The sequence below is a fragment of the Eumetopias jubatus genome, unplaced genomic scaffold (assembly GCF_037043125.1).
Source record: "Eumetopias jubatus isolate StellerSeaLion01/CBP00866 unplaced genomic scaffold, mEumJub1_p1.0 scaffold_8, whole genome shotgun sequence".
Lineage (NCBI taxonomy): Eukaryota > Metazoa > Chordata > Mammalia > Carnivora > Otariidae > Eumetopias > Eumetopias jubatus.
Window position 1 is genome coordinate 98,706,436 of NW_028274814.1, and position 72,089 is coordinate 98,778,524.

Here is a 72,089-nt window from a genome sequence, read left to right on the forward strand (position 1 = left end):
AAGAACCAAATGCTGTATCTTCTGCAATCATCAAATTTTTACTCTTTCCAGTTTAGAGGAATTTAAGATTAGTTTCTGGTCTTTAGAAAGTCTCTCCATTCAAACTCCATTCTCTTCAATAGGTTTAGGATTTCCTGGTGGAGGTGGAAATGAAGTCCTTTTATTTTTTTTAATATCTATAAGCTGAATGATTTGATTTAATTTAATTGTGGGAAAGAATTTGACATGACATCCGCTTTTTTTTAAAAGATTGATTTTAGGGGGGGTGGGCAGAAGGGGAGAGAGAGAGAGAGAGAGGGAGAGAATCTCAGGCAAACTCCACATTAAGTGAGGAGCCCTACAACCCTGAGGTCATGACCTGAGCTGAAACTAAGAGTCTGACACTTAACTGACTGAGCCAGCCAGGCACCCTGATGTCTGCCTTCTTAAGAAACTTTTAAGCATATGATAAATTATTGTTGACTCCAGGTACACTATATTATAGCAGATCTCTAGAACTTACTCATCTTGCCTGATGGGAACTTATTCCTGTTGATTGGGCTTCTGGAAACCATAATGCCACTCTTTGATTTTATGAATTTGACTATTTTAGAATACCTCATATAATTGTAATCATGCAGTATTTGTCTTTCTGTGACTAGTTTATCTCAGTGTAATGTTCTCAAGTTTCAACAATGTTGTCTCAAATTGCAGAATTTCCTTCTTTTTTAAGGCTGAATAATATTCTATTGTATGTACATACTACATTTCCTTTATCCAGTCATCTGTCAATGGACATTTGTTTCTATAGTTTGGCTTTTGTGAATAATGCTGCAATGGTCATAGGATTGCTACTATCTCTTCAGAATCCTGTTTTCAATTCCTTTGTAAAATTACCTGGAAGTAGGATTGTTGGATGGTATTATAGTTTTATATTTATGTATATATGTATTATGTATGTATGTATGTATTTAGAAGAACCTCCATATTGCTTTCCATAGCATCTGGGAAATGAAGTCTTAAAGCTATTTCTAATTAGATTCTGCTAGTTCCTAAGAAACAAAGTTTCCTACTTGCTTGAGCAGAGACAAGTAGAGGGGAAGGAGAAAAACACAACTGTGTAACTTGAAAAATTATCCAGTTTCATGATCATACCAAAATAGCCTTTTTAGAATTTATAAGATAAAGTTTTCAACAATATTTTGAGTAATAGCATCATAATTGAAAAATATGGACTCCTTCCATGCTTTAACTTTGAATAGTAAAATATTTGGATATATAAACTCTTAAACATTCGTTTTCCTCTCAAACTTTCATTAATTTATTAGCACAGTATTCACTGTTTTGGTGGGAAATAATGCATTGATGAATAAGTGAAGATAGGAGAACCCAGTAAACAGCATAGTATTGCCAGAATTTTTTGGCATATTCTTAGATTTATATCATCCTAGGTGTACATAAGAACATTTTTCAATTTCTGAGTTGAACTGCTGAGAGAAAGTGGTATGGCATGGAAGAGACGTGCAAAGATAAGAAAAAAGTGCTCTTTCAGCATTTAACAGAGAAAAAATGTTTTCAAAAAAATAATAGAACACTCAAGGAAAAGTAAGACTTCAGTGTAATAAAAAGTGATGGTAAAATAGAAAAAGGAGATTGATTGGTGCCAGTTGACCAGCAGTAAGCCTGGGGGAAACCAACAACTGTAGGCACCAACAAATCCAGCAACCTGTGAAGTAGTCACTCAACATGGCATCTACTTCCCAGATAACAGAGAGTAAAGGCAGAATCACCTTTACTTTTGGCATTTATGCCTTTCAGGGTACAAGTAACTCTGGGCAGTTAAGTTAAATTACTGCACTTACCTTTTTGATCTGCACACTTGTTTCCATTTTAACCTGCATAGAGTGAATCCTGAATTATAAAATCATTGATTTTTTTGTTTGATACTTACAACTTAGTTCTACATTTCTAATTGTTCTTCTAGTTTAAGCAAATATTATGTGCATACTGGTTAGCATTTGTACACATAATTTTTTTAAAAGATTTTATTGATTTGAGAGAGAGAGAGGAGGAGCAGGGGGTGGGGCAGAGGAAGAAGGAGAGGGAGAAGCAGACTACGCTCTGAGCAGGAAGCCCCAGGCAGGGATGGATCCCAGGACCCTGGGATCAGGACCTGAGTGGGAGGCAGACACTTAACCAACTGAGCCACCCAGGTGACACTGTACACATAAAAATTTTTATAAGGGAATTCTATTTAATTCCTTTCCCTGAATTTGAATTAATATATTTTTATTACTCCAGAAATATTAGTTTACTCCCTAAATATGACTAGGTGGATACTTGAGTTAACTGCTAAATTAGTAGATGTGGGGATTTCATGCCAGGGTCTATTCTGGGTCAATTGTCTTATCTTGTTCTCCTAATAATTTGGGCTGGGGTCATGGAAATTTATAAGGACCTCGTATTTTCTTTGATATGTAAATATTCTATGTTCTTTGTTTCTCATCTTTTTTTTACCTTCTTTAGGATTCACATAGCATAGCATAACAAGCATGGTACTTTTGATCAAATTTTAGTAGTCAGTCAACATTCATCCTTTAATTAGGTAAGTATAGGATGTGAGGGCAATCTGGCTGTGGCATCTGTCACCCCACTGATCGCCAGGGTTGATTGGGCTGATCTGGCTGGCTAGGTGAGTATCCCCTTCCTCCCTCACCGCTCCATGTGCCTCCCTCCCGAAGCTGTGTGCTCCGTCAAAGACCACGACCTTCCCAGATAGAAGAGGGTCGACCGTTCTTCGGTCAAGGGTGTACGAGTAGCTGCTCTCCTCTGCTAGAACCTCCAAACAAGCTCTCAAGGTCCATTTGTAGGAGAACATAGGGTAGCCAACTTCCAAGTCTAGACACATCCAAATGAGGTGCTGCATGTGGCAGTTTGCCTTTCTAAAAAAAAAAAAAAAAGTATAATATGAATGACACTTTTATTTCTTTCTAGAACTTAGCACAATTTAATTCCATTTACCATCTTCCAACATGTTTTCTATTATTGTTGTGAAGTTTAAATCTTTCCATATGTATTTTAAACCCATTTATATAATATTTTAATGTATATTACTATGTTTTAGATATATACTTTCAATGTTTATTATTCTTTTTTTTTTGCATCTAGAAATTTTTATCTAGGATCATTCTTCTCATTTAAAAATTCCCTGATTTAAAAATTTTCTTTGATTTGGTGAATGCTCAAAAATTTTAGGCATTTTTATTTCACCTTCATTTTTGAAAATTATGTTACTGGGCATACAATTTTAAGATGGCAGTTCTTTGTTCTTCCCATTCAACAGTTTGAAACTATCAGTCTATTGCTTTAGAGCTTATATTGCTTTTGTTAAGAAGTCAGTTGTGAATCAAATTATAATTCCTTTGAAAGTACTCACTGATTTGGTGGTAAATAATGTACCATATGCTATTAAGATTTTCTCTTTGTCATTTTTTTTTAACAGTAGTCCTATGATGTGTCTATATGTGATTTGCTTCTCATCCTTTCTTTTTTATATATCTGATTTGGTTTTTTAGAACTTAGATCTGTGGGTTAATGACTTGTCAGTTTTAGAAAACTTTCTGTTACTTTGTCTTCAAATACTTCTGCACCATTCATTTGCTCCTTTTCCTGTGGGTACCTACTACACATATATTAGACATTCTTACTATATATACATATATACAAACACACACGTTACACTTAGCCATACAGACCCACATAAGGGCCTGTAAGTGAGAATGTGATGTCCCAGTACAATGGAAATGGGGAAAGCTGCCACCTGATCAAAGTATTAAAAGAGTTGGAAAAGCCAAGGACATTAGTAATTAAAACTATTTCCTTAGGGGCGCCTGGGTGGCTCAGTTGGTTAAGCGACTGCCTTCGGCTCAGGTCATGATCCTGGAGTCCTGGGATCAAGTCCCGCATCGGGCTCCCCGCTCAGCGGGGAGTCTGCTTCTCCCTCTGACCCTCCCCCCTCTCATGTGCTCTCTCTCTCTCTCTCATTCTCTCTCTCTTTCAAATAAATAAATAAATCTTAAAAAAAAAACTATTTCCTTAGTCATGTTGGATAATGGGCACCATCAAATCTCTAATAAGGATGAACTGGAATTGGATATCAGAATTTTGATGAATAGTTCTCTTAAAATATTTTCATTTCAGATGTGGTAAATCCTTTTGTCGTTTTCATTAAGTCTGGGATTTTAATGCCTCAATAGGATGAATTTTTTGCCATGTATAATTATGTTATTTATGCCACTCAAAATTATATTAGTCTAGTGGGCAAGAATAGACAAAGTTCCTGACAGAATTCTCTGTTTTAGGATAATTTTACCTAATCTATATATAGGGTCATTTGTTTGAACCCAACTATGTGATGACTAATAATAAAACATTCCATTTGATTTAATAAAAGCTTATTGAAAATATTATTATATTCTATACTCTCAGAAATTAGTATAGAATTATTTAAATATTTAATATATGTATATATACATTGCATGTTAATTTTAAAATATGTAAAGTACAAAGTGTGCCTTTATATGAGGTACAATTTTTTTAGTGGGTAATAATGCTATGGAGGTAATAAAACTTAACATAGCTGTGTGAATCTCAGCAGGGGATGGGATCTTATGTCACTAAAAAACAGGAGGCTTATCCAGAGAGGTAGATTCTGTCATCAGGATCTAATCACTTGTTTGCAACAATAAATGTTTGAGAATTTGAAATGCTGTTTTTATCTTAATTTACTAGATATTTTTAAAAAAATAGCTCTCTAACCACCTTGGTCATGCACTATATATATATATATATATATATATATATATATATACACACACACACATATATATTTCATTTATATATACATACATATATTCACGGGGACTTTTATTATTATGAGAAATGAATCACACTCATGAAATGGTGTTATATCATTACTGGTGGATTGATTGTGTTTTGTATGTCTTGAGAATTTAATTGAGTTTGTTGATTTATTTCTAACAGTACACTAGGAATCTTCTTTCTATACTTTTTTTTCCCCTCTAAGCAATGAGAAATGGGCATCTCAATGATTTAACATGCTCAAAACTTGAGCAGATTAGATATGCCTTAAATAAATGGTGAGAGTTTAAAAGCCTGATTATATAGATTAAACAAAAATTAGTAGGTTTAAGATCACATCAGGAGACAATAGACTTTGCTCTTTCCTACTGACAATTAATGTATCTATTATCTTAGGTTGCATAGTAGTAATGTTCTATTCTTAGCAATTCCCAAACCACCAATGTATTTGATGTATGTATCCCTGAGCTCTGGGGATCTTCTCTGTAAACATCTTCCAAGGTAACCACCATTTTTCTTTCTACTCTTCAAATAGCTCCCTCCCCATTTGATAAATCTCCAAAGTTCTGCAAATAACATCGCTCCCTTTTGCCTTTCAAAACTTAAATAAATTCTTCCTTGTCATTTTAAAAAAGATAGTTACCAAAAAAAGAGAGGAAAAATAGTAGCCACATTTTCCCTTTCTTCATCTTTACAAAACTGTCAGCATAAGTATTATTTAATTTTTTATACTACTAATAGGTGGATGGAAGTTAGAAAATAACAAAAGAGTGTAGGGGCCAGTATATAATATTTTCAGAATATAAATGATAATTGCATTTCTAATTGCCATTGCCCAGAGTCATGTTTGCTGAAGTTGTCAAGAGATTTAGAAAGGTCTCTGAACATGGTGCAATTGGGGATCTCCTTAATCTAGTTAATAGGCAAAGAGAAAAAGAGCCTCTGACAAAGGAAAGATTTTTGGACTTAAGTTTATTTTTAGTTCCCCATAACTGACAGTCATTTCACTTGTGAGATAGGAAACATGGCATGGTTTATGTTAAGCTGTTTGATACGTACATCTCAATGACTTCCCAGTGCCCTTTCCTTAGGAGAAAACTCTTGGATTAGGCATACAAAGACCTGAATCGTTTAGCCTCCGCTTAATCCCCTAACTTCTGATCTCAAGCCTCCTCCCCTCTTTCTACTCCAGTCATAATGATGTTTCTCTATTGCTCATATTCTCCAGGTTTCTTATCACAACATGAACTCTACAGATGCTTTCCTTTCTACCCTAGATTCTCATTTTTATGGCCTTAACCTCAGCTCTGCTTATTGTTATTCTCAGGGATGCCTTGAATAATGAACAAGAACAGGTTAACCCCTCATTATAGGCAAGATTTAACAAGATCATAGTGATACCTTTTTATGTCATGTGTGCCTGCTTCATTCAGTTCTGTTTCTCTCTTATTATTACATTCCCAGGGCCTAGCATACCCCCTGATAATAGCAAGAAGTTATTTTGTATTTTGAATGAATGGTTAGCATATATGATATCTGTCTATATATCAAGACTGACAAAGCTAATAGATTATCCATGCATATAATGCTGGGATGGCTCAAGAGGGATTGTAGTTTACAACAAAACAACTTACTCTTTTCTACTTAGATTGCTTGTCCAAACCCAATCTGTGAGGCCAGTTTTCTCTCATTATTTATAAGAACTGTTAAGCAGAACTTCTGAATTTTCTCAGCACTAGTCACTTCAAACAACAAAAGCAATCTCATTTGAGAAATTAAAATGTGCAGTATTATATTAATCAAGTCTAAACTTCACTTAAAACTTCTGTTTTCCTTTAAGTATTGTGTGAGTTAGAGGAGATCCTGCGGTGGGGAAGAGGTGTGTGATTAGCTTCTCTTTGTCCCTGACTTGTTGTCTGTCCTCTTTTGTTGCTAACTATTCTTTCTCATCCTTTCAGTTGAAAAAAGGAAAGTAGGGTGCTAGGATCTCAACAAAGTGTTGAAGATGAACCCCCAAGAACAAGGGACTGAGGGGTGAGATATAAAAAATACAGAGAGAAAAATCATCACCTATATCACAGAACAGCAGATGACATGCCCCCATTTAGTCTCCAAAATCTTAGTCTCAAAAATTCTCCTTGTAGAATTCTTAGTCTCCAAAACCTTACATGTAGGAATTAATTTGCTTTAAACAGCTTCCAAGCTCAGAGAAAGGTCCTAACATTAAGAAATGCCAGTTAAGTTAGATATCACTAGCTTCTTATCCTGTATCCCTCTCTTTTGTTGTCTTAAGGTGAGTAGTTAGCTCAAAATTGAGCACCTCTCTTTTAATTATGGGTGCTTGCTGCCTGCTTCTGTCCTTAGTCAAGACTAAGTCAGAATTACCCAGAACTGCTACTTTTGCCAGTAGCAGGATATGTGATTATTAGTCCATTTTTTAAGTTCTCTGAGTTTCAAATTTCTCATATGGAAAGTGGAGATAATCACAGAAGTCCTCCATATTTATGTGTTTTTTGTTTATTTGCAGGTGAATTTAAATTATAGAAATAAAAAGATTAATACAGTGGCTATAGTTCCATAAGCCGTAAATAAATGGTAGCTACCATTATTATCTTTAAGACAATGTCTTTTCCCCAGTGGTATTTATGAAAATAGAAGAGTTATATACCTTCAGCATTTCTTTTGCTAAACATGTTAGAAACATTGACTCCATACTTTTATTTCACTTTCTCATCATAAAGTATTGTGCAATAGAGCAAAACTCACATAATATTTTCTAAAAGAAAAACATGGAAATTATTTTGACCAGTCGAAATCTACAGTTAAATGGTTAAGTTTTAAAAGCAAATGCAGAAAGCCTTAATTGATATTACCAGGAGACTAATCAATAGTACTGAATATGATAAACTGCAATTTGCTAAATCATTTAAAGGTTACTTGTCCTATATAATTTGGTAGATAAATACTTGTCTAAAGAAGTTTAGATGACTGATTTCATCCAACGTATTTATTGATCAATAGCAATATGAAAAACTCAACTAGATCTCATAGAACCAAGTACTTTCACCAAGGAATCAATGCAGAAAAATACCCGAAACCTTCATTCACTTAAAAAATAAGATAATCAATTTTAATAAAAAAGGATAAATGCACTAGCTACTGAAACAAAACTTTTTCATTACAGGTGTGAAATTTCTCTCTTGGATGCAATTTGTTTGAGATTTATTTTGCAATTTTTTTCAATCTAGGCAGATTTGAGACTTCCTGAAATGATTAGCTCTGCTTCTAATTTCCCCCTGACAGGCACAGACTTGCTCTTGATCCTCTCTGGAATTGTCCCTTTAACAGACCAGAAGTAAAAATCCCTGTCTTTCTGTGCAATCTTTTTCAAAGATATGGCAATCTACAATAATAGGTTCTTCCCTCTTCCCTAATCTACAGTTTGCCATCAAAACACCCATGATATAACAAATTAGATATATAGATACTTATTATGTATACATATATATGTGAACAACCATGATTTAGCAAATTAAATATATATAAAATATATTGTATATTTTCCTTTGAATTAGAAGTCCAAAATTTGGAATATATAGATTGAATTTAGAAAACTGACTCTACGTAATTTAGTTCCTTTATTTCTTCCCTGGAATTATTTTTGTTCCTCCAATTGGTTGCACATTTTTTATCCTGATTAAAAGTGTGCTATGTATTTTTTTGAAATGGAATCAGCAAGGAGCCTTCAACTTAGTTTCTTCCAACTTCTAAAAATATTTCTTGTGAATATGGTAGGAGTCATAATGCATGGAGATGCTGCTTTATCATGAGGTCTAAAATTTCAAAACAGCATTCCCTACCCCCTCTCCCTCTTTGATTATCTTTCTACCTTCCGGTAGTGAAAGCCACTTCCAGAAAACGGGGTAGAAGACAACTGATGTTTTGGAATGTTATTGCATTCTGTGGTTATAGTTTTCAAAACTGCCATCCGTTCGGAAGGAGCGAACAGGAGATATAGGCAAAGGCTTGGCAGGAGTGAATACTGGAATCATAGCTTTGACCTTGTGCCTAAAATATTTTAAAATCCCAATAGCAATTAATTTGGATCATATATATACTTTCTCACTTAGGAAGGATTTGCTTGGGATCTCATGGCACATAAGTCTTTGGGAAAAATTCTAGAAATGTTGAGAGTGATGGAAAAAAAAAAGCATGGATGGTTTATTCATTTATGGTTATGTCCAAAATGTCTGAGTGCTAAACTTCTCTTGCTTGGAAAAAAAAAATAAGAGAACAGAAAGCAGATATTTCAACCAGTGTCTTGGGGATTTGTTGTTCTTGTTTTTAACTATCCTTAAACCCAGCCATAGATAAACTTGCAGCTCATTCACTTTTGTTCTTAACCTTAAGGGAATGTTATCAAAATATATTCTTAAAAGCAGGTTCTCAAGTTACCAAGTACAACATTGAAATTTCAGACAAAATGCACTAAGAGCAGTGAAGAGTATCCCAAACAACCTTTATCTGAATTCTGATTTATGACTGACCCTGAAAAATAGGTTGTATTGTAAATCATGCAAAAGTTTTCTTACAAGTTCTTTTCCCATTAAAACAAACAAACAGACAAAGCTGTGATAATCAAAGTCTACACCTAAGTAAAGCTGTTTGTTTTAGTACCATAATTCAGGATCAGTACTTCTAAATCCCATCTATTATTTTTCTATTGGTAAAATACCAAAGAGCCTAGTTACAAGACAATAACTTTTATAAGATGGGGTTTTACAGAATCCTAAAAACCCTGTGCAATATATGTCTTTAAAATGTTATCACTAATTTAAATTCTCCCATATAAAAAGTAAAATTTTTGTTTATTCACTCTACAAATCTCAAATATATATATATATATATATATATATATATATTTATTTATTAGGTTACTTATTCTCTTCTTTTAGGGATCAAGAATGTAATATTATCAGTGTAATGGAACTTTCTCATCTACACATTTACACGAAAACATAAATGCCAACTCTATTGCAATTTATTTCATTGTATAAATAAATGAATTTTTTCTTATATAAAGAAGACTCTCTTTTTTTACAAAAACTAAATTCATAAAAAAGATGAAACTACAGTGGGATCTTTGACTTGAATATTAAATAATAATTATTTGAAATCCAATCATTTCAGCTTTTTGTTTTGTTTGTAATTAGTGTTAAACACTCTGATTCTCAAAGGTAAGTTCAGGTAAACAAAATCAGATCCTTCACAACCGCAGTCAGAAATTGACTATCTTGGGTCAAGGAATACCAGTAATCTCTAAGACTCTTTAAATTGAGGGACGGTAGAATTATTTTCTTTGTCTTTATTCCAGTTAAGTCACCTTCACAAAATATGTTACTGTTATTGACTAATTTAGGAAAAAAATAACTAAAAATCTTCACGTTGATTGTTAAGTTCATCCGATAGAAGTGCCTTCAAAAGGATTCTGCGATGTTTAGTTTCTTTTGTTGTTTGTTTGTTTGTTTTTTTTATTTTAGCCTTCAATGAAACAGGAAAATCTTTGTTATTTTCAAATTCAGCCGACAAGAGTAATTCATATAATTTTGAAAATTTTGCATAGTTTTCTACCTATCATCTTATCTTTCAAAGTAAGAGCTCAGCAAAAATAGGCCCTATTTTCAGGAACATCCATAGTGATTATAGCAAGGCTTTGATTGAATAATATATTTAAAACCCAGGCAACTTTGGTACTGAATGAGCTCCTTTCAGTCTATTCTTTCTGAGAGTAAAGTTTTCTTTTTTCTCAAAAAAAAGAAAAAAAGCAGATGCTCTTCTCAAATTTCCCACTATGTTTCCAGACTTAAATTCTGATGTGATAATAAATTTTACTAGAGTAAAGGTCATATCCTACTCCTATTTCATTATAAAGTATGTGAAAGTGTTCTCATTTAATACCTTATCTCTCTATCAAAGAGTTGATAACTGCCATGCTAGTAGAGGAGACTACTATTAAGCATTGGTGTATGAGATTTTGGCAAGAATGACCGCTGAAGTGGAAATAAATGAGTCCTGGGGTTGGGTGGCTCCTTTTTTCTTTTTTATAAAGTATCAGATATGTAGCCAATCATCATAGGTGTTACACCTGTGCGTAGAGATGCAACTTTATTCCTCACATTAAACATTTTGCTAAATAAAGAACATTTTCTCCACTTTAAGGATACCGTTGGCCTCTTTTGTTCTCAAATGAACACACCAATTAATTTTTTCATGCCATCCCTGTACACATAAACAAGTACCAGGAGCTGCTAGTACTTGCTTTAAAGAAACATTACTTTAAAATATATGAGGTAATATCAGAAGATCTTTAGAAAAAATATCATTTGTCAAGAAATAAAAGGAATGTTTAAACACCACTACAAACCATTAAAGGACAATCTAATAGAGAGAAATATTAAAAGACTGAATAGATGGGAGCCTGGGTGGCTCAGTCAGTTGAGCATCTGCCTTCGGCTCAGGTCACGATCCCAGAGTCCCAGGATCAAGTCCTGCATCGGGCTCCCTGCTCAGCAGGGAGTCTGCTTTTCCCTCTGCCCTTCACCCTGCTTGTGCTCTCTCTCACTCTCTCTCTCTCAAATAAATAAAATCTTAAAAAAAAAGAAGACTGAATAGAAACTTCATATAAAATGATGTCCAAATAGCCAGTAATCATGAAAAAGTGTTCTATTCTACAAGTCACTGGAGATACATTACAAACACACCAAAATAGTTAAATTAAGGACACTGCCAGTAGCAAAGTCTGACTAAAATGTAGATCAATTTGGGCGACTGGGTGGCTCAGTCAGTTAAGTGTCTACTTTTGGCTCAGGTCATGATCCCAGAGTCCTGGGATTGAGTCCTGCATCAGGCTCCCTGCTCAGCGGGGTGTCTGCTTTTCCATTTGTCCCTCCCACAACTGGTGCACTCCCTCTCTCTCACAAAAATAAATAAATAATCTTTAAAAAATAAATAAAATGTAGATCAATTGGAACTGTTAACACTCATACATTAATTAAGGGACTTTAAAATTATAATCTTTTGGAACACTGTTATTATCTATTAAATGTGAGCATATGCATAACCTCTGATATATACACCACAGAAATGTATGCATATATGTTCCAAAGCACAAGAGATGTGTAAGAATGCCTATGATACCATTGTTTTAAATAGCTCCAAATTAAAAACAACCTATATGTCTGTCTTAGTTTACTCAAACTGCCATAACAAAATAACAGACTGGGTAGCTTAAACAACAGAAATTTATTTTCTCAGAGTTCTAAAGTCTGGACTGTCCAAGTCAAGGTTTGGACAGGCTTTGGTATCTGGTGAGAGTTCTCTTCCTGACTTGCAGATGATTCTCTTGTTTGTCCTCACTTGTCAGATAGAGAGAGAGACAGAGACAGAGAGACATCTCTTCCCCTTCTTTTTAAAAAATTTTTTTGTTAATTTTTCTAAAAGTAATCTCTACACCCAACATGGGGCTCAAACTCAGGACTCTGAGATTAAAAGTTGGATGCTCGGAGAGAAGGAAAATGGAAGAGTAGGGGACCGGCATTTCGTCTGGTTCCTTGAGTTCAGCTAGCTAGCTATCAAATCATTTTGAACACCTGTGAATTCGACCTGATATCTAAGAAAAGAATTGCTGCAATTCTACAAGTAGAAAAGCAACCATTTTTTGCAAGGTAGGAGGTGTGGAGATGTGAATATGAGGGGATATATCAGAATATAAACCTTGGGGGAGGGAGCCTCTGTAAACTGGCTACTGTAAAATGATATAGCACTAGAGTGCAAAATTGGAACATTTAGAAGTCTGTTCTGATGATGGAAGTCCCTGCCTAAAAGGTGCTCAGGTGGTGAAGCAGGGCAGAATCCTAGGTGGGAGAGTGTGGTCTCGGGATCCATAGGGTCACAGGAAGACTGGGCAAGCCTGAGTGCAGCAGAGTTCCCAAGCATTTGGAGCGGTGAAGCTGGCTACAATTAGCAAGCCCTGGAGTGACCTCTCAGCTAGGTGTTGCCATTAACCATGAACTGTGGCACAGTCAGGCGACCACTCTCCAAGCAGGGGACCAGCAAGTGACAACTGCTGAGAGCCTGCTCCTTCCAATGGGAACAGTGGAGTGGGTGCATGCACATTAGGGCAACTGCTCCCTGAGCAGGGGCCCAGAAAGCAGCAGGGCTGCACTGATACCCCCTCCCTCCCCTGGAAGGATTGGTGCTGGTGTGCACCACAGGAGTATGCAGAGTTTGGCTACACAGAAGGGATTGATTGGTTTTCCCTGAGGGTGTACTGAAGACTAGGGCATTGATTTGTTCAGCTTTGTGGCTGGATATCAGGGCACCACCATTTTTACTTTTTTTTTCATCCTCCAAAGCAGCACAAAAAGAATTCAAGAGGGGTGCCTGGGTAGCTCAGTTGGTTAAGCAACTGCCTTCGGCTCAGGTCATGATTCTGGAGTCCCTGGATCAAGTCCCGCATCGGGATCCCTGCTCAGCAGGGAGTCTGCTTCTCCCTCTGACCCTCTTCCTTCTCGTGCTCTGCATCTCTCATTCTCTCTCTCTCAAATAAATAAATAAAATCTTTAAAAAAAAAAAGAATTCAAGGAACAAAAGCCACACAGAGGAACCCAAAGTAGCTTACACTGAGCCTGGCCCCTGGTAAGGGGTGGTGCAACTCCATCCACGAAAGACACTGGAGAATCAGTGCAACAGGCTCCTCCCCCAGAAGACCAGCAGGAACATCAAGCAAATACCAAGTTTATGGATCACACAGAACTGAAAAACTCCTGCACTAGGGGAAAACAATCTACACATTCAATGCAATCCCTATCAAAATACCATCAACATTTTTCACAAGAGCTAGAACAAATAATCCTAAAATTTGTATGGAACCAGAAAAGACCCTGAATAGACAGAGGAATGTTGAAAAAGAAAACCAAAGCTGGGGGCATCATAATGCCTGACTTCAAGCTATATAACAAAGTCGTAATCATCAAGACAGTATGGTCCTGGCACAAAACAGACACATAGATCAATGGAACAGAATAGAGACCCCAGAAACTCTATGGTCAACTAATCTTCAACAAATCAGGAAAGAATATCCAATGGAAAAAAAGACAGTCTCTTCAACAAATGGTATTGGGAAAATTGGACAGCTATATGTAGGAGAATGAAACTGTACCATTTTCTTACACCATATACAAAGGTAGACTCAAAATGGATGAAAGACCTAAATGTGAGACGTATCCATCAAAATCCTAGAGAAGAACACAAGCAGCAACCTATATGACCTCATCGGGAGAAACTTCTTGCTGCATATGTCTCCAAAGTCAACAAAAACAAAAGCAAAAATGAACTGTTGGGACTTCATCAAGATAAAAAGCTTCTGCACAGCAAAGGAAACAGTCAACAAAACTAAAAGGCAACCTGCGGAATGGGAGAAGATATTTGCAAGTGACATATCAGATAAAGGGCTAGTGTCCAAGGTCTATAAAGAACTTAAACTCAACACCTAAAAAACAAAGAAACTAGTCATGAAATGGGCAGAAGATGTGAATAGACATTTCTCTAAAGAAGACATACAAATGGCCAAGAGACACGTGAAAAAATGCTCCACATCACTTGGCATCAGAGAAATAGAAAACAAAAGCACAATGAGGTACCACCTCACACAGGTCAGAATGGCTAAAATTAACAAGTCAGGAAACAACACATGTTGGCAAAGATGCGGAGAAAGGGGAGCCCTCTTACATTGTTGGTGGGAATGCAAGCTGGTATAGCCACTCTGGAAAACAGTAGAGGTTCCACAAAAATTTAAAAATAGAGCTACCTTATTACCCAGAAATTGCATTACTAGATATTTACCCCGAAGATACAAATGTATTGATCCAAAGGGGCACCTGCACCCTAATGTTTATAGCAGCAATATCCATAATAGCCAAAGTATCTCCATCGACAGATGAATAAACAAAGAAATGTCCATCGACAGATGAATAAACGAAGAAAATGTGGTATAAATGTACAATGGAATACTACTCAGCCTGCAAAAAAATGTAATCTTGACATTTGCAATGACGTGGATGGAACTAGACAGTATTATGCTAAGCAAAATAAATCAATCAGATAAAGAGAATTATATGGTTTCACTCATATGTGGAATATAAGAAACAGCACAGAGGATCATAGAGGATGGGAGGGAAAACTGAATGAGAAGTCATCAGAGACGGAGAAAAACCGTAAGAGTCTCTTAACTATAGGAAACAAATTGAAGGTTGCTGGGCCTCTTCATACAGCTTTACTTTTCATCTACTCTAAGACACAAAATAGTTTATATACCATTATTCATAACTTGAAAATTAGCATGTTCCCTTCAATAATGTCTAGTTCCTGGTTCCTTTTATTTTGCAATGCAATAAAAAGTTCTGTGTTTTTCAAGATAAAGTATGTGTGTTAGGGAAAAATTCACATTTCTTAAACCTACCTTTTTATGACATAAGACATATTTGTAATTTGATAAATTTTTTAAGATTATTCTTCCACTTTATCATTCATTACTTCATGGGAAAGAGTTATAAGCATTCTGACATTAATGTTAATTTTTTTCTGATAATGAAATCTTAAGTGTATGTAGCTATTAACATATAACTTTGATATTGTACATATTAATATAATCATGAGGTAAATCAAAAAAGATTCCTGCTATAATAACTGTAGATTACTTTAAAATATTCTGACTAAACACATACATTAACTTAGATCCCATTAGGTTATGGTACTGATGATATTATATTATCTGTCTTTTAATGATGACATTTCAGGTTACCTCAAATTTGGAGTGAGGTGGTGAAATGATACTTTAATAGTCTGATTTAGCAAAATAATACATATTTTCTTAACATAGACAGTTGTCAACATAACAGGGAGGAGACTGAGGAAATAATATAAAACATTTCATCCCAAATCGCATATTCTTTAAAGCTTAACCTTTGTTCCATATTTGAAGCTGATGCTTTCCTTTCTGGTCCTATAACCTTTCTTTTGCTCTAAAACATCCCATTTCTGTGACGCCTTTTACCCATAATAGTTTTCACATGTTTGGTTGAAGATTGAGCTTTATCTTCCCTTTTACAATGACTTCATTTCTCTGATAATCTCTGTGCTAAAAAAATCTTTCTGGGCATCTGGCATATTTGTGTTATGTTGAAATCTGCATTAGTTGAATTCTGCATTAGAAGGCACAGTGCAGACCAAGATTCCATAAACACTCTTTAAAGTGAAGCTCTTTAAAGTAAGGTCATGAATTTATAGAGAGGCAGAGATTGATAAAGAAAAAAAATAGTTCAGAGCAAAGATTGGACTCATATCTTTTCTCTTTAGTATTCCCTGTGTGCTAACATGAAAATTGAACAGCACTTCTTATTATAATTCATGTATAGAATGGATATGTGACTTGTGGCTACTTGGTTATATTTGTAAAGGAAGATCCTATATATTTTTTTCATTACCTTCTTCTACCCTGGAACACCCTATAGTTCCCCTTAAATAAATCTGGACATAATGTAAAAACCAAAGAGGTCAATAGAGTTGGAAAAAAAGAGATGAACATGTAGGGAGCCCAAGATAGTGGCATAAGAAGATCCTAAACTCACCTCTTCTCACAAACACACTAAATCTATAGCTACATATGGATCATTTCCCTTTGGAAACAAACAAACAAACAAAACCTGAAAACTAAATGAACTACTCTCCACAACAAAGGATGAAAAGATGACATTGAGATGTTCTTGGCACACCCTCAAGAATAGGGGCATTTTACGAATAAGTCAAGTTTTGGTAGACAATCACAAAGGTTCAACAGACAACCAAGACCCATGGCAAAGTTGAATGAGAAGGATCATTACCTACACAAGGTCACTCCTTAAAGACAAGAAGAGGTAGCTGTTTCAACTAATACATAGAAACAAATACAAGTCAAGCAAAATGAGGAAATAGAGAAATACGTTCCAAGTGAAAGAATAAGACAAAACTCAGAAGAAGAACTTAATGATACAGAGATAAGTCATCTATCTGATAAATAATTCAAAGTAATTGTCATAAAGATGCTCATTGAACTCAGGAGAACAGATGAACATAGTGAGAACCTCAACAATGATAGAAAACATAAGAAAGTACCAAACAGAATTCACAGAGCTAAAGACTACAATAACTGAACTAAAAAATACACTAGAGGGATTCAATTGCTGAATTGATGAAGTAAAGAATGGCTCAGAGATCTGGAAGATAAAGCAATGGAATTTAGTCAGGCAGAGTAGGAAAGAGAAAAAAGAATTTTTAAAAGATTAAGGATAACAAGGGGCATCTGATACAACATGAAGCAGAATAACATTCACATTATAGGGATCTCAGCGAAGAGAAAAAAGTTCATTTTTGCTTTTGTTTTCACCTTTATAGACCTGTCTTGAAAGAGGTCATTGTGGCCAGTGTCGAAGAGGTTACTGCCTATGATCTCTTCTAGGATTTTGATGGAGACCTCACTCACATTTTGGTATTTCATCCATTTTGAGTTATCTTTATGTATGGTGTAAGAGAATGATCCAGTTTCATTCTTCGGCATGTGGCTGTCCAATTTTCCCAACACCATTTTTGTTGAAGAGACTGTCTTTTTTCCATTGGATATTCTTTCCTCATTTGTTGAAGATTAGTTGACCATAGAGTTGAGGGTCCATTTCTGGGGTCTCTCTTCTGTTCCACTGATCTATGTGTCTGTTTTTGTGCCAATACCATGTTGTCTTGATTGATCACAGCATTGTAAGTCAGGCTTGAAGTCAGGCATTGTGATGCCCCCAGCTTTGGTTTTCTTTTTCAACAATCCCCTGGCAATTCAGGGTCTTCCCTGGTTCCATACAAATTTTAGGATTATTTGTTCCAGCTCTGTGAAAAATGTCGATGGTATTTTGATAGGGATTGCATTGAATGTATAGATTGCTCTGGGCAGCATAGACATTTTCACAATATTTATTCTCCCAGTCCATGGAGCATGGAATATTTTTCCATCTCTTTGTGTCTTCCTCAATTTCTTTCACAAGTGTTCTGTAGTTTATAGAGTATAGATCCTTTACTCTTTGGTTAGGTTTATTCCTATGTATCTTATGGTTTTTGGTGCTGTTGTAAATGGAATTGATTCTCTAATTTCTCTTTCTTCAGTCACATTGTTACTGTATAGAAATGCAACTGATTTCTGTGCATTGATTTTCCATGTTGCTGAATTCCTGTATGAGTTCTAGCAATTTTAGGGTGGAGTCTTTCAGGTTTTCCACATAAAGTATCATGTCATCTGCAAAGAATGAGAGTGTGGCTTCTTCTTTGCCAATTTGAATGCCTTTTATTTCTTTTTGTTGTCTGATTGCCAAGGCTAGGATTTCTAGTACTATGTTAAACAAAAGTGGTGATAGTGGGCATCCCTGTCATGTTCCTGACCTTAGGGAAAAGCTCTCAGTTTTCCCCATTGAGAATGATATTTGTTGGGGTTAATGTAGAGCATGAAATCATCCATAATACCTGGCTTGCTAAAATGTAACACCTCCGTGTTACATTTTACAATTACATCCCTCTGAAGGCAGGGAAGTTTTCAGACAAGGGCATAGGCCTTCGGAATGTCAAGACCTGCATGACCATTCTGCCATTGGAATGCTGCAGGGCGTTGCCTTCCCCAAAGCTTTCTTAGCCCAAACAGCTACCCTGTCATCTAAGAGATGTATGCATTGTCCCTTAGGCTAGGTTTAGAACTATATGACAAAGTCATAGAACACGCAGATTAGCATAACCTAGTTCCAGTAAGACCCTTTGTCACACATCACGTGCTTGAGAAACAGTGATAAGGATATGTGATTATCCTGAAGGACCAATAAAAGGGGGAGCGAAGAAGGGCAAAGGGTCTTCATCTGTGAGCGTTGACCCCCTTGCCTTCTCCTCTCTTTCACAGCAAAGTTTGGAGCAATCTTTCATCCGTCAGTACGGGATTGCTGGCCATTCCCAGCAGATATTTGCTGTGGGCTTTTCGTAGATGGCTTTTATGATATTGAGGTGTGTTCCCTCTATCCCTATGCTCTGAAGAGTTTTAATCAGGAAAGGATGCTATATTTTGTCAAATGTTTTTTCTGCATCGATTGAGAGGATCATATTGTTCGTCTTTTCTTTTATTAATGTGCTCTGTCATGTTGACTGACTTGTGAATGTTGAACCACCCTTGAATCCTCGGAATAAATCCTACCTGGTTGTGAAGGATAATCCTTTTTATGTACTGTTGGATCCTATTGGCTAGGATCTTGTTGAATATTTTGGCATCCATGTTCATCAGTTATATTGGTCTCTAATTCTCCTTTTTGATGGGGTCTTTGCCTGGTTTTGGGATCAAGGTAATGCTGGCCTCATAGAATGAGTTTGGAAGTTTTCCTTCCGTTTCCCTTTTTTGAAACAGCTTCAATAGAATAGGTATGATTTCTTCTTGGGACTTCATCAAGATAAAAAGCTTTTTTACAACAAAGGAAACATTTGACAAAACTAAAAGGGGCAATCCACAGAATGGGAGAAGATATTTGCAAATGACATTATGGATAAAGGGATGGTATCCAAGATTTTTAAAGAATTTCTCAAACTCAACACCCAAAAAAACAAATAATCCAGTCAATAAATGGGCAGAAAACATGAACAGAACTTCTCCAAAGAAGACATACAAATGGTTAACAGACACGTGAAAAAATGTTCAAAATCACTAGCCATCAGGGAAATACAAATCAAAACCACAATGAGATACTACCTTACATCAGTTAGGATGACAAAAATTAATAAGACAGGAAACAACAAATGTTGGCAAGGATGTGGAGAAAGGGGGACCTTCTTACACTGTTGATGGGAATGCAAGCTGGTACAGCCAGTCTGGAAAACAATCTAGAGGTTCCACAAGTTGTTAAAAATACAGCTACCCTACGACCCAGCAATTGCACTACTTGTATTTACCCCAAAGATAAAGATGTAGTGAAAAGAAGGGACATATACACCCCAATGTTCATAGCAGCAATGTCCACAATAGCCAAACTGTGGAAAGAGCCGAGGTGCCTTTCAAAAGATAAATGGATAAAGAAGATGTGGTTCATATATACAATGGAATATTACTCAGCCATTACAAAGGATGAATACCCACTATTTACATTGACAGGGATGGAGCTGGAGGGGATTATGCTAAGTGAAATAAATCAAGCAGAGAAAGACAATTATCATATGGTTTCACTCATATGTGGAACATAAGGAATAGCACAGCAGACCACAGGGGAGGGGAGGGAAAACTGAATGGGAAGAAATCAGAGAGGGAGACAAACCAAGTCCTCTGGACTCCAGGAACCAAACTGAGGGTTACAGAAGGGAGGGGGTTGGGGGAATGGGGTAACAGGGTGATGGGTAATAACAAAATAATAATAATAAAAAAATAGAAACAGTTAGAGTAAAATAAAAAATTAGAACTATATGACAATAAAAAAATTAATCTAATCCCTCTTTAAATAAAATTTTTAAAAAGAGAGAATAAAGAAAAAAGGGGCAGAAAACTTAAAGAAATAACAGCTGAAAAGTTCTCTAACCTTGGGGAGTAAACAGATGTTCAGGTCCAGGAGGTTAGAGAATTCTAAGTAAAATGAACCCAAAGAGAGTTACACCAAGACACATTAGAATTAAAATGTCAAAAGTTAGCTAAAGAGAGAATCTTAAAAGCAGCAAGAGAAAAACAAATTGTTATGTACAGGGAAACCCCGTAAGACAATCAGCAGATTTCTCAGCATAAACTGCAGGCCAGAAGGGAGTGGCATGACATATTCAAAGTGCTAAAAGGAAACAAACAAACAAAAATCCAACATAGAATACTCTATCCAGCAAGATTAGTGTTCAGATTTGGAGAGATAGTTTTCTAGACAAGCACTAAACTGGCCTTACAAGAAATATTAAAGAGACTCTTTAAGCTGAAAATAATGGCACTATTTAATAACAAGAAAATGTATGAAAGTAAAAAAACAGTGGAAAAGTAAATATATAGTAAAAGTAGTAGCTTAATCACTTATAAAGATACTAAGAAAAAAGACAAAAGTAAAATTAACTAAAATATAATAATTACATAAAATAAGTTACATACAATTAAAAGATGTAAAAAGTGATACATAAAATGTCAAGGGGGAAGTAAAAATGTAGAGTTTGGGAATGTGTAAAAATTTAAGTTGCTATCAATTTAAAATGTACTGCTATATACACAGGATGATGTATGTGAATTTCATAGTAACCACAAAGCAAAAAGTTATAGTAAAGACACAAAATAAAATGAAGAAGGAATCTAAACATAATACTAAAGAAAGTCATCAGACCACAAGGGAAGAGAGCAAGAGCAGAAGTAAGGAACAGAGAGGAACTATAAAAACAGCCTGAAAGTAATTAACAATATGGCAAGTATATACTATCAATATGTAAATAGACTAAATGATCCAGTCAAAAGACATACAGTGGCTGAAAGGATTAAAACAAACCAACAAACAAGACGTAACTATATGTAGCCTATAAGAGACACACTTTAGAAGGACACAGACTGAAAATGAAGGGATGAAAAAGATATATCATGCAAACAGAAATGAAAAGAAAACTGGTGTAACCACATTCATATGAGATAAAACATACTTTAAAACAAAGACTGCAGGGGATGCCTGGGTGGCTCAGTCGGTTAAGCATCTGCTTTCAGCTCAGGTTATGATCCCAGGGTCCTGGGATCGAGTCCCACATGGGGCTCCTTGATTAGCAGGGAGTCTCCTCCCTCTCACCTGCCTCTCCCCCTGCTTATACTCTCTCTCTGTCAAATAAATAAAATCTTTCTTAAAAAAGAGAAACAACAAAGACTGCAATAAAAAACAAAAAGTTTCACTACAGAGTGATAAAGGACTCAATCCAGTAAGAAGATATAACATTTGTAAATATATATGCACCCAACATAGGAGCATCAAAATATATAAAGCAAATATTAACAGATGTCAAAAGAGAAATTGATAGCAGTAAGAGTAGGGAATTTTAACATCCCACTTACATCAATGGAAAAATCATTCAGACAGAAAATCAGTAAAGAAACATCAGCTATAAATGACACATCAGACCAGGTGGACTTAGTGTATATATATATATATATATATATATATTATATATATATATATATATAATATATATATATATATAACATTCGATCCAAAATTGCACATTGAATATTCTCCAGGTTAGATCACATATTAGCCACAAAACAAGTCTCAATAACTTCTAGACTATTGAAATCAAATAAGGCATCTTTTCTAATCACAATGGTATGAAATTAGGAATCAATTACAAGAAGAAAACTGAAAAAAAAAACTAGTAATACTTGAAGATTAACAGCATGTTACTAAACAACTACTGGGCCATAGAAAACATCAAAGGAGAAATATATATATATATATACCTTGAGACAAATGAAAACAGAAATATGACATACCAAAATCTGTGGAATGTAGCAAAAGTAGTTCTAAGAAGGAAGCTCATAGCAACACAAACCAACAGCAAGAAACAGGAGAAATCTCAAACAATTTAATTTTATACTTAAAGGAATTATATAAAGAACTAATGAAGCCAAAGTTAGTAGAAAGAAGGTAATAATAAAGATCAGAACAGAAATAAATGAAATGGAAACTAAAAAGACAACAGAAACTATCAATGAAACTTAGAGCTGGTTCTTTGAAAAGAAAAACAAAAGCAACAAACCTTTAGCTAGACTTACCAAGAAAACAAGAAACGGGGCTCAAATAAAATCAGAAATGAAAGTGATTACAATTGATACTATAAAAATATAAAAGATCATAAGAGACTACCATGAACAATTATACACGGACAAATTAGACAACCTAGAAAAAAATGGATAAATTCCTAGAATTTATAATATTCTATGACTGAATCATGAAGAAATAGAAAATCTGAATGGACCAATTACTAGTAAGGAGGTTGAATCAGTAATCAAAAACCTCCCAACAGGGTGCCTGGGTGGCTCAGATGGTTAAGCGTCTGCCTTCGGCTCAGGTCATGATCCCAGAGTCCTGGGATCGAGTCCCGCATCAGGCTCGCCTGCTTCTCCCTCTGCCTCTCTCTCTCTCTCTCTCTCTCTGTCTCTCATGAATAAATAAAATCTTTAAAAAAAAAAAAACAAAAAACCTCCCAACAAATGAAAGTCCAGGACCAGACAGCTTCAGTAATGAATTTTACCAGACAAAGATTTAATACCAATCTTTCTCCGACTCTTCAAAACAATAACAAAAAAAAAATTGAAGAGGAGAGAAAGCTTCTAAACTCATTCTATGAGGCCAAACTTATTCTGATACCAAAGCCAGACAAAGACACCACAAAAAAAGAAAATTACAGGCCAATATCACTGATGAACATAGATGCAAAAATTCTCAACAAAATGTTAGCAAACTGAATTCAACATACATTAAAAAGATCATATATAATAATTAAGTGAGATTTATTCCAGGGATGTAAGGATGGTTCAACATCCATTAATCAATCAATATTATATACCACATTAACAAAATGAAAGATAAAAATCATATGATCATCTCAATAGATGCAGAAAAGGCATTTGACAAAATTTAACATGTATTTATGATAAAAACACAACAAAGTGGCTATAGACGAATTGTACCTGAACATAATAAAGGTCATATATGACAAGCCCACAGCTAGTATCATACTCATTGGTAAAAAACTGAAAGCTATTCCTCTATGCTCAGGAATAAGACAAAGATGCCCACTATCCCCACTTTTATTCAACATAGTATTGGAAGTCCTAGCCACAACAATTAGGAAAGAAAAAGAAATAAAAAGCATTCAAACTGTGAACGAGGAAGTAAAATTGCCACTATTTGCAGACAATATGATATTATATATAGAAAACTCTAAAGATTCCACCAAAAAAACTGTTAGAACTAATAAAAGAATTCAGTAAAGTGGCAGGACACAAAATTAATATACAGAAACCTGCTGTGTTTCTATACACTAATAACAAACTAGCAGAAAGAGACATCAAGAACATAATCCCATTTATAGTCATATCTAAAACAATAAAGCACCTAGGAATAAATTTAACCAAGGAGGTAAAATGTCTACATTAACAGCTATAAGACACTGATGAAAAAAATTGAAGAAGGCACAAATAAATGGAAAAATATTCCTTGCTCATGGTTTGGAAGAGTTAATATTGATAAAATACACATCCTACTTAAAGCAATCTACAATTTCAGTGAAATTCCTAATCAAAATTCCAATGACATATTTCACAGCACTAGGACAAATAATTCTAAAATGTGTATGAGACCACAAAAGACCCTGAACAGCCAAAACAATCTTGAGAAAGAAGAACAAATCTGATGGTATCATGTTCCCCGATGTCAAACTATACTGCAATGCTATAGTGATCAAACAGTATGGTATTTGCATAAAAATAGACACATATATCATATTTCAATAGAACAGAGTAGATACCCCAGAAAAAAAAAGTGCTTATATGGTCAACTAATTTATGACAAAGAAGGCAAGAGTATACAATGGGGGAAGAACAGTTTCCTCAATAACTGTTGTTGGGAAAACTGAACAACTATATGCAAAAGAATGAAATGGAACCACTATCTTATTATACCATATATAAAATCAACTCAAAATGGTCTAATAATTTAAATGTAAGACTTAAAAATATAAAACTCCTAGAAAAAAGTCAGCTCCTTGACATCATTTTTAGCAACACTTTTTTTTTTGGATCTGACTCTAAAGGCAAAGGAAACAAAAGCAAAAATAAATGAATAGGACTATATAAAACTAAAAACTTCTGCATAGTGAAGGAAACCATCAACAAAATGAAAATGCAATATAATGACTAGGAGAAGGTATTAACAAATCATATGTAAGGGGTTAATATCCAAAATATTTCAAGAACTCATACCACTCAATAACAAAAAAAATCTTATTAAAAAATGGAGAGATGATCTGAGTAGATATTTTTCCAAAGAAGACATACAGACGGCATGCGGACACATGAAAAGATACTCAATATCACAAATATTAGGGAAATGCAAATCAAAAACACAATAAGATATCACCTCACAGTTGTTAAAATGGCTGTTATCAAAAAGACAAGAAATAACAAGTGTTGGCAAGGATGTGGAGAAAAGGGAACCCTTGTGCACTGTTAGTGGGAATGTAAATCAGTGCAGCCACTATGGAAAACAGTATGGAGGATCCTCCAAAAAATTAAAGATAGAACTAACATATGATACAGTAATTCCACTACTCAGTTTGAAAATGCTAATTTAAAAAGATATGTGTATCCTTATGTTTATTGCAGCATTATTTACAGCGGTCAAGATATGGAAACAACCTGTGTCCACTGATGGATGGTTAAAGAAGATGTATATATATATATATATATATATATATACACAACAGAATACTACTCAGTCATAAGGAATAATGAAATCTTGCTATTTGCAACAACATGGATGGACCTTGAGGATATCATGTTAAGTGAAATAAGATAGAGAAAGACAAATATCACATGATTTCATTTATACAAAACAAGCAAATAAAGCAAAAGACAACCTGTACTCATAGATACAGAGAACAGATTGGTTGGTGGTTGCCAGAGGAGGATAGTGGGCAAAATGGGTGAAGGGGATTAAGAAGTATAAACTTTCAGTTATAAAATAAATAAGTCATAGGGATGTAATGTACAGTATTGGGAATATAGTCAATACTACTGCATTAACTTTGTAAGGTGACAGATGGTAACTAGACTTACAGCGGTGACCATTTTTGCAATGTATGCAGCAAAAGTCAAACCATTATGTTGTATACCTGAAGCCAATATAATATTGTATGCCAACTACATCTTGATAAATAATGGAGATGAATGTTTTATCTCAAAAGCAGTGTTAAATGTATCCTTAGAAAATATTTCACAGCATCTGTCACTGACTTTTTTATGTAGTTCACTGTAAGCACTAGAATATCTTACTAAGGTGTAGAATTTGACTCTTTTTGGACAATTGAACACTGCATTTTCACAGCAAGTTGACATCAAATTCTTTAACTCAGGTCTGCGTTTTGTAATGTGATACATTTGTAATGTGATACATTTACTGTTCAATAGTCCTCAAAACTTTCACTTCCATTTGGATGCTAAGCCATAATGTAAAAATATCACTAAGGCCTGACATCAGTTCCAGAGTCCCCTGTGAAAATAGCATTTTCAACTTTGTAGCAGAGATAGGGAACAGCATATTCCATGCAAGTAAGCAAGTAAAACAGAAGGCTAGGAAAGTGACTTCTCACCTGAAGATCTAAAACATAGATATTTATATCCATGTTGTGTATTTGGGAATTTTTAGAATAATCCAAAAAGATATGAATCATGGATAAAAGAGGAAACGAATCAATGCTGAATCATTATCAAACCTAAACTTAGCGTTATTTTCTCCAATTGCACACCTGTAATCCACTACTTCTGTCCTTCCTGGAAAATCAACACTGCCTTCTTCCACCCTAGAAAATGTGCACACTTCTTCACTCTGAAGAAAGGAAAGGAAAAACAAACTGTTCTTTAGAGACATACCTCTCTCTCATCACTCATATTCACTTTATCTCGTCTACAGTCTAATCATAGAAGCCATCATTCAGACTTCATCTCTCTTGGACCGTGTGTGTGTGTGTGTGTGTGTGTATAGTAGCTGGTCATCATACTGAATATCTAGGTTGGCTTCTCTTCAGAAAATTCATAATGCCATTTCCAAAGTCTTATTTCTTAAATGCATCTTTGTGTATGTTATTAAATTGCTTAAAATGTGCCAATGACATTGTCATCTAATACAAATATAAGCCTTATTCATAGTGAACACATTATGTCATGATTTTATATAATATTCAAAGACCTACTTCTGCTTCTTCCTACCTGGTCTTGGCTTCTAATGATCATTAACTCCATGTTATTCTTTGATTATCCCATATCTCTAAATCTATGGATAACCTGTGCTGGGTCTGGAATCTTAGATTATGTTTTAGTTTTAAGAGATAGAAACCGTTCTAGCTCATTCTACAGCCATAATACAGGGAAATGGGTGCTCACACAATCACTGGGAGTGCTGAAGAAGGCTTTAGGTCATGCCTTCATCAGCGTCCATCTCTCTTTCTGGAAGGCAGGGTCCTACCCACTTGAGACACTCATATGTTCTCTGTTAAAAGTCATCTAAAGCATCAGTCACTCTCTGAAGCATGTTCTAACTTCCTTAAGGCCACTTGGACATACCTCTTAAGTTCCTAATGTACTTTGTATATATCTTCATTATAATTTCACATCAAATTATTGTTACATCATTGTATTTGTTTCCGTGGTTGAAATATAGCCCCCTTAAATTTGAGCCTTTATGAAGACACATACCATTTTTTTCCAACTATATACAAAAACATCTATGACTTGGATGAGAGTCTGAAAGCAAATGAAATTAATAAAAATGAGTGAATGTATATCAAACACAATCATAACTATGTGGCAGAATCCAAAGTCAATAGCCATTCACTTTCTCTACCAAACAATATATTTTATTTATTTATTTTTTAAGATTTTTAATTTATTTTTTAATAGAGAGGGAGAGAGCAAGAGAGGAAACACAAGCAGGGAGAGTGGGAGAGGCAGAAGCAGGCTTCCCGCTGAGCAGGGAGCCCCATGTGGGACTCCATCTCAGGACCCTGGGATCATGACTGGAGCCAAAGGCAGACGCTTAATGACTGAGCCACCCAGGTGCCCCAAACAATGTATTTTAAATTATAAAATGGATATTTATATGTTTGGAACTTGATCTTTTTTTCAAATGTGAAAAAATGTGCTATTTATCAATCATGCAAAAGAACAATGACTGTCACGTTTGAATGATGGAAAATTATTTGGTCAAAAAACCTGAGTGTTAACTATAGGCAAGTCTAATCTGTAAGATTTCATAATGATCAAAATTTGTTAAATATTATCTACTAAGTGATTAGCCCCTTCAGAAATATAACATGAATTTCTCTCTATTTGCCTTGCATAGGTAAGATAAAGTCTGGCACTATTAGGCTCTAATTATCTCACAGTTGAATAAAGGAATAACTTGAATAATGAATAAATGAAAAATATATATTATTGAGAACTATAGCGAAGAGAAAGATGCTTAATGAGCAGGTAAAAACATGGACTTTTTTTGCATTACTGCTGTTTATTGTTTTTGTTGTTTTGTGTGTATGCCTCTTGTAATCTTTATTTTCATTTATTTCACTAGGCAGTACATTTTATTTTTTGTTTGAGGCCATTTTTCTTATGTTTACATTTATTACCCTACTAGAGCAAAGTTTGTGAGTTTGTAAAATAAATCTCAAAGTTTTTCTGAACCACACTAGGTATTTTTAGAGGTAAAGGAAGATTAGACTTCTGCTCAAACTGAAGGTGAAACAAAGGAGAAAATATGACCTTTATCATACGGTAACATAGAAACATATTTTTCTGAATTTAATTAAAAGAAACTATTCCTAATATATTTTAAAACAACTAATCAGATTATACAAAAAACAAAAATTTAGGTTAATTTAAAAGGAAAACAAATGAACTCTTGGTATCTAAAATAGTTGCGATCTCTTTTTGGTACTTTCCTGGAGGTGATATTGAGAAAACAACAGCCAGGTCCACTATATATAAAAGTTAATATATATTTATGTAGTGTTTGGAGTAAATTGCATTGGATCATGGAAGAAGAAGTTAAGAATTCAAAATTAAGATCAGTATTTTTTTTTCAAGATTTTATTTATTTATTTGACAGAGAGAGACACAGCACGAGAGGGAACACAAGCAGGGGGAGTGGGAGAGGGAGAAGCAGGCTTTCCGTGGAGCAGGGAGCCTGATGCGGGGCTCCATCCCAGGACCCCAGGATCATGACCTGAGCCGAAGGCACACGCTCAACGACTGAGCCACCCAGGCGCCACAAGATCAGTATTTTATGTTCACTCTTTAGGTTTAAATACTAGTGATTTTGTTTGCTTCTCACCATGGGCCGTATATTTAAATGTGATGAACAGTAGGAAATACAACCATTCTTAAGGACTGGCTCAATAGGAGATTTACCTAGGAGCTTTAGCCAAAGTGAGTTTCAGACAAAGTGTTATACAGGTTTATCAATTTGAGTTCATTTTAGAGACCCAATTTATTCTAAGGGAAGGAAAATTATATTTTCTATGAACAGTTTTATCAACTTTATCTTAACTTAGGAGACTTATTTTTGGGGGAAGAAGAAAAAGAAAGAGCTTGCTCACAAATTTTTGTCTCTAAGATCTAACAGCTCTAATTAGGATAATAATCTCTCTTTATGGGAATTTCAAAGAAAATGGGGACAATGCAACTCCAAAGAAGTATTATTAAAATGTCAGCCTCAGAAAAGCCACATATTTTAAAGCATTCACTTTCCTTGTTTCAGCATTACTTCCTCTTATCCATCTTACTAATAGAAATGTCTTTTTGCTACTTATTTATATCTTTATTATAGAAGAAATATACATATCTGATGTTTATTTTGTAGATTATTTTAAATTTTTTAAAAATGGATGACAGAGAGCTGACCTGCCAAAAACAATAACAGTGTTACTTTGGTAAAATATCTTGAAATTATTATTAATCTATTTTTTCAAACTAAGAGTTTACAATGGAGAACTAAAAGGAATGTCACAAAAAATACGTGCTCTTGAAGAGCCAAATATAGGCATGAGTCATAAATGTAAAAGTCAGACAATTATGATAAAATATTATGGCAGGAAGTTATAGTTGTTATGTATATGCACTGTAGCTATTATAGAATCTGGTTTGGGGAAAATTTGATGTGGTTGGGACAAGTGTGTTGGGAGAAAGAGGTCTCTTTCAGAATGGATAAGAGGAAACAACATCTTCTGAATATTCAAATTTTAAAAAGGATAAAAAAATGTAGAGATCCACATTTGATACGTAAGAAAGTGCTAGATTTCATAAATAAGATTGGTTTGAATTAATCTGGTAAAGGTAAGATGTCTGTATAGATGAGACTGTCGGTAAATATTGTGTATGAATTGGCTTCATATTTTAATTAATATTAACCATAAACACATCTTCATATTAGTATATATTTGTCTTATGAGTAAAATGGGGATAATGTTAGAAATAATAAAAAGGAAAATTTCTCTTATGAGAAAATATCTTTTTTTTTTAAAGATTTTATTTATTTATTTGAGAGAGAGAGTACATGAGAGGGGGGGAGGTCAGAGGGAGAAGCAGACTCCCCGCCGAGCAGGAAGCCCAATGCAGGACTCCATGCAGGACTCGATCCTGGGACTCCAGGATCATGACCTGAGCCGAAGGCAGTCGCTTAACCAATTGAGCCACCCAGGTGCCCCTCTTATGAGAAAATATCTTGCATGAAAGGGAATATTTTCACTAAGGAAAAAGGAGTGTTTCATAGTTTTGGAAGTAAGATTATGTCTTACTGAAAAAAAGTATTATCTTCTAACAACTCATAAAATATATCTTTTAGTTATTTGGCTTTAGCTAAATATGGTAAGTGAAGAAAATGAATCCAGTTAAAAGAAAATAGTCAACTTGAGCTTTATTAAATCTCCAAGTAAATATAAAGTTAGTATCTATTTGTCCCTTTTAGATATCTTTAGATATTTTTTTTCTGCTATTCAAAAAATTCAGTGAAGTACCTGAAACCAACATGTTACATGGCATTTTATTATTGATGTTTTAAAAATGTCTTTCTATCCCACTGAGGTGAAAAGCAAACTATCTAAATTAACTTTTGCATCATAAATCTGCAATCATTAGTGTGTTAAAGGCAGAAAGGATTATAGATTTTATACAATGTTTTATGACCATCAAAAATGTCTCAGAGCTACTGCATTTTAAAGAAAATTACTATTCTGGATTCTCAAGAATTTAGATGATGTACATCAGCAAAGTGAATCCACAATTCATATTACATTATGTTACGTGCTATGTTATGCTATAATTGCTTACATTCATAAATTTATGAAAGTGTGTTTTGTCAAATTAAGAATTAATTTCTATACAAGACTTTCATTAATGACATAAGATAAAGTATAGTTTTAGTTACCTAAGAGATACCTCTTTATTAGTACATAGTCCTGGTGTATATATGATTCTGTGATACTTCTATCAGTAGGACATTCATTCATAAAACCATTTATTTGAAAGATGAGTGCTTCTTGAAGGGTTAAGATTTTTTCAACTTCAGTTGTTAAAGACCCTCATGGAGTTAATTTAGAGGTAACTTTGAATAAACTTTTAACTTCATCTTTTGAGACAGTAACCAGTGAAATTTCTCAAATATATATCTTGTATATAAACATATTTTTGGGTTTTTGTTGTTGTTTTGTTTTAAAACAAACAGTGGACTACAAACACCACTATTCTACACTTTAAGTGATTTTTGGGAGTCATTTGTAACAATTCACATAGAGAGGCTTCATTTAAAAAAATTTGAATATTGAATATTTGACTACCATGTCATTGTACAGATGTAATAGCTGATCTAATAGGAGAATTGGCCCATTGACAAGTATGTTTTTAATTCTGTCATCCATGTTTATTTTTTATTTTTTATGGAGGCATAATTTAAGTATAGCAAAAAACTCTCAATGAAATTTTGACAGATATATATTATTATTTATATTTCTAAATCCTTCACAATATATCTATATTTTCTCCTGTGTGTGTGTGTGTGGTGCCTGTGTGTGTTATCTTTAATGACTGAAGAGGTTAGATTTTCAGTATAATGGTTAAAACTATTCCAGTTACAACTGCTTCATGGCAAATCACTACAATCTTAGTGGCATAAAACAACCATTTTATTATGTTGACAAATTCCGTGGGTCAGGAATTTGGACAGGACAGGGCAGGGATGGCATTTTTTGCAATAATGTCTCATCTAGAAACACTCAGTTTTGGGATTGATTTGCCAACTCGGGGCTGGAAGCATCTACTTCCCACATAGTGGTCGATGTTGGCTGTTTACTGAGACCCCACCCAGAGCTGTGGACCAGACTACAGGTGGCCTCTCTGTATGGCTCACGTTCCTCATAGCATGGTGGGCTCAGGGAATTTGAACTTGTTTCACCCACACTGTCCTTAGACTTCAGTAAAGAGTTAACAGGAATCATAACTCACCAGTAGTCCTTTTGCTGTAGATTTCTAATTCATTGTTTAGGATTTTAGTTAGTCCTCTAGTAGTTTTCTCAAGAAGTGCTCAGCTGAGTGTAATCCTACTAGTCTCTCAATTCTACTTTCAAACCAAAGGTTGGCTGGGTATCCATAATTCCCTTATAGGGCTCTTTTTCCTTGAGCCCTTGGTAGTTATTGTCCCACTGTTTAAGTATTGGATGTTTCTGTGGGGAAGTGAGGGACCAGGCTTGGAGCTGGTAAGATCTTTTGTTTAAACACCCGAAGAATTCTTTATTTATCCCTTTTTTCTTTTATGGATGCTAATAATTATATTTTCCCCTAGAATATGGTTTCCCATTTCAAACTATAGATTTAAGTATTTACCGGTTCCTAGAAAGATTTCTCCAGTTGTATTTTATTCCATTAGGTTGGATTTGTATTTTACAAAGACAAAAAGTATACATATTTTGGCTCCTTTATCAGTTTCCGTATCTGTTGATTTTTTTCTCTTAACTTTCTTTGATTTCCATTTTATTTTGTTCACTTCCCTTAATCTTGACCTCACTGCCTCTTATTACTTAGCAATATCTATCTCCTTTCTATAGCCACCAATGTGGACTTCATTTCTAAATGAATTTATTTTTCAATTGTATTAGTTTTTTAATTTCCTTCCACTATCTTGTTTCTTAGTCCCCAAATTCCCGAATCTCTTGAGTTTAAGGAGGTGCTTTATTCCCCTTATTTCTATGTAAAAATCTATTTACACCCCATGATAGTATTTTTTCCTGGGGCTTTCTTGGTTGCTATTTCTTCCTTCCATCCTTCCTTCCAGTTTTATTTTATCTGCAATTATATTTTTATTGACTCTGTGCTGTTTCTTTTAATTATTATGCATTTTTTTCATGAGTTGACTGCTACCTGGAGCAGCTGTTTACAAGAAGTTCCTTTGGGAGTAGGCCTGGGCCAATTTCCATACTTCAGAAAATCTCTTTCTTATGACATAAAGCTTCATAGGTGACTGATTGATTTTTAAAAATTTTTGCTTTTTCTTGTCTGATAGATTTATAAAGACAAAGAACTCCTCAAAAAGCAACATTTTCTTCACTCTGTATCATGAAAAGATTGGTTCCTGGAAATATGGAAAGTGTCTGGATTGTCTATGTAGTCTAGCCTCCCTTGCTCCTCCTTGATGACAAATTGGATCCAGGAAAGTTCCCAACACAAATCCACATGCACTGTTTCCATTTCTTCTAAAAATTTGGACCCCTGGGTGTCTGGGTGGTTCAGTCGGTAAAAAAAAATAAAGATGGACCCTTTACTTGGAGAACTATGTGTAGTCTCCTTGTCTGAGATCTTCTGAAAGGAGCATTCTCTCAGTTCCTGCTTGCCTCTCTAATTATAGCAATAGTCCTTCCTTGTATATCGTTATTTAGGTATACAGATATCTTTTGGCATAATACATGATAAAGTTTGTCCTTCAATTTCATGTTCTTACGTTTTGATTATTTATAAAAAAGAGGGCAGCATTATTTTTTCACCTTTTCACAATTTTTTTTGTTACGAACCTGGTCATTTTATGCCTCTATCGCTTAACATTTTATTCTGCATTAATAGCCAAATGCTTTTGATTTTTGTTATAAACCTAGTCATTTTATGCTTCCACCTCTTAACACCACTTCCAATGACAAGTCTTTCTTGACTCTCCTTCCTGAACTTTTCACCACTGACAGAATTAATCACCACATCTTCAACATCTTCAAACACCTTGTAAGTCTTTAAATTTTATGACTATCACAGCATGTATACATAATTTTACATGCCTATCATCCTTGTAAAGTCCCTGAAGACAAAGTCAATGACTTATTTATCATTTCATCCTCTGATTAAAGCATTGAGCCTAATATGTAATATATACCTAACAAATATTTCTTGAATTGTTGATATATGACATCCAATTACCTAGTTTATACATGAAAACACTGATTATATTTGTTCTCTTTTGGAAGTATCCTATATTTAATTTTATTAAATTGATGGTGATTTTTTGATTAATGGTTTTCATTTTCACCTGCATTTTCAGTGAGAAATCATTACAAATCATTCGGTTATAAAAATCAGGCCAGGTCTCTAACTGCATAACCATTGCCTATTTTTGTTTGCTTCAGTGTACAGTTAGTTGATCCAGTCTTGTCATGATGGTTTCTTATAAGCGTTGTGTTATTCAATAAATATCAAATCCTTAATAGGAATTTAATTCTATTTCCATTTCCTTCTAAGGAGTACAAAAGACACTTCCAATGTAGACCTTGTTCTCAAAAAAGAAAAAAACCCAAAAACAAAGCATGGTAAGAGATGAGAGATGAGGCTTGTACTCCCTTAAAATTTTTTTCAGATGTAAAAAGAAATAATACAATAAAGACAAAATTACAAATTGTCTACCATCCAAATATCTTCATATAACCATAGCTGATGTTTTATAATATTCTCTCCCATATATTTTTCCCTCTGTAATACTATAGGGAAGAATAGTAGAGGAAATTATAAAAAAGGCTTGGAGTCAAGAGATACGTTTGCCTGAGAAGAGTAACTTACCTACTTAAACCTCATTGTTCAGGGATGCCTGGGCGGCTCACTCTGTTAAACGGCCGACTCTTGATTTTGGCTCAGGTCATGGTCTCACAGTCCTAGGATTGAGCCTCATATCAGGCTCTGCACTCAGTAGGGTGTCTACTTCAGGATTCTCTCTCTCCCTCTGCCCCTCCCCTTGCTGTCTCTCTCTCTAAAATAAATGAACAAATCTTTTAAAAAATAAACTTCATTGTTCCCATCTACAAGATGGGCAGAAAATATGACTACTGTATAAAGAAATTAGCATGATATCTCAGTCATAAAAACACCCTAAATTACTTGTTCAAATACTTGTTCATATCCCTGGGGTAGACTACAGTCCAGAGTTTATAAGTACTAAAATTCACTTAATCATTCTCCTTAACAGTCATTTTATATTTTTTCCAGTTGTTTGTTTCCTTAGATTTTTGTTTTATTTACAGTTAAAGTTATAATTACAAGTAATGCTGGTATGAACATCCTTGAATATCGTTATATAGCTACTTCTATAACCCTGAAAACAGAGCTTTACAACAAAATTCTGGAAGATGAATGATTGGAACTTGACAGGCTTTGATCTTTCTTTCTTTCTTTTTTTTTCTTTTCCAGCTCTATATAACTGCTGAACTTTTGTTTGTTCCATACAGCCTTTTAGCAAATGCCTCAAGGGAAATTAGTTCCAAAGATAGGCCTTCCCAATTTACGCTTTCCTTTTCACAATCTTATTCCCATGAGTCTTTGTTTTCTTGGTAGTTTTCCAATGCCTACAAACACAATCTTTTTTAAAATATCTTTTCCGGTTCTTAGCTAGAGATTTGATTTACAAGTTTGTTCACCATTACCACCACAAACAAACTATTTCTTGACAGGGTAAACAATTCTAGTTTGATTATTATTTTAACTCAGTACCCTAGAAAATTAATTCCATTGTTTATCAATGGCACTGTTATCATTTGGAAGTCTGCTGTTAATTTAATATTCACTTTTGTTGTAGGTGCGTCTATCTTGTCTCTGCTTTTAAAATTGTTTTCCTTTTCTTGTGAAGTGTCTGTAGGGTGTGTCTAATTATGGAGTTTAAAAAAATAATGCCAGTTTAATATATTGTGCTTCTTAACAATTTTGTTATATTTCTGTATTAGAAATTCTCAGCCATTTGTTTCTCAAATTTGCCTTCCCTCAATTCTCTCATCTTTTACTCTAGAACTATAATTAGATATATGCTTATTCTAGATACTATATATCTTAAATTATCTTTCATATTTTTAACTTATTTTCTCTTTTTGCTTATGTTAAAAAAAATCTTCAGCTAGATATTTCTGTCCTTCAACTTGTTCTTCATTTTGTTCTGTATTGTTGAAACTCATTCATTTTGTATTTTATTTCAATAATCATGTTTCATTTTTGAAAATTTATTACATTAATTTTAAGGTCTGCCTGTCATTAATGAAAAGCTCTCATAAAATGCTCATATTTATGAATTCATCTTATATTTCCTTTTTGTTTCAAACATAGTTATCCTACCATTTTCAATTCCAACATTTGTATAACTTGGGGCTCTAAAATGGTTGTCATTAAGTCTGAAAAATTTTCATGATGTCTTATCTTCTTGCATGGTTGTGGTCTTTGTCAATTCATAATTATTTATGGGATTTGTGACAGCTGCTACCTGATTTTGAGGATTCTATCAACTGTGGGCCACTCTAGATCCCTTTAAAATCATGGCTAATGAAGGTATCTGAATTTTAGCATTTCTACTCTGGTTGTATGTCCAAGGTTTATAATCCCTGCCAAAGAGTTATTTGTATTTGTTCTAAAGAAAACCCTGTTCCTACTAGCTCTATCGTTGATCCCAACTCTGAGTTTCAAGATAAGGGTTTTGATGATTTTTGTTGTTGTTGTTGTTGTGGGTGTCTATGGGGAAGAGAAAGGAGTTAGTTAGTGGTCTTTGGAGATTATCTTTATATCCCTAAGTGACTAGAAATACATTCAAAATGTTTAAATCCAGGTCTAGTTGTTTTGCAGTGAGAGAATGCTCCAGATAATCTAGCCCACCGTGATCCTGAAAGTACATACTCTGCTCCACTTGATAGATGATAAAATTCCATTCTCACTCAAATACCCTTATTAGTCCAATTAGGATGCTCTAACAAAATATCATAGATTGGGTGGCTTATAAACAACAAAAATTTTATTTTTCACATTTTGAGAGGCTAGAAGTCTGAGATTAGGGTGCCAACATGGTTAAGTGAGAGCCCTCTTTTAGGTTGCAAACTTCTCCTTGTATCCTCATATGGCAGGAAGGGCGAGATGCTCAGTTTTATATAAAGGCATAAATCTCATTCATGAAAGCTCTGTCCTTATGACCTAATCACTTCTCAAAGACCCTACCTGCTAATACCATCGCATTGGGCATTAGGATTTTAATATATGGATTTGGATGGAAAACAAACATTCAGACCATAGCACCATATCTGTACAAAAATCCCAATTTATATTCAGAAATAACTGTTATTTTATGATATTCACTTGATATTTTCCTATTCTTCAGTGTCTATAGCTTGTGTTTGTTTGTTTTGTTTGTTTTTTGGCCTCACTTCATTTCCTATAAGTCAAAACTAAATAAACAATAATTTTATTCATTCTTTAGCATTGCATTCAGGATTTCCAACCTTCATAAATGCTCTTATACAGTTTGTACTAATTCTTCACCCCTAAATCAATCCAATCATTTATTTTCTTCTACTCTTCCAAGAACTTTCCAACCAGAGAGGGAAATATATATCTTCTCATTGTCTTTATTTGAAATGTATGATATTCAATATTAGTTTTGTGCTTAGTTTGACATCAATATTTTAACCATGTCCAGAGGATTCCACTCCCCACATTTTTTGGTTAGAAAGTTATCTCAAAGTTTACCTCTACTTCTTCTACCCTTGGCTTTCTAAACAAATAGCTAAATATCCTATATCATTTTTTTTAAATTAACATAGAGAGATAAATTATGTTATTATTCATTCTTCCCAAATTAATTCTTGTTTTTATTATGTTTAACTTTTTTTCATGTTCTAGAGCATAAAATTAACAAGATAATTTCCTCCACCACACAGATTAGGAAGCTTGGTATACTTCTGAACAATATTAAGTATTTGGATACAAAAATGAGTAAGACAAGGTGTCCACAATTCCTGAGGAAAGCCAGGTAAATTAAACACAAATATTTATGAGACTGTGATAAGTGGTAAAGTAAAAAAGTACTATAAAACATAAGGAAAGGAGCACCAAATTATGTACAGAGAGGGAAGAATAAAGTTTCTCACTCAATATTAGTTTTGAAAGGAGTCTTAAAGGATGCATATGGTTTCACTAGGGTGAAAAGGAGTCCAAAAAGATATTCTAAAAATAGAAAAACATGCAAAATTACTATCATCTGAGAAATAATGACATGATTGAAGAGATGAACACAGTTACATATAATTAGCAAATGAATTTATGGGGAAGTAGGAGTAAGAAATAAATTTATCTCACTTTGCCTTATAAATATAAATTTTTAAACATGTTGATATCCATATTAAAACATGAGTTTCTCAAATCAGGGTACCTATCTATCATTTTGTGGTTATTATTTTAGTACCTGAATAATTGTAAATGCTCAATAAATGCTTTATTAATGAAAAAGAACTATTATCTGACTTAGATCTAAAGGACCCCACTTTATAAATGAACAAAATTAAATTTTAAGATTAATATACTGTTTGTGTGTCATTCCCCATTAAAATATATCTTACTTTTAAAGGAGAGAGATTGTATTTTTATGATAACCCCATTATTTATCACATCAGAAAGTGTAAGTCAAAGTTCTGAAAGGATATACAAGAACAGACTAATGAATCTTGATGGAATTATTGAGAAAGAAAACCCAATTCCCAAGGAGTATATATTTGTGTGTATGTGCAACACAGTTTAGAGTAAATAAGAAAGAATTTCAAGATATCTGAGGTAGCATAGGAATAGAGCACAGAGTTAGAAAAAGAAAGAAAGTAGTGAACACTGTCAGTGAGATTAGGTGAGTGAAAAAGGCCAGTGCATCGGTCTGACAATACATAAACAATGCCAAATATCCTACAAAAAACTTCTTTCTCAGTGAAATTAGGAAAAAAAATGTTTCAGAGAGGTGCTAAAGGGAATGACATCGTGTAAGATTAAATGTTGAGAGTGATGAACAAATAGACTGTTGGTGACAGAAAAAAGTGAAAAATAAATAAATAAATATGTTGTGGGGAAATGAATTTTCCCAAATGTAAACTCTTTCTAAGTATTTCAATCCTTTCAGTGTTTTAAAGTATGGTAAAAGTCATGTTCAATTTAGGTACTAAATTGCAATTATTTCAAAGTTCTTCTGTGAGAGACTCAAGACCTAAGTCATTGTTGTGGGGGGGATGGATTAAGTGTTCAGTATTATTGCCCCAACTATATCTCACATACATACAAGTCTATCTTCATTATTTCCTCCAAGAAGAAACAAGAAGAAATTTAATTTTAGCTAAGAAATGAAGGGTCAAAGTCAGAGAGAATTCATATTATTTTTCAAGAAGTGTTCATTTTATTTCTCAAACCATCAATAAAATCAGGATTAGACTTTACGCCCTGCTTCTCTCAAACGTATAGTGACTGTTGACTTTTGCTATAGTAAAAACATTTTCTTTGATAGTGCAATAAAATTAGATGTACTCAAAGACTTGAGCAAGCAATGAGTGTTTTAAGCAGAAAAAAAATACAATTTTTAAAACACTAGCATTAAGATTAGAAAGAGTTCTGCTCCAAAAAAAGGAGAATCTGTCAGAAAATCTATTTAAATAACACAATATTAGTAGCATCTGAACAGAAATATGTGTCATGCCTGAGCTGTAATATAACCTGTGTGGGAGAAGAGATTAAATGTGAGATTTTAAAATACCTTTTCTTAAAAAAAGAAAGAAAAAAAAAGAAATCTCATGTGCATTCTTAAAATTAGAGCCATGTGGGTAGTCTAACATCTACCTCCTGCTGCTGTTGTCCATAGTTATTAAAACTATCCTAATCAATCTGGCATTAATCTTACACTTAATTTTGGGGAAAATATACTTTTTTAAGTGATACTAAGTCCTGTTTTGTGTCTTTGCCCCTGAAGAGATACTTGTATAGAATAAAATCCAATCTCAACTCAGGTTCATTCTGATAACCTCCATGCAAGGTATTATTGGGGGTTAATAATAGAGATCGCTATCCCAAGACCCTGAGTAATGGATGAGAAAATAAAACCATGTACCTACCTAAGGTCACCTTTGTGTTCACTTTATATATAATTTAAATGTTTACTGATCTATTCAATCTACAAGTCAAAACAGATGATAGTTTATCTAAAATGCTTATAAACCCAGATAATTTTCATTTGTATAATTATTAATTATCATTTGACATTGCTGTTCTTTCTGGTATGCAATCACGGTGCTCACATGCACTCATGTTGGGATCCTCATAAACTTGATACCCGAGCAGTTTTATACAACTGAGTCTATCAGTTCAGATGGCTTCACAGAACAGTGGAACCTGGATTGTGGTTTCCTCTTTCAGGTCTATACCATAAGGACAAAATGTTTTGGCTGCTTCATGTTAAAATATAAGGTTTTATTTACTTGCCTTCAGAATGAAAGTATGTCTGCCTTTGGGAATACATGAATAATGAATTTGTGGAGAGTTTTCAACATGGGTATTAAAAAAAAATAAACTCACGTCCCCTCTGCCTGTTGAAAGAGGACTAAGATTTTAGGAAAGCCCAGCTATGTATTTTCTCAAATGAAAGAAAAAATTGTTTGAGAGTATCCCTGCTGAAGCAATATTTTTACCCATATGTCCTAGTTTGTTTGATCATGGCTAATTTTTTCACGACCCCCCCCCTTTTCTTAAAATAAAGTTTGAAGTAAGACTGCAGAGATGATTAAATGGGAATAATGTCATTTTATTTAATTGATTATTAAAGACCTAGTTTAGTCAAAATTATTAGACATTTAATAGCAGTCTGAATATTAGTGATTTCGTGAATATAAGCAGAGATTTCATGTTATTTTCTGAAGGAATTAGTATTTCTTATAAAAGAGATATTATACAAGGGAAAATATATGTTAGAGTGATTATATTAATCTCTAAGCATATAAATAAAAACTAACTAGCCACTTAACTGCTACTGTTCTTTTCTTTTGGCACAATTTAGCAATTACTGCATTCACCCTCTGTTTCTTTCTTTAAAGAGCATGTCTATAAAATTAATGAAACTTCTACTCCCTGTTGAACATACAGATTTCACAGAAGCAGGGGAAACAATCATCATTCCAATGAGCACAGGCATTTGTACACCTATACCTATATTTATATCTACCTCTATATTCATATTAAATTTGTTCATTTTTGAAAGTATATACTCATTTTTTTAAAGTATATAGATAGCTATAGTGAAAAAAAATCCTTACCTTTCTAACTTCTAATAGCTTGATAAGACTATGAATATGGACAAGACAAACATAGATATATATACATGCATATGGGCTTTTCATTTCTAAAATGGAAATAATATATATGTGCTACATTTCTAGCATCATTCCTTGTTTGGCATCCATGTGTTTGTGTTGTCAATTACAGAAGCACTCTGATTTTATTTTGGGGAACTCTTATTGAATTAAATCTTGGTGAGCCTTCAAATCAAACATTTTATGTTCCTCCTGCTCAAAGTGCAGATAACCAGATAAGCCAATCAGAAGATTTATCTCTATATTTTGAATCTTGACTGGTTGCCTTTGACTGTGAGCATTTTCTCACTTTATCCAATGTGCCATGGAAATATTTTCTTTTTAAGCCTGCTGTGAAATGAAAAAGTTGGGAAACAGTGATTACAGTGTCTTTCCTTCTTTTGTATATTACTTTTTTTTTCTTTTGCCTCTCAAGTAAGATCTGGATTTTTTTTTAAGATTTTTTTTTTAAAGATTTTATTTATTTATTTGTCAGAGAGAGAGAGTGGAGAGCACAAGCAGGGAGAGCGGCAGGCAGAGGGAGAAGCAGGCTCCCCACTGAGCAAGGAGCCCCATGTGGGACTCTATCCCAGGACCCTGAGATCATGACCTGAGCTGAAGGCAGACGCTTAACCAGCTGAGCCACCCAGGCGTCCCTTTAAAGATTTTTTTTAAAGTTTTTATTTATTTGACAGAGAGAGAGACAGCGAGAGAGGGAACACAAGCAGGGGGAGTGGGAGAGGGAGAAGCAGGCCTCCCGCTGAGCAGGAGGCCTGATGTGGGGCTCGGTCCCAGGACCCAGGGATCATGACCTGAGCCGAAGGCAGATGCTCAACTGACCAAGCCACCCAGGTGCCCCAAGATCTGGATATTATGTCCTAATTATACAGCATTAATGCTAGAATCTTGACGAAATGAGGAACAAGGAAGAAGAGATTTTAACTTCACTTTGACATTTAAAAAAAATTAATCATTAATGGCTTTGACTTGAATTATCTCATAAAGAATAAAATGGAAATTCTTTACTTCATGAAACAAAACTTCTTCCTTGCCAATTCCTGCAAATGGGATAAAAACAAGTCACTCAGAAAAGGTAGTCTTTTGGTTCTAATGGTTCTTGTTAAGAGATTGTGAACAAAAAAATAATTAAAATTTTCGCTGTTGTATCATCAAAGGGAAGAGCAAGTAATAGATTTGATAATTTTCTTCCTATTTTTATGAGAGACACAATAATGCAGTGTTTATATTCTTCCTCAATCCAAATGGATATTTAAAATACTTTTTTCTCTTATCCAGAATTTTTAAAAGAATGTAATATGGAGACTGGGACAGCAGTTCATCTCACTCTTAGTCCAAAATCACTATATGGTAGTAATAAATAATCTCATTTTTATTTAATATTGTTCAGTTATTCCAGACTAGGCAATTGGGAAACATTTATGTTCTGGTCCAGTTTCAGTCCTCAGCAACTTGAATTTTCAAGATATCCATTTTATACCCTATTCATCATATAAAGCCAGAAAGTTTTGATGTAATATTGTTGGTTTGATGGCCAGTGTTCCAGGAATGGACTGCAAATAGTAGAAACTCTGCATTATTGAACATATTTGAGAAGCTGTATACTTTTCAGTGTAACATATGTGGTACATAATGGTATAATTTAGAGAGGAAAAGAACTATAAAACATTGCCCAATCATACTGTATAGGTAAAGTAGAAAGGCCCTCTACAAAAATTCAAACCATACTTTGGTATTTAATTAATGAAACCTGTCTAACATATAATTCCCACATTTGCTGATGCTAGAGTTTTCTTATAAGTTTTCTTTCACTTATAAATAACATGATAGTATTTGGTCTATATTAGGTTTGTTGTCATATGTCATATAAACAGTTGTGCAAATCTTTGAACCATAACCAGTTCTCTACAGGATTTGATGTATCAACAAATTAAGGCAGATTTTTTTCGATGTGACAAGTTCTAAGAAAGCAATTTGGGCAAATAAAATCTCTGGACAAATACTCCAAAGCATTTCCAATTACTTGGTATGTCATTGATGGATTTTTATTTTGCTCTTGAAATTAGTAACATACACAATTTGAACCAACAAATATCCCACTCCTTACTCTGAATGTGTCAGCCATTAAACCGAAGCATATTTATTTTACCACTTGATGAATTAAAGAATAAACAATTAATCACAGATATTCCTTTCCTTCTTCCAACCCTTGATGAATGCTTTTGTATGCATGATGTCATTGACGGATATTTATTCTACTTCTGTAAATAGTGATGCATAAAACTTTTAACTGCAGATACATGCCTCTTTCACTCTTAGTGCATAAAATGTAATTGCCACACAGTGTTGAGAGATAATGGACCACATCACTTTAGAACCTGTTACTCCCTGTTAGTTTCTTTGTTAGGAAGATTCATTAGCCCAAGTAACTATTGTTTTTGCCTAAAGAACTGCAGTAGAGAGACAATGAAGAGCTTTTTACCCATCATACTGTTAAAGCTCTTTAGGGCCTTAGGGCAGGGGCTTTGCTTGTTCATATTATATTCCTAATGTCTAAGTCTCCTAACATGGATATTCGTTAAATTGATAAGTTAAATATTCATAGGAATAGACTATTAGAATCATTCATTCATTCACTGTTTAGGGAGTAGTCTACATACCTATCTAAAGGGACTCCATTCGGATCTCAAAGCCCCTCCAATCCGGTTCATACTCCTACTCCTCTTTTGGGATTGTTATTCCATTTCCAATATCATATTTTCAATCTTTATTTTATGTCTTTTCTGTCCTATCTGTGATGTTTGATCATGTGATGACTATTTTTGAAATTATTATCTTTTCTTAAAGATATCTTTTTTTTCCCTTGAGCTATGTTTTTAGCCATCTTCTCAACCATAACTTCGTCTACAACTTTTATGTATATAACGTTTTCCAGTTTTAAGCCACCTAATTCATTCTTCATATTCCATAAAAATAATTCTTCTAAAATGCAAATCTGTTTATGTCACATTCTTGCTTAAAGTATTTTAATATTTTATTACCTGTGGAGTCAAATTTTAGCATAGCTAAATTTTAGCAAATTTTAGCAAAAACTCTTCATATTATGACCTCCATCATTACTTCCAAGATCATCTCCTTCCTATTCTATATAAACTATATACTTCACAGAAAATTTATGGTACACACTGTGGTTCCCCAAGTGAGCCATGATTTCTCATGCCTTTTGACATATTCACTCCCTCTGTTGGACAGCTACTTCTTCCTTTTCCACCATCTGAATGCTTATCCACGAAAGATGGTTCAGCTCAATTTTACCTCTTCAACTCCTCTGGCAGAACAGTCATTCCTTAATCTTGCTTCTCTTGAAAAATTTTGTGTAACACAATGTTCCACTTTCTCATTTCAGTTTCTGTAAAGACATATTTCCTTCACTAAATTATTTCAAAGTAGTGAGTACATTCTATCTATTCTTATATCCACAAAATGTAGATTAGTACCCACCATATAATTATTACTTAAAAAATATTTATTGAAAGATTGAAGTAAAGAATAAAGCCAAGATAAGAAACTTAAAGATTTAGAGGCATGGCTAATATATTAATTTCTTCTTCAACTTTAAGATTTTAATAGTGATGGAGAAAAGAGGATGTGTATTGAGAACAGATATACATGTGTTATCTAGAAACAGAAATAGTTTTTTTAAATTATGATCTATGAAAATAACAAGCCCTTTGAAGAGAACTCCATATATTTGGCGAAATTATAGGAGCCTGAGTATATTAAGAGCTTTACTGAATAAAAGGACTTTAATTTGAAATATGATGGAGAAAAAAAATATGGGAAAGATTTACTATTTCTACAAAGAAAATACTTTCATATACCATGAAGAAAAATAGGCATAGTAGAGAATGAAGAATATTTAATAAACCTCTCAGTAATTTTCAGTAAAGTCTAACACATAGGGTGGTGAAGTATATAACAATCTCATTATAAGATATCTATTTACTGGTACCCAACATGTAAGTGATTTGTAAACAAAGGGAAATGTATGCACATGTATTTGTAAATTTCTGGATACTTCTAGAATGTTCATCTTTCTAAAACTAGTAACTTTGATAAAGTGTTGACTGAATGCTAAGAAGTTTCTTCTCTCTAAAGAATCAAAGGAAGTAGGAATAACAATTGGTACTTTGAAAATATTACTGCAAAGAAAAAGTAGTCCCTAATACTGAAGAACCAGGAGATATTGACCAGTCTTTGTACTAGTTATCAGTTAAGTTCTTGACATCAGATACTCTAAGGACGTGACGATAGCAATTTACAACAAAACATCTTGAGAGGAAAGAGGAAGGTGCCACCAATGTCAATAAAATATTCAAGATGATTCAAAGTTGTAAGAAATCAAAACACAATTTATTACAACCAATCATAAAAAAAGGAGTAAAAATAATCTAAAAAAAGAAAGAAAATAATCTATACCAAATCTCTAAACACTCAGAGATCTTGGATTTACAAGAATCTGTAAAATAAGATGGAGCTTTTTTTTTTTTAAAGATTTATTTACATTTTAGAGAGAGAGTGTATGCATGTGTGGGTGGGGGAAGGGTAGAGGGAGAGGGAGAGGATCTCAAGCAGACTACTCACTCAGCACAGAGCCTATGTAGGGCTCGATCTTAGAACCCTGAGATCATGACATGGGCCAAAATGAAGAGTCGGTTGCTTAACTGACTGAGCCACCCAGGCACCCAAATAAGATGGAGTTTTAGTCTTCAGCTACCCGGAAAATAAACTGTTTATAATACTTTTTTTCTGAATATCTAAAGTTAAATTTCATTGTATTATCCTGGGAGTGCATAGCCTGGATGTCAGCCATATGAGTCACAAACATTGAAGGAAGTGAACAATTCTACTACAGTAATTTACATAGGTCCTTGTTATGCTTTATTTTCAGAGGACAAATTTGTTTAAAAAAATTGAAACCATAACAGAAGACATAGCTTGTTTTTGAGAAATGGTGAAAGGAATTTGGTATATTTATTATGGATAAAAATGACTAATGGGAACAATTATAGATCTATAATTCTTTAAAGTCTTTTAATTTTTAAAATTGAATTTTTTCAATGTTGCCTCAGAGGAACAGAAAAAAACGAGGCTGGTTTCAGAAAAGACTTTTTCTGATAGTTCTGACCAACCAAGACAGTATTTCGTGGAAAGTACTTTTTCTCTCACTATAAATGAAAAATAAGGGGCGCCTGGGTTGCTCAGTCAGTTAAGCGACTGCCTTAGGGTTAGGTCATAGTCCCGAGGTCCTGGGATCAAACCCAGCACTGGGCTCCCTGCTCAGCAGGAAGCCTGCTTCTCCTTCTCAAGCTCCCCCTGCTTGTGTTCCCTCTCTGTCTCTCTCTGTCAAATAAACACATGAAATTAAAAAAAAAAAAAATTTCTCAGGTTGGAAACTTTAAAAACACCACATGAAATTATGTTGCTTTTTCAGGACTGCAAACCCCTGACCTAGAGAGTAGCATATGAATACAAACAATAGTAAGTTTTTAACAGGCAACAAAAAATAGTTCTAGCTAGAAGACTTGTTGATCCTTCTTGTTACATTAGTTAAACTATTTCTTTTGCCTTGGAGTAAGGATTCATCCTTTAATAAACACAAGGTTGTCTTATCTGATGCTATTTTATGGACAGAAGAGATTACAGCTGAGTTTTCCATAAAATTAGTAAACCATGTTTATGTTTGTATCTTAAGAACCTATGATATGGGGCGCCTGGGTGGCTCTGTTGTTAAGCGTCTGCCTTCAGCTCAGGTCATGACCTCGGGGTCCTGGGATCGAGCCCCACACTGGGCTCCCTGCTCAGCAGGAAGCCTGCTTCTCCCTCTCCCACTCCCCCTGCTTGTGTCCCCTCTCTCGCTGTCTCTCTCTCTGTCAAGTAAATAAATAAAATCTAAAAAAAAAAAGAACCTATGATTCAACACAATGAAAAAAGAATAGGATGACTTACTTGCTATTTATATAGTTATTTCTCTGACTTAAAATTTGACTGCAAACTATAAATGGAACTTTATCTTGTCCACAGTACTATAACTCTTGGGTCATCAGTGTGTCTTGTAAAAACAGTTTTCTCCTACATATTTGTCTCACATGGTACTACTTCTAGACTAATAAGAAGAACAGTAAGATTTAGTAGGATGGGCAACTAAGCAAGCAAACTAGTATAATGAACACAATGAATTTTAAATTACCCTTTGTGATGGCAAATGGCCAGAGTATGTTTACAAGTCAGATTAGAGATTGTGAATTTACTAAATATTAAAGAGATTGTTGTGGAGCACGCAAACTTTATAGTAGATAATGGGTGGATAGATTGATTGACAGATACTTTTTAAAAAGAGTCAGTGTTTTATTCACTTATCCAGCGTGTAAATACAGTCACTGCCAGACCCTAAGTCTGACTTCTGTTCTCCAGACTCCCATTCAAAACATCTATTTTGTTATCTTAGCTCATGTTGCCTTACTTGACACCATATTACAAACAATCAGAGGAAAAGACTGAAACTTTTGTCTGTTTTAACAAGTGGAATAGATATTTATCTACTTAGATTAAATTAATTATATTTAATTCTGCCTAAGCATCAGGAGATGAAGATGACCTTTTATGATATTTTCAAAATGATATTTGCAAATAGAAAAGTGTTAAGCAATATATGGTATATGTCAATATTCATAACTCTAACACTACAGCCTTACCCTCTTAACTAGATATGCATAGCCTGAAATATTAAGAGATTATGGAGAATGTACTTGAGAAAGGGAGTGATCAGATGTTCTCTTGACATCATTAGACGTGATGATATTACTGGAAAGAGAAATAAGTATTATATATGAAATACATCAACTCAGCATGCTATTTCATAATTGTATTTCTTTAAAACTTACTTGACTCTAGGGCACTCTGAGAACAGCAGCTGATTTATTCTGTATTTCTTTAAGTCCTAGACCTCTAATCTTCCAACCTGGCACACACAGTGAAGAGAACAGCAGCTACAAAATGATAAGGGGATAGTACTGTGTGTATTTCAGAATAGAACCGGGGCAGGATAGAATGCATAAATCCTCAAGTCTTATAGATTTGTAAGAGCAATGTGCGGTTCAAGAAGATTGTAGAATGTCACTTTTTCTGTGCTCTCCATAATTTTTAACCACATATACATCTCATCCACTTTATTTTTTTTTTCAATTAAACCTTCAAGGGATGGAAAAGTAAAGTACTCACCCAAATAAAGGATTGTAAATGGAATAATTATAAAGCTTTGTGTATCCTTTTACTCTTTATTTTGGTGAGAAATGAGTTTGCAAATTTAGATATTTTTGAAGAATGTTGTGTCCATAAATGAAACTGATTCTAAACTGTACATCTCTGTATATACCTTAATAGACAGAATACTGGCTTCTCAAAGATAACCACACTGTAATTCCAGAACATAAAAATATGCTATGTTACATGGAAGAGAGGAATCTGGGTTGGGGGTGGAATTAAGTTTGCTACTCAGTAGACCATAAAATAGGAAGATTATCCTGGATTATCTACGATGGGCCCAGTGTAATCACAGCGTTCCTAAAGCGGAAGACTGAGGCCAGGAGTTAAGTCAGAGTGACCCTGTGAGAAGGACTTGACCTGCCATTGTTAGATTTGGAGATAGAAGGAGGGGCTACAGTCAGGGTATGCACGAGGTCTCTAGAAGTTGGAAAATTCAAGTAAAGAATGTAGCCCTGCTGACACCTTGGTCTGAGCCTGGTAAAACTTCTGGTCTACAGGACTGTAAGATAATACATTTGTATTGTGTTAAGCCACTAAATTTGTGATGATTTGTTACAGCAGTGATAGAAAACTAACATCTTTAATAAGCATATTGCCACTACATTAACCTTCATGGGTTAGTTTACTTAAAATTTTTTATGACCCTTTAAAATTTTATTTAGTTTTCCTGTTCTATAAGGAGTGGCAGATTTTTGGTATATATATTTCAGGTAATAGCTTTACATATAACACAGATAAAATAAAGCACCAAACATATTTTTGAATCTACAGTATATTCCACTCAAGAAACATTGACCAGTAACAGATTTTAAACATTATTATCATTAAAATAATATTTTGAGAAAGTTTTAATAACCTCCGTCTTCAGGCAAAAAATAATCAAAATAAAAACAAAAGTTTAAAAACTTACTACATTGATTTTTTGCCTTATAAAATGCAGGCGCTTTTTATGAGCCCTTTGGTAATGACCTACTTCCTACTTTGTAAACGTTTCTCTCAGAATTTGATTTGTATGTAGGGAAATATTTATTTCATATAAGGGTACAGAATTTCTCCTACTTTATTTAGACTGTTGTAAAAAGTTTTTGAAAATTTTTATTTTCACAACGAATCTTGGAGCCTATAGTTCCACAAGCTTGATTCCATATTTCTCCCTGTTCAGTGACAAATTTATAACATGCATTCAATAGTAAATTTTGCAGCATGCTGCAACGGGCTATATGGTACCTTACTACATTTATTAATTTCCAAGAGGATTTTTCTTTAGCCACGATTTATACAAGCCTCTGTATTATTTATTACCAATTCTCTATCAATCATCTAGTTTAGGAATGTTTATTACTAGGTTTATTTGAATGAGGGAAACAGAAAGGCAGTAAGGCCCTTGGGTATTAATGTTAGGCTTGTGGGAGGATGCATTATCCCCCCCAAAGAAAGCTGACATTTGGTGGTTGACTTTCAAAAATTGTTGGGAAGTGCAATGGGATACTGTGGTTCAAATGGTTGCTAAATAAATAAACTTGCTAATAAGATTAACCTACGAGGATCAAAAAGTAACATGTGCTTAAGGCACAACCTTCCCACTCCTTTTTAAAATTTAGCTGAAATGATCCTCCAAAAACTCGCAAGAATTCATTTACTCCCCAGACACAGTTTCCTGTGAATAGCCGTTAATGAATGGCTAGTAGGAACCTGCTACATTTGGATGAAATATTAATCTGGAAATTATTCACAACTGAAAACTAGACACTAATCTTGAGTTACATAAAGGGAGAATTTTAGAAACGGAAAGAAAATGATTCTATAGTAAGGAAATATATGAAGGAAATCGTGTCCCAGTCAAGATGGTCTTGAACTGTAAACTTAAGCCTAGCTGTTCCCCACCATCATGTTACCTTTATGTAAATTCAGATAATTAGTTTTGAGTATGGACTTGAACTGGTTGTTAAGGTTAGGATTCTTTTCTTCACAGAGTGAGGCATTATGAGAGAGATCAGATAATCCAGTGCTTTGGATAAACCAGAAATTAATCCAGTGTGAAAGAACAGCCTCCAAAGGCAAAGCTCTTCTTTTCGCTACTAATAATAAATTAACTAGATAATTATGTGGCTTATCACCAACATTCTTAAACTGCTGATATTCGGGACCAAAGATATGCTAAACTGTATTTACATTTTTATTACCTTTTTCTCAAGTCTTTCACTTGCCATTAGAATGACATTTAGAAAGATGTGTTCCAAGCAACTCATTCATTGGAAAGTACTTGAAGCAGTAGATAGACATAACACACCCATTACCCTTTACTCTTAGGAAGTAGAATTGGTTGTTAAGTTTGCTAATTATTATCTGCTCCCCATCCCATCCCTCTCAATTTGGGACCTTCTCCATTTGACTGACAAGTCATCAGGCTCAATCCCATTAAAATTTAGATCTTCTGGAGTACACAAGACTCCTTATAGCCACCCAGCAAATTATTTTCAAATATATCAATGCATTTTTCAGGGTCTTTGAAAACAATCTGCTATGCTTTTGCCAAAATCACCATATACTCAAGAATTTTTAGAAGTAAAATTCTTCTTTTGTCCTGTGTAGAAATACTTGAGATTAGTTTTCTCTCTTCTTTCCACCTTTCTTTAAACAAATGATGTTAAGGGCTTCGTGTTACAGTAATGAATAAGAATCACAATTCAAATATAGTTTAAATTTAGCATACCTAAAGTTAAGTTGGTTGAAGATTGTGAGGGACATTGACTTAAAACATAGACTCTTTATTCTATTTACAGAACTTACAGCAAGATTTTTTAAAAGGACCATACTTAGTGACTCCCGTACTATGTTGCCTATTAGTTTTGTTATTGAAGAGTATTCATAACATTCTTTTAGATAGCACAGAACTCACATTTACCTTATAAACTTCAGGATATATATTTGTTTTGATTTTGAACTTTAAAGATACTTTTTCATTAACAGCTTCATTTCATGTTAAAGGTATATTACTTTTATAAAAGTTGGAGCTAAAACATATCTTTTCAACATTGAGCTACAGAAGAGAAAGAGGTTTAAAATGCATACTTCTAGGGGCACCTGGGTGGCTCAGTTGTTAAGCGTCTGCCTTCGGCTCAGATCATGATCCCAGGGTCCCGGGATTGAGCCCCGCATCGGGCTCCTGTGTCGCGGGAAGCCTGCTTCTCCCTCTCCCTCTCCCCCTGCTTGTGTTCCCTCTCTCGCTGTGTCTCTCTCTGTCAAATAAATAAAATCTTTAAAAAAAAAATAAAAATACAATGCGTACTTCTATTTTTATCAGTGTATATTGCATTACTCCCAGGAGCTTAAGGCACACTTTTTCAACTGGCTGTCAAATACTAATCCTGACAATACTTGTAATCTGTTATGTTGCTTAATTAAAATGACAGTTAAGTCTTATCCACTTCTCATAGCGGTGGGGATAAATAAAAATAAGACAAAACACCTTTTCGAATGAATGTACACTCTTATGTTGGCTATGATAATCTAGTGAATTCCTTTGAAAGTAATCTGCTTTCAGCTCCCTCTCAGAGTGTCCTAGAAATAATAGAACTTTATATTTATATTGCACATTTTGATTTTCATACCACTTTTTTTTTAATTTTTTTATTGTTATGTTAATCACCATATATTACATCATTTGTTTTGGTGTAGTGTTCCATGATTCATTGTTTGTGCATAACACCCAGTGCTCCATGCAGAATGTGCCCTCTTTAATACCCATCACCAGGCTAACCCATCCCCCTACCCTCCTCCCCTCTAGAACCCTCAGTTTGTTTTTCAGAGTCCATCATCTCTCATGGTTCGTCTCCCCCTCTGACTTACTCCCCTTCATTCTTCCTCTCCTGCTATCTTCTTCTTTTTCTTTTTTCTTAAAATATGTTGCGTTATTTGTTTCAGAAGTACAGATCTGTGATTCAACAGTCTTACACAATTCACAGCACTCACCGTAGCACATACCCTCCCCACTGTCTATCACCCAGCCACCCCATCCCTCCCACCCCCGACCACTCCAGCAATCCTCAGTTTGTTTCCTGAGATTAAGAATTCCTCATATCAGTGAGGTCCTATGATACATGTCTTTCTCTGATTGACTTATTTCACTCAGCATAACACCCTCCAGTTCCATCCATGTCGTTGCAAATGGCAAGATCTCATTCCTTTTGATGGCTGCATAATATTCCATTGTGTATATATACCACATCTTCTTTATCCATTCATCTGTCGATGGACATCTTGGCTCTTTCCACAGTTTGGCTATTGTGGACATTGCTGCGATAAACATTGGGGTGCATGTACCCCTTCGAATCCCTACATTTCTATCTTTGGGGTAAATACCCAGTAGTGCAATTGCTGGATCGTCATACCACTTTTAAACACATTTTATTATAGCCTTCCAATAATCATACACAAAGCACTCCTAGTAAATTCCGAGTTATCATCCAATAAACATTTGAAGAGACTGAATATTCATCGAGAGTGCATGATATCCTCCATGCAAGGAAACTTTTTTGGCAAGTGAAAAATTCAGAACTATAACCAGGGTCTCTTGCTTCAACTTATTCCAGTGTTGTTCTATGAAACTGTCCTTACTTAGAGAAAGAAAAATCCCTTTCAGGAAAACTTTCTGGAAGAGGATGATGTTGGAGGGGCCCCGGGGTGGCTCCGTGGGTTAAGCCTCTGACTCTTGGTTTCTGCTCAGGTCATGATCGCATGGGTCAAGGTGGAGCCCCGCCTTGGGCTCTGCCCTAAGTGGAGAGTCTGCTTGAGATTCTATCCCTCTGCTCCTCCCCTGACTCACTCTCTCTCTCTCAAATAAATAAATAAATCTTTTTTTTAAAAAACGAGGATGATGGAAGAAATCTGCAGTCATTATAGTCATGATAAAATCAAGGAATACTACACAAGGCTGTGTAGTAAATAAATGACTGGAGAGTCACCAATTAACCAGTTATCTGGCATTCAGCAAGTGCTCAAACATAAAATCCTTAATTTTCTCACCTCCAAAATTGAAGCATTGCTTCAACAATCCCTACTTGATATGAAATTCTATGGATCAGGAGCAGAACTAATTGAGTCTCAGATATTGCTTTCATTTGGGAAATCAGATGGTTTGTCAAATATATCAGCAATATTTGTAACGACTTATCATTGAGCACTTAGTACATGGTGGGAGCATGCTAAGGCTTTAGATGCATAGATGAAGTCATATTATTATCTCTATTTTATATGTGAAGAAAAAAAAGACTTCAAGGTTAGGTAACTGATCCCCAAATCGTTCAGCTAGTAGGTCATATGAAGCTGGAATTTGAAACCAGGTTTTTCTTACTCTGAAGATTCCGCCTTTTTTTTTTTTTTTGAAGATCCTTCTCTTAAATTAAATATCTGCTTTTCTCTTTTTAAAGACTAGTCTTAAATTTCTAGTCTAATGCTACTTAACTTTAAAAAAAATAACTATCAATTCATACTATCAATTCATCGAGCTGGTGGATTTATTTTAATCTGTTTTATCCATTTAAAATAAAAATTTCAAATAATTCAGAATGTGTATTTTCATTTTCTGTTATTTATCTGTGGCCTCACAGTTTGCTTTAAATTAATTTAATTTATGTCAGAACAGATTTTTTTTTTAAAGATTTTATTTATTTTTTGACAAAGAGAGAGGGAACACAAGCAGGGGGAGTGGGAAAGGGAGAAGCAGACTTCCCACTGAGCATGACCCGAGCCGAAGGCAGACGCTTAACGACTGAGCCACCCAGGCGCCCCCAGAACAGATTTTTAAATAGTAGAATGCTTACTATTTCAATTTGCATTGGGAATTTGTCCTTGTTCACACATAATTATTTATAAATGGACCTCAAAAAGAGTATATATAGCTTGCAATAACATATAGTGAGAACACTGTTGTCACTAATGGGTGTGTCATGTTTATCTGCTGCTTACCACTTTTTTTTTAAACTAATAGACCTGATTTTTTGGAACAATTTTAGATTTCCAGAATAATTGAGAAGATAGTACAAAGAGTTCTCATATATGTCCTCACACACAGTTTCCTCTGTTATTAGCATCTTGCATTAGTATGGTGCGCATTTGTGACAATAAATGAACCAATATCCACACATTATTATTTACTAAATCCACAGTTTACATTAAGGCTCAGTCTTTGCATTGTAGTGTTCTATGGGTTTTGATAAGTAGATAATGTCATTATTCACCATTACAGTATCAAATAGCATAGTTTTACCCTAAAAATTTCCTCTGCTTCACTATTTATCCCTACCTCTCTCACTCTGAACCCCTGGCAACCATTAATCATTTTACTGTCTTTACAGTTTTGCTTTTTCTAGAATGTCACGTAATTAGAATCATGCCCTATATAGACTTTTCAGGCTTCCTTCTTTAACTTACCAATAAGCACATAAGTTTCCTCCATGCCCTTTTGTGACTTGATAGCTAATTTCTTTTTATTGAGGAATAGTATTTCGCTGTATGAATGTACCACAGTTTATCCATTAACTTATTGATAATATCTTGGTTGCATCCATGTTTTTGGTGCCATTTTTTATAAAACTGCTATAAACATTTGTGTGGAGGTTTTTGTGCAGATTTGTTTTTAATTAAACTGGGTAAATACCTAGGAGCATGACTGCTGGAGCACATGGTAAGACTATGTTTGGTTTTGGAAGAGACTGGCAGTCTTTCCAAAGTGGATATACTATTTGGCATGCACATCAGCAATGAATGACAGCTCCTCTTGCTCCACATCCACTCTAGCATTTGGCATTGTCAGGTTTTTGTTTTGCTTTTAACTTTAGCCACTCAATAGGTGTGTAGTGGTATCTTGATTTAATTTGCAATTCACTAACGATTCTAAACATCCTTTCAAATGTTTGTTTGCCCTCTGGGCATCTTCATTGGTGAGGTATCTCTTCAGACCTTTTGCCTTTTAAAAAAATTGGTTTTCTCCTTGTTGATTTTGAAGAGTTCTTTGTATATTTTGGATACAAATCCTATATCAGCTATGTATTATTTAAATATTTTCTTCCAATCTGTGGCTTTTAATTCTCTTAAGATAATACCATTTCTAATAAAAGCCTTAAGATACTTTGCACATCTCAATAAAAATGGCATCATTACCATCTTTAGGATGTCATTTAAATAAGTTATCCACTGATGAAAGTAATATAAAAAAGAGCTACAAATCACAGTTTTCATAAAATTACTGCCTGCCATGTTATAACAATTTTTTATCCCAAAGATTTATGATAAAAAATTTATGATCTCAGTAAGAAGGATATATATCTGTATTGGACATATGAATACATAAATGTATTTTATATTATTATAACATATATATATTTTATAATATACATGTTATATATATGTTAAATGTATATCATATAGTGTTTGCTCATCAGATGTTTGAGAACCAAGAACAGCATTCAAAGCCCTACTATAAATTTAAGCTGTCTTTCCAGTTAGTCCTCTACCATTTGTCAAAACGAAGGTATGCAAAGTTATGTCTAGCAGTGATTCCTATATTCCCCAATTTCCAATTAATTTCAAATTATTGAGAACTAATTGTAAATAGTCATTGCTCCTCACAACATATTTGATGGTTAAGCTCTCAGGCTACCGAGGTAATGTCTTAGGTCCATATTTCACCACTTGTCAGCTGAATAACCTTAAACAAGTTACTTAACTTCTCTGTGTTTCAAGTTCCTTCATGGGTAGAATGAGGATATAAATAGTACGTGATTTATAGATTGTTGTAATGATTACAGTAAAGTGTAGGGATTACAGAAAGCATTCTTATTATGCACTCAGTAATCTTATTTATGAGTTGTCAAAAAGTTATATGTAAGGTAATATAAAATATAAGACATACTGAGTATTGGAGAAAATACTTGATAATTCAAAAATATCATATATGTTTGGAAGTAAAAGAATTTTAAAGTCTCATTTTATTTATTTAAGTGGTATTATTTCCAACTGTAAAATTTATTTCTTTGACATATATTGAGATGAATATGTCCACAAGAATTTATGGATAGATATATAGAGATAGGTAATCCTTGTATGCACATAAAGCAAATAATTTTATTATATCGGTTGTTATGATTCATAAAGCAAACAATGGGAAATACCATGGCTATGTACATGTAGAAATTTGGAATCTAGGGTCTCAGACATCTCTTAGGCATACACAAATTGATACTTAGAGAGCTTGTGTTTGTCATTTGAGGAGAAAAGAAAATGGTGATTGGATCAAGAATTGGGGAGAACAGTGTCCAATTAGCTCTCCTCTGTGAGACCAAATTGATGGGTTTTGAGGCCAGATAATGATGCTCTGAAGCTGTCTTTAGGGATATATATATATTTTTCAAACCCGTAAAATGATAACGTCCAGTGTTAGCGAAAGGGACACGAAGCATGGCTCAAGTATGGGGGAATCTTGAGATTTTTCAGCTTGAGGCAATAGAAGCATCTTTGGCAGGGAAGTTTGCAAATTCTTTTCTTTGTGTTTAGTCCATCTGTGTTTGCTAATTGTCAATTAAAGTTGGGCTTTTCCCTTCCCACAGAGATTGGGAGAGTGATAACTATCTCCTTCTGTTTTGCACTTCAAAGAGATGGTTCCCAGGTCCCTGAGAAAGACATTTCCTGGGTTGTAAAACCAGCGAGAGTCTGGGAGAAGATTTACACACATATCAAAGGGGCAGAGGAAGAATTTACAGTTACAAGTTTTCTAATGTAAATGTTCTTAAAAAAAAGGGAGGTCAGAGGCCCAGAGAGGAAGAAGCTTGTCTAAAATTTAGTCAAGTCGAAGGGAACTTCAGGGCATCTTGGTCAGACCCGAGATACTGGACTTGCACAAAATACGTCAGACAGTCTGGTCATCTGCAGAATCGTGACGCAAAATATATCAACTCTAGAAAGTTTAGTGTTTTATGTTCACTCAAACTTCTCTACAGCTTTTCAACCCTTTGTGTAAACTCTCACATCGGTAGCCGAAACTTGAATGGTGGGCTAAAGACCTCAGCATCACCTGGGACCTTGCAAGAACTAAGGAATCTCGACTCCTCCTGTGATTCATTAATCTGCATTTTTATCGAGGTCCCCAGATGATTCCTGTGCTCCCTGAGGTTTGAGAAGCACTGCCAGGCGTTGTTTGTCTCTCTCCCATTGATCCCCATTAAATTTTTTTCTATTAGCTCCAATTCCACAGGCACTTGGCCTCAGATTTATAAGGTTACAACTAGTTAATCTAATAAGTGACAACAATATTGTATATCTATCGGGAATAATTTATTCATGAAAGCAGAAGAGCAACTGACTTCTTTTCTTGCAATCAATGTGATTTTTTTTTTTCCCTGATTGGGTTAAACAATGACAAGAAGTGCTCTATTTCTTGTCATTGTTTAATCCAATTTAAAAAATTTCAAGTTAACGATGAAAATATATTTTGTACAGCTCTTTAACCTTTACTAAGCAGCTGTGCACTCCATCTATTGGGAGGGGGTCCTATGTTCATACATTTTGATAAGAATGGATAAAATAGTATATTGTTACCATAGCAACAAAAAATCTTAAGATACGTTTTCCCCTGCTTTAGTACAGTTATCTTTCTTTTTTTTCCTTTCTCTTCCCCCTTTCCCCTACTCCCCTCCTCCATTTCCTCCTTCTTCTTCTTATGTTCTCTGTAGCTTTTGGATGAAGATTTCTGGTGAATTTTCTTGCATTTATGTTTATTTTTTTTCTTTCTTGAAATAACATAATATTTAACCTACCTTCATAAATAATGAGATTTATTTCTTTATGTGCCAGGCCATTTGAGACATTGAGAAACTGATTTAATGAAGTAGAAGGCTTTTCCCAGCAAGTGTTGGAGGGAGGGTTGATTGGCCTTGTAACCAAACAACCTGGTTTCTAGCCCCAGTGCTGCCACTTACTTACGATAGGATTCAGTTTTCTCATTCATAAAGTCTGGAGCTCTAGAAGGAAGGTGCTGTCGATGTGGGTTCTATATCAATAGTTCTATTTTTTCATGAGTATGAATGAAAATATCATCCTTTGTGTTACAAGTGGTTTCTTTGTATCTTCCACATTTTTTCATCAGTAACTTTTACAACTTGTGTGGACTAGACTAAAGATTGGCAAACATTTTTGTTGATATACCTGACATATAGCACGTGATGTTTTGTTTAGTACTTTGAGCAATTCCTCACTCTGATATTAAAAGCTTAGATCAGGTATATGGATAGTGAATGAAGTTGCTACAAAGCAATTTCACTTTTACAACACCTACTCCCAAAAGTATGTGTATTTCAAATAAGTTATACAATCTAAAACAAATGAATAAACAAAACACATGAGTCACACTAAGTGCAGTATTGGGGGGGGGGGCAGAATCTAACCCTGAAGGATAAATGCCTCTAAGGCTAGTATATTGGTTAAACAGTTTATAGTAGGTTGAATAAGCACTACCCAAAAATGTCAGGTTCTAATATCTGGAGTTTGTAAACGTGACATTATTTGGAAAAAGAAACTTTGCAGATATAATTAAATTATGGATTCTGAGATGAGATTACTTTAGATTATCTGGGTGAGCTCTAATTGTCATCACATGTACCTTGTAAGAGAGAGGCAAAGGGAAGTAACACAAACACAGAGGAGAAAGAAATCTGAACACACAGGCCGAGACAGGAGTGATGTGGCCACAAGCCCAAGAATGCCAGAAAGTAAAAGAGGCAAAGAATGGATTCTCTGTCAGAGCAACCAGAGGAGGCACAGTCCTGCTAAATTTCAGATTTTTACCTTCCAGAACTGTGAAAGAACAAATTTCCATTGTTTTATGCCACCAATTTTTGAAGATTTAGTACAGTAGTCTCAGGAAATTAATACATGTTTCATTGTTAGAAATAAATCTTTTATAAAAGTAAATTTCCCCTCCCCCCCAAAAGTAAGTAGAAAATATTCAAGTCAAAAAACTCGATAGTAATCACTGAATCTAGGGTATGATAGTTTTAGAATAGTAATTTCAACTCTCAAATATCATCTACTACCTCATAATTTCATGGAATAGAGGACAAGAGTACCTGTAGGAAATAGGGACAAAATTTGAAACTGCAAACTTTCTGGACTCATTCCCAAATCAGAGCAGAAGCAGGTATGGACTAGGTCTGGCAAAAGAACCTCTCATAAAAGTAACATGTTCTTCTAATTAGCAGCAATGAGATTGCAGAAGTCCTCCCTTCCAAATTCTGTTTGCTGCAGAATTCTCATTCTGTCCTAGCACACAGAGCTTCACGGGCTCTTCATGAGAAGAGTAGTATTGTAAGCATGGACTCATTGCTTATAACAGCTAGCAAATGGTTAATGAACCTGTCATCTCATTAAATCTTCTCAACAACACAGGGAAGGAAGTCTACTTTTGAAATCTGTTTAGAAAATGAAAAAAATAGACCTAAAACATCTAAATAACTTGTCTCAAATCATACGACGGTTAAGTAGTAAAACCATATTTCAAATCTAGTAGTTAAGATTCCATAATACACTTTTTTAACCACTATGTTGTATAGAAAACACTTGACAGTGGAAGGTTCACAATATCCTTTTGTTATTGGAATAAGACTGATCTGATTTCAAAACTCTGGAAAACTGTTTTGAAATACACCATGGGCACTCTTCAAGAGGGAAACACTGAACTGATATTGCCCATTGACACATACATGAATTAAAGAATATTAAACAGATTCTCCCCATTTGATTTTTAACTGAGGACTTGTAGTATCTTTTCCTCTACATCTCTTTGTGGAGAATTAATGCATCACCCATCTAACAAATAGTATTTTTGAGTACAGTGTGCAGAATCTTGCTACTGAAAGAAATTTTAGATATGAATGTGACAGTATAGATACAAAGTTCAGTTTGTTGAACTTCACATATTCTTTTGTTTTATTTTAAACTCTTTGACATCTGATTCTACTTGTTATTGTTTTCTTACATGGTTTCTGACTTCTGGAAATTGAGAAAATAATGAACCATTTTCTAGCTGAGGCCCAGACACAACCCAAAGGTCAAGTAACAAAGCTTCTTTACTGGATACATCTAAGATGTTGGTCAATGACTGGATCTTCCATGAATTTCACATCCCGAGTTTTCTTTCGGTTACCATTCTTTAGAGGGGTCAGTTTAAAAACTATTACAAGGGGCACCTGGGTGGCTCAGTTGGTTAAGCATCTGCCTTTGGCTCAGGTCATGATCCCCGGGTCCTGGGATCAAGCCCATGTACAGCTCCCTGCTCAGTGGGGAACCTGCTTCTCCCTTTCCCTCTGTCCCTCTCCCCACTCATTCTCTGTCTTTCTCTCTCAAATAAATAAATAAAATCTTTAAAACAAAATAAAACCTATCACAAAATCATTCTTCAAGCTTTGCCTTAAATCAATTTTATTTTGAGATTCATTTACTTTTAGGTGTCTTAGACTAATCCTTTCTTTCCCTCATCCCTAAGCCTATTTACCTTGGGCTTATTATATGTTATATATAGTAATATATCAATATATGAATATATTCAACTTTAATATGAATATTAAAATAAAATAGTATATTTTATATATATATCATGGTATCTATTCATCATATTACCAATAGGACCATTCAAAAATATATTTATAATTGTGAAGTGACTATGTTTACATATAAATATCATTTACCTATGTATAAAATGCTATTACAATTCTAATACACATATATCTAAAATGACTCTTTGACCCTGTTGTCTTATGGACCCTAGCATGCCACTTTAAAAGTTTAAATATCCATGACCAATGGCTTATTAGTTCCCATCTGTCAAATTAACATTTTCTTTTAATGTCTTTCCGGGATCCTTCTAAGGGCAAAGTTGTTTCACACATTATGTGTATCAAACCTAACCTTTGTCAGACTTCTGTTCCAGCTACTACTTTTGCTCTCCCTCTTAGCCTTTGTCTTTTCTTGTTCTGTCTGCCCACATTGATGTTACCTGCACCAATCTGCTCCTGCCAACCTTCTTCTTGATCTGCCTACAAAACAACATTTGTGTCAGAGACTACTAAGTCCCTAAGTAACTGTTTCCCTTCACTCTCAATGCAATAAAATCTTCAATTATTAGCAGAACCATATGGCTGTCCATAAAGACTGTATTCCCTAGCTTCCCTTTAAACTATGTATGGCTATGTAACTAAGTTTTGGCTAATGGGAAGTGAGTCTAAGTAATATATACGTACATTTCAAGGCATGCTTTATACCTTTCCTATCCTCTTTCCTCCTTGCCCCATGAACCTAGTTAAATTGTGGGAGAACTAAAGAGCCATCTGGATCAAGTATACAAGGGCTATTTCTAAGGAGAACAAAATTACAGAATTCTTGTTTAATTATGCTAAGGGTTACCATACAAGCTCTAGACTGCTTATGCCATTACATAAGTAGGAAATAAACAGTTTTAGTTATCCCCTGCTTTTTGAAAGTTTGTGTCATACCACTTTTCTTTTATGAAAGACCTACATTAGTACCTGTTTTTGATAACCAAAAGAAATCCAAAGAATTTTACTTTTACCCCCCAAAAAAACCCCCAAAAAGTGAAAAGCAGAAAGAGCATTCAGCATTTGTTTTGTAGTGAGCTGTTATAGAGGCAGCATGTGCCCACACCAAACTCCTTCTCTAGGACCTACACTCAGCATCTCATCATCAAGCCGCCATAGCTTTGAACTGTGTCTGTGAGCATCTGTGCTTTTTATTGATTGATTTTGTGTATCTGTTAGGAAAATACATCCTAAAGTATCAGAAAAGATTAAGAAAGTTTATTTTTTGGGTCTAGAAGCACTCAAAAATGTTTCCATATAAATTAATGGTAATTGCTTATTTGCTTTATGCCATATTGGCTTAGGAAAGTTTTCATAGGAACACTGTAATTTCAGATAGTGGGGAAACTTGTACCTTGTTCAAAAACATTGCTATTTTGGCTCCTGTTTGGGTAATGGATCCAATATCCCAATAAAGGCACTAATCTACATTAGTCTCCCACACATTAGAGGTTGTACTTCATCTTCTGCCTCTGGATTCCTAGTTCTCTCTATGTGATTCTCTGTTTGATTCATACTGATCCTGACACTTTCTTCAGGACATCCGCATGGCAGTGAGGAGCTGATTGTGACCTTCACTGCCCTTCTTATTCTCCATCTGCTTAGAAGGAGGTAAAGAGTATAGAGATTCCCAGAAAGATCCCATGGAGCACTAGTGGCAAAGGTTCTTTTAATGTTGCTATACACTGGTTTCTCTCCATGGACTCATAAGAAACTTAGTGTCTGGACCAGGAGGAGTCAAGTACAAAGTTCATTTTTATACTTTCAGAAATTGCTAACTTCTCCTCAGTCCTGTTGCTGGTTTAATACATAATGCCACACTCTTTCTTTTTGTTCTTTTTTCTTTTTTAAAGATTTTATTTACTTATTTGAGAGAGAGAGCATGCATGAGAGAGACAAGAGCAGGGAGAGGGGCAGAGGAGAGGGAGAAGCAGACTCCCTGCTGAGTGGGGAGCCCAACATGGGGCTTGATCCTAGGACCCCAGGATCATGACCTGAGCCGAAGGCAGATTCTTAACTGACTGAGCCACCCAGATTCCCCAACACACTATTTTTGTATGTGTTCTCTCTCACTCTCTGTCTCTCTCCCTCCCTCTCTCTCTTTAAGATCTTCTCCATTAGCTAATATCCATTAGGGCATATTCTAACTCCTTCTAAATGATATGTTTATTATTTAAACTTTGTGGAAATTTGGGTTATTTTTAATAGAAATCTTGTAATCCCTCCAAGTCAGGCAATATGGCTAAATACCACAAATAGGAGGGGTACTTGCTATTTACATATCAGCTATATGTGAGTCTCTGAAATACCCGAGCTGAGAAGACCCTGTTACCCATCTTTTTTTGGAGAAATTATTATTCATCACAGGCTGCCAGTGGTAGTATATGCTATACAAGAAGAAATCAAAATCATCACGTTACTTTTTCTATTGAAGATATCTTATAAATACATATCTAGTTTCTAATCCTGGATCTGCTACTTACTACAGATATTTCTTTGAATAAGTCACATAATCTCTCTAAGTCTCAATTTCTGATTCCACAAAATGAAGATATTAGCTTTGCTTATTTCACAGGGTTGTTGTGAGGATAAAATGGGAAAAAAACTATTTATGAGAGGAATTTGTGAACTGTGAAAAAAAGCCTACACACTTGAGGACTTATTATAGAATCAAAACTTCTTGCCTTTTATAATTCTACAATGGTAAGTTTCTCTTTATCTCCTTCTTAAATTTCAATTTAAATGCTTCACTTTAGAGTATGTTAAACCAATTAGCATGTCAGTAATCATATATTTTATGTTCTGAGTAATTATTCATTCCTTTAATAAACATTAGCATGTACTATGTAATAGGTATAGTAAGATAAATGAGTTTATACTCTTTAAGGATCTTTTTTTAAATTTTATTTATTTATTTGAGAGAATGAGAGAGAGAGAGAGAGAGAGCATGAGAGGGGGTTGGGTCAGAGGGAGAAGCAGAATCCCTGCCGAGCAGGGAGCCCAATGAGGGACTTGATCCCAGGACTCCAGGATCATGACCTGAGCTGAAGGCAGTCGCTTAACCAACTGAGCCACTCAGACGCCCCATACTCTTTAAGGATCTTAAGTTCCAATGGGGTACAAAACTGGAAAAGAAATAGATAAGTGCAATGCAATTTGAGACACTCAATGACAGACCTAAATGTAAGATGCTTTTAAAATATAAAGATTTTAGAGGCATTTTGACATTTTTCAGAAAGTTGTGCAGATCCCCAAGTGAGGAAAGAGGTGTATTAGTTAATAATAGTTCTGGTCCAAGTAACTTGGATGTAAATACATCTAGCTGGAAAAAGTAAGAAATTTATAGTGTTTACATAATTGAATGTTCCAGGGTTGAACTTATTTTAGTCATAATTGGAGTAGAAACCAAATAAATAAATAAATAAATAAATACTGTCAAGACTATCTACCTCTGCTGCTTCTTTTGCATTGACTTTATTCTTTGTTAAGATTTCCCTTTGCGGTGTATAAGGTGGCTACTGGTGGTTCTAGGCACATATCCTCATTACATCTGAAGGTATTAAAAAAGGGAACATTTTCTCATGACTAGCACCAGCAAAGACTTGGGGAGGACCTGCTATTGCCTTAGTTTGGATCACTTGTCCAACCAGGAATGATTATTATAGGTAAAGGCATGGGGTCTCTGTCTACCCAGCCTGAGTACTATGCCTATTTTAAGGTTGTTGAATCATAGTTTAAGGAGAGCTTCTTCAAGTGAAAAAGGATTAATTACCACAAAGCATTTTATGTATGTATTTATGTAAATAGGTATGTAATTGTTTGCTTAATGTCTCACCCCTCTGGCAATAAACAACTTTGGCCAGGGATTTCCTTAATTTTGTTTACTTTTCCATACTTGTGTGTTTCACAGTGCCTGATACATGGGAAAGGCTTACTCAGTATTTGTCTAATGAATGAAGTAAATGCAAAGAATCACCCAATATGAAGGAAGGAATTGAAGTTTACATCAAGAATAATAAATTTACCTGCATGTTTGCCCATAATTTTCTTTATATTCTGTATCCAAACTCAGAATTCTTTTTGAAATCTTTCATTAAAGACTCCACTAGTGTCAATACAGCCATTGAATAATTAATGTTTTCCACTTTAACTTATAATATATTTATGTTTTAGCAGCAGTTAGTTTAACAAGTTAAAAATTCTCAAAGACATAGAACTTCGTGTGTTTCTCTCTTCAGCTAAAACAGTTTAACTAGCTTGTAACAGAAGTTCTGGATTAAGCAATACATTGAGTTGATCAAAAACTTCTCATTTTTATGATAAAAAATGGTCAAATATTAGTAATTTTGTATGGCTCAACATTCTGCCTTCATGAGATGGTTTCATCCTAAGGGAAGCTTCTCACATGATACTAAGATGAATGCCAGCAACACTTAGAACTATGTCCTTCCTCATTCTTCTCAGTTAGAAAGAAATGCCTGGCTGCATTAGTTTCTTGGGACTACCCTAACAAAATACCACAGACTGGGTCACTTAAGCAACCGAAATGTATTCTCTCACATTTCTGTAGCCTAGAAGTTTGAGGTCAAGGTGTCAGTTGGGTTGGTTTCTTCTAGAGTTCCTTTCCTTGGCTTATAGATGGCCATCTCTTTGTATCTTCACATGGTCTTTTCTTTGTGAGTCTGTGTCTGCCTTCAGCTCAGGTCATGATATTCCAAGGTCCTGGGATCAAGTCCTGTATCGGGTTTCCTGCTCAGTGGGGAGTCTGCTTCTCCCTCCCCCTCTGCCCCTCCCCTCTGCTCTCCCTCTCCCTCTGCCCATCCCCCCACCCTGCCAGCTCTCTCCCTCAAATAAATAAATAAAATCCTTTAAAAAATCATATATTTTTTCTTCAGGGTTTTATAAGCAAGAGTGATTTAATATTTATTCATTTTGTATATACAAGACCTTAAGGTAGAAAATAAAGGAAAACTCTGTTTGGCCCTGATCATGAGTAGATTCCAGATGGGTAGGAAAAAATTATTTCCAGTCAAATTGGACAAAGGAAATCTAATAGAAAGAGAAGTGTGGGCCCATTGGAATAGTTGTCCAAATGCCTACATTCAAGGGAGCATACAGAATTCTGATAATTCCTTTAGAATCAGTATCTATGTTATATTCTAAAGGCTTACAGTTGAGAACACACAGATATTTCTTGGTGATCCATTATACTTAATGTAGTGAGTGTCACAAGTGGAGTCTTCCCATAGTAAAAGAAACTGGTGGTAGAAATAAAATATTTGTGTAGATTACCCAGCTCTCCAAGCTGAGGTTTGCAGCTCAGTTCTAGAACAAGCTGGAAACTGAAGTAGGTATCAAAGACCTGAATCTAGCCTTTCAAAATTAGTTGCCACACAGCAGGGAATAGATATTAAAGCTGTACATTAGCGTTGATTTATAAACAAATGATTCTATTTACCACCAATGTGTCTTCATAGCCAGTGCATGAAGCACCAAAACAGTTCCAGGTTGGACTCACATTAACCCACATGGAGCTATGCTAGGCTGTACTCATATTTAATGTTAGACTTTGGGAAAAATTAGGAAAAGGTCAGGCCTGGAAAATAATTGAAACAAATAGGCTAGATACCTGTATAAAAACAACAAAATTTGTTACTCTATTGTCATGGGAGATGTGAGGGATCTCTTTATAGCCTAGAATAACTTCTAGAGCATTCTTTTAAATGTCTAAATACTTATTACTCTGATGGCCACTCAGTCAAGGATTTTCTTTCTGTGAATTTGACATATGCAATTCCCCTATTATGAGATTCAGGGATAAGAAAAAAAACAAAAAAAGCAAAAGAGGAGATAGAGTGGCCAATGAGGTGAGAGGGGAAGCAGAAGTGTTGTATATTAATGGCCAAGCAAAGAATGTCCATCAAGAATGAGAGGATGATCAAATGTTATCAATTTATCCTGATGATAAATCAATATAGAACTGGCAATTGTTCACTGGATTTAGCAACCTGGAAATCATTGGATATATTATTGATAAGAGCATTTCTGTTGGAGTTAAAGCATGAACACTTGGTAAAAGCGAGTTTAAGAAAAAATAGGAAGATGTAATTAGAAGTAGTGAGGATAGACAGTTCAAGCTACAAAGGAATTGGGGCAGTACCTGTCAGGAAATTGGATTCAAACAAAGGTATTTGTTTGTTTATTTGTTTTTATGGAAGAAATAAAATATTTTCATGCTATTAGAAATAGGAGAGAGTATATGGCCAGAAGGAAGAACTGTTGAGAGCAAAATGGTTGACAAGTAAGAAGAGATAGGATCTGGTGCAAAGGTAGAGAAATTTAATAAAGATGAACACAAATAGTTCATTAAGGTGTGGGGCAGGACAACAGAGAATGTGGCTGTAACAGTAGTGAGCAAGAATGAGAAAATCCACTTGGTTCCTTCTAGCTTAAAGCGAGAACAAGAGTTTTCACTTGGTCTTTGGTCTCAATATGACCACCATTCTCAAGTTATAGATATTTATTTCTTTATTTATCTCTTTAGCTTTCTTAGGAGAAATCCCCATTCTGGGTCCTGGAAATGTGTTTGTGGCAGACATTGCTTGTTGACTATATGAGGACGAAGGCATACATATTAAGAAAAGAGAAGAAAGAAAGAGGCTAGATCCCTAATAATATTATTGAACTATGATACCATCTGTGGGATATCTAACTCCATGCCTTTATTTGCATGACATTAAATAATTTTTTTGCCATTACAGGGACATTGTGCATGTGTGTGTGTGTTTCCAGTTAGTGTCTTCAAAATTCTCTTAAACAGCCTTGAGCATTCTTCAGAGCTGTTAATTCTGTGAGATCTATGTGATTTGGATATGCATTTCCTAAGGCCCTCTCTTTGATTTCTTGGATAGATCCTGAGAACAGATGCAGAAAGTCAAGACGTGTGATGAAAACAACTAGAAGAAAGCTGTACTTCAAAGATATCTCATATCTTTCTTCTCAAAATGGAAGGCTGCTTATAGGAAGTCAAATTCCATTTTCTATAAAGAAAGGGGAATGTATTCTGATTTTCCTAGTGTCAAATCTCCTTTCCTCATTGCCCCGTCTTCTTTCGAGGTGTAAATGCACACACTCATGCATACACACAGATATATAGACACTAGATTCACACTTGCTTTTTATTGAATGTGACTGACAAAATCTAGGCAACCAATATTGACATATTAGTGGGACCAAGTACAATAAGGGAAAGAATGGATGTAATAAGGATTGAAATAAAAAAAAAGTTGGCATTAAATAAAAAGGAGACATTATGCAGAGTGATCATCAAATTCAATCTCGCTAACTTTGGGTTAAAAGTAGGTCTCTAACAGAAAAATGGGAGAGTAAGCAATGTCTGGAAATATTCTCCTCTCTTTGAGTTTATTGTTTATATTGTAAGTATTATGTGTGTGTGTATATATGTGTGTGTGTTGTTGCATGACAATTCTCCACTTGCCCCTCATATTTCTGCACATTTTGTGAGAGCTTTTGTCTTTTATTCTAGGCTATATTTTCAAGGATGTTTGTATATAGCAAACAGCCTAGGATGATAGAGACAGGTCTCCCTCTGGAGCAAGGACACGTTAGTTTACTACCCAGGATAATAAAGATAATGTCTCCTCTGGTACACAGTTTGGGTAGTTTGCTAGCAATCCCTTTATCAGTTGGGAGTTTTCCCCAAGGAAGCAAAAACTCCAGAAGTGCAGCACCCACCTGGACTATTCTGCCTGTCTCCCATAAGACTTAAGGAGTAAAAAGAACCAATGAGAACATAAAGCACATTCAGCTTGCCATGCCATGAATAAAGTATTCTGTATCTGAGCCAGGAGTCTTGTGCCAGCATCCCTGAAAGTGTGGCAAGCTAACCTGTTGGCTTACAAGTGATATAAAATCTAAATCCTTCACAGTTCTTGGCATATTTATAGTATTTTCAACATCTTCACTTCAGTGGCCAAATGTTGCTTAAAAAAAAATATTTCCCACATTTGCCCCTTAAAACTTTTGACATTGTAAATGAAGAAATCTATAATGCCACACCCTGTAAATTACCTTTCCCATGAAACTACTGGTGCTATGTTCTGAATTAATTACTGCTATTCCTTCTCTCTTTAGAACCTAGCAATTAACATGCCATGTAATTAATCCTACTCTTTTAAATATTAACTTTGTATATGATGTCTTTCCATTTGATTGTGAATAACTTGTGGGGAAGAATAGCATTTTGCTCATCTTGGACCTTGCCAAGTACTTTGCCTAAATATAGTGTAACACATGCTTTTGAATTATCAAAGAGAATTGTATTATTAAAAGAAATTCCTTAATTTCATTTGAATAATTAAACAATACATTTATGTAGCACTTTAGAGTTTTCAAAGGGCTCTCGTATATTATCTAATGTAGTTAATTTTATTCTAACCTTCCTGTGCAATAGGAATACTATATCTAAGGAGAAAATGACTGTGAGGATTTCTGATTTCTAGCTCCATGCATTTCCTTTGGAATTGTCACTACTGTGAAAACTACTTAGTTGTTTGTTTTATCTCAAATTTTGTATTTCTCACAAATAGTAAATAAAGTTGGCATTTTTTTCTTTTATTTTTTTCTCTCATTTTCCCTCAAGGCTTTCTTCCAGAAGAGTTCAAAGCCATTATTCAATTTAAGAAATGTTATAAGAAGAAAGATGCTAAAAAGGTCTAGAGTTGTATGTTATAAGCCTTCTAAGAAGAAAGAGGCAGTTATTTTTGTATGCAAAGGTGAAGGAAAATGTCAAAATTGTGTTAATAAAGAGTAATATTAGCACAACATTAGAGTAGATTAAAAGTCAGAAACGAGAATTTTATGTGAAAACTTGTCATGTTGTAAATCATGTAAATTTTCTACTGTAATTATTATTATTCTTTTAATCCCCACTTGATAATGCTCTCCATAATCACTACAACATTCCTAAAGGAGAATAAAAATGAGTACAATTATCAAGAAATAATAGGGTTGAGAACATATTATGTGGCTCTTGCTCTTTTAACCATTACAGTAGACATGATGAATTAACATATTTCACAGAGATATCCCAGCGGGCATTAAATTATTTGACTGAAAATGAATCCCTCCTCTGTTTATTGATTGTGTATGCCTGTATATGTGTGTATGTGTATGTGTATTTGTGGGGGGTGGGTGGGCGGGAGCATAGGAAGAGAAAATTTGTGTATGCAGAAAAATTTATCAACACAGCTGATAATTCTGAATCCCAATCAGAAAACAAAAACAATACATAATATTGCCTAGGGTACTTTGTTCGGTAAAACCGAATTAAGCATCAAATAAAAACTTATCAAAACAATTGTCTACGTATTACCTCTGGATTAGAAAATATCCAGGGTAATTTACAAAATAAATTTCTGTATTTTACAATGGAGATAATAAAAGAATTGAGAATGTTAAGTGCCTGGCTATGATCAAAATCTGTGCAAAAGGCTAGACTAGTACCCTACAATCCAAAAATCCTTCATATTTTTCATTAAAAATTTACTTAAATGTGTTTGCACATGTTATAGAGATACTATAGAAAATGAAGGTATAGTTTCAGGAAAGATAATTTTCCACAAATATAGACAGAGTATATTTAAGATCACCAAACCTTCATGAATAATCAGGTCTATAGTGGATTATTTTTTACTATGCGTTTGTTTTCATAGTGACATTTTTATTGAAATACAAACCTGAGTACAATAGCAATATGAAACTATTTTTCTAATTAATAACCTAGAAGCAAAATTTTGATAATATATCCCCTGGAGGAGAAAGGAGTGTTTGGGCTCTTTTATGTATATATCTATATTTTAAGGCAGGACACTGTCATATATTTGTATTGTTGAGTTTCAATCATGTAGAAATAAGACAGTTTTGCTTTATGAGTCTAAATCAGAAAATTGACACTCAACTGACAGGACAGCACAGATTGATGAGATAGGTGACTTGAGGTCATACTCTGGATCTTCCAGGCCATTTCAGAAGATGAAGCCCTCACTCAGCTCTAACTGGGCTTTAATTTAGAAGGCACAGACAGGTTCTTCACCCTTGACTCCACTTTTCCTTAAACTCTACATTCAGTCCATCAGAAATCCTTTTTCCTCCCCCTGCCTCTAAAATATATGTGGAATCCTAACTCTTCTGATCACAATAGTTAAATTTTGGCCAAGTTATTATCCCTTGTCTTATTATTATAATAGCCTACTAACAGATTCTCTCTGCCTGCCTTTCCATCTAGCAAAACCAAACAAAAGCAGTAATCATTTTATATTTTAAGTCAAGTTTTGCTCCTTCTCTAGTTAAGACTCTGGTATTGCTCAAAGCGAAAGAAAAAAATTCTTACAATGGCCCACAAGGTGCCCTTGTGTTTTGATTCCCTTCTACTCCTCTGATCTCATGCAGTACTCATCTAGTTTCCTCAACTCTCTTAAGCCACAATGATGAACTTGCTATTGGAACACACCATGCACACTCCTACCTTAAGATCTTTGACTTTCTTGTTCCCATTGCTTGGGAAGCTCTTTGTCCTTCCTCCTGTACAAGACTGTCCCTTTGTAATATGGCAAAAATCCAACTATTGTAACAACTGGGTCTACTGCAATACAATCTGATGCTAACTACTCGGTGTTAGCATCAGAACCCACAAGTTAAGGGCTCAGTCCTCCATAA